Genomic DNA, 72,089 nt, shown 5'->3' on the forward strand with positions numbered 1-72,089 from the left:
CATTTCAAATATATTGAAGCTTAAACATTCAAATATATGGTTTTTAGTTTATCCTCTTCATGCTTTGATTTTGCAAATCACATTTATCAAGAGGACCTCGATAGGCTTTACATTTGTTTTTCTTTTGGAGAGATTGTGAGCTACTATATTTGTAATCCACCTATTAAGAGACTTTGAGAGTTTTTCTTTTATTTAGTTCTTCATTTGTGAGAGGGTCTCTGATTCAACCCATTAAGAAAGGCGAATCAAGAATTGTGAAGGGGGTCTTACGCTTCGGCCTGTGAGAAAGGAGAAGCTTCACATTGTAAGAGGCTTGCTTGATCCGGCCCGATAAGAAAGGAGGATCACATAGTGGAGTACCCAATGAGCTAAACTTGAAAGAGTGGAGTAGGTCTTGTTGATGGACCGAACCACTATAAATCTTGGTGTCCATTGTGGTGTGCTTCTCTTCTCCCCTTTGCTTTTAGTGATTAGTAATCTCTAACCTTTATTTGTACTTATGCTAAATTGAACAAGGGTTAGTAAATACACATACAAAGTAATATCTAAACCTTAATTCTATTATCTTGCTATTTGAACAAAGGTTAGATTAATAATTACTTAATTGTTAAATTAATTTAAATCTTCCATCTAATAAAGCCCTAAAATTTTAATTAACCAATTCACCCCCCTCTTGGGTTGCCACACTTGGATTTCATCTTTAAAGACGATTTTCCTTCCTCGGAGTATTCCCTTCGTTTATATACGACCGATGGAGGATGACGCCTTTATGGAGCCCACCTCGAGGGCCTCCTCTTCATTGAGTCCTCGGCGGGAGGAGTGGGAGGGAAGGGCTCACGGGCAGTCTTCCCATGCCGTCTGCAGCTGGAAGAGCCTTCGGGCACAATCACAGTGTTCTTCGCTTTCTTTGTGCATGGCATGATCTCTAAATGGGGTTTTCGCTTAGGTTGTTAGGGGTTGAAAAACTAAAAAGGGAACGACTTGCACTCCTTATTTGCAGAAACCAGGAGAAGAAACTTGCAGGAAAAAGAATAGAAACACACTATTATTCCACTCTCACAACTACGATGCACTATAACACACTTGGAACCATATTTAATTACTATTAGACACATACAACACTATATAGATACTTGGACTCACAAAAATTTACAGACTTCGAACAAAACCACTCTTTACAGACTTCGAACCACTGTTAGAGGATCCTCGGAACCACTAATACATCAGTTGGAATCACATATTAAGAAATTGGAATCAGTATTTACTACATAGAGGATCCATTCAAACCATTGAAACCATTCAAAACCATTAAAACCATTTAAAACCCTATGAAACCCTAAATGAAACTAGTTAAACCTAAGTGAAACCATTCAAAACCAGTTAAACTATTCAAAAACGACAATTAGAACCACATATTAGAAAGTTCGAACAAGTATTACTGGATAGAGGATACATGGAACCACAAATTAGATAGTTGGAATCAAAATTACTAGATAGAGGATCCATGGAATACTGGTTCCAACTTTCTAATATGTGGTTCCATGGATTCAACTTCCAAGGAATATTGTTTCCAACTTTTTAGACCCTAAATGGAACGCTTCAAACCATTGAATCCATTGAAACCCTAAATGAAACCATCAAAACCCTAAATGGAACCATTGAAACCATAAATGAAACCCTATACCATCCAAACCCTAAATGGAACCATTGAAACCCTCAATGAAACCATAAATGAAACCATTGAAACCCTAAATGAAACCCTTTGAAACCATTGAAACCCTATATGAAACCCTTTGAAACCATTTCAAACCATTGAAACCATTCACACCATTGAAACTCTATATGAAACCCTAAACAATTCAAATCCTAAATGAGAACCTAAGCCATTCAAAGCCATTCAAACCATAAATGAAAACATTTACACCCTTTCAAACCCTAAATGAAACCCTTTGAGGCCCAACAAACACAAACCATTGAAACCGTACAAACCCTAAATGAAAATTCTTCGAATGCTCAATTACATCCTTCAAATCCTAAAAGCATATGTTGTTTCTAACAAATAATGGTTTCACACCATTGAAACCCTAAAAAATCAAAAATAAATCATAAGAAACCCTTTCCTAAGCATTTGAAACCCTTCAAACATTACAAACCACATAAAGCATTTTCAAACACTAGCAAGGAGGACCTTATAAGAGGTTCCGAGACCGTCAAACATGGTTCAAAGTGTTTCAGATACAACCACTCCACGAGAACACGAAAAAAAATGAAACTCTAACTGTAAAAGCTTTCAAAAATACCTTCACAGAGTTGCACCGCAAATTCCAACAAGAAAGGGACATATTCCAATGGCAAGGGCCATATTCTGGCGAGAAAAACGTTCGTCTCGGCGAAAAACTTCACTTGCAGGCGAAGGGGAGAAAGAATGAGAGAGATAACGGTGAGAGAGAGAGAGAGAAAGGTGAGAGAGAGAGAGAGAACGGTGAGAGAGAGAGAGAGGGAGAGAGAGAGAGAGAGAGAGAGAGAGAGAGAGAGAGAGATGGGATAAAAAAGGGTTTTTAAAAGACAAGGTTATTCTTGTCATTTCCCCTCCCTGGCCGCACCTAACAGCCCCTCTTTCATTATTTTGAAATCTCTACCATTCATTCACAATTTCTACAAAACTTAGCATTTTTTTAATAATTTTCCCTTAAATTTTAATTATTTTTTATACTTATTTATCCTAGTGTTTTATGAGATGAAACCCTAATTTATATTAGTTTTAACATGAAATCTAGATTTTCTATTATTTTACCTATTTTCAAAGAAAATTGATGTAAAATTATTAAAATTTATTATTTTTGGTCCTAACCAAATAGGAAGTTTCTTTTTTTATTCTTTTTTCAGGAAAACACATCTTTCTTGAATTTTATAATGAATTCGGAAAAAATTTCTCTTCGAAAATAGATTTTTTTCTTGTATCTAATCTCAAAAATTAGTCTTTTATTAGTTTTTGATGAAATCTTCAATATTTTTTATGTTTCCAGAAAATTACTTCTCTGTTTTGTTGAGATTTAGTAGAAAAACCTAATCTTTATCGGAACTTATAGATCATAATCAAACTTTTAATGCACATTTTAGGTGAAAAACATTTTTTTTTTACAAATTTTGCCCATGAACTTGTAAAATCCTGAAACTATTGATCAAAACTCATCCTAATTAAGGTCCCTAACATTGTTTATATCAGGTTTGATTTTAAAGCATAAACAGTCAAAATATAGAATTTAAACAGAGATGAAAGAGTCTAAAGCATGCAATTTCTAATAAGAAGAAATTAAAATCTGAAAAATACCTTTTTTGGTAGATTTAGATAAAACAAAAGGTTAGATTAATCCAATCTTTGAGTTTCAAACCCTTCTTTGAGCTGTTTTCAAATCCCACTTGATTTGGACTTGTTTTGAGAAAAGGACTCTCATGGACCATTGATCTTTGATCTAATGGTTATGAGAGACTCCTTTATTATTTAGAATAAGATTAGATGTGTTTGGATTTGATTTGGATTAGGTTTATAAGTTTCCTCCTATTATTTGAATTACAACTCCTTTTGGTGTGCCCATCTTCTAGAAGATTTATCTTAAGTGTATACCCACCCAAATGGTATTGCCTGGGATTCAACCTTCTTGAAACCCAAAGGGCAACCCAAAAGGAGGGGGTGAATTGGGTAATTTAAATTTTTACCTAAAATACAAGGGTATGTGTGATTAATCCTAGATATTCTAACCCTTGTTCAATTAATATTGCAAAGCAAGCAAAGAGATTACCAATTACTAAAAGAAGGAGGATGAAGAATAATAAGACCACACAAGGATTTTTAGAGTGGTTCGGTCACAATCGGACCTACTCCACTACCCTAGTACTTGATCTCCCATTGGGATTTTCCTCCAATATATTGGACCTCCAATAATCCCAAGTCCTGAGCCTTACAATAAATGCCCCCTCCAAGAGAACAAACCCTTTTCGCAAAATCGCTTCCAAAGATGTCAACCCTATTCGTAAACTGCCTCAAATCGTATGACTCCTCTTTGCATGTACGAGAAGAAATGAAGAAATGAAAATCTCTCAAGCCTCTTAAAGGCAAATACAAACAATAAGTAGCTCACCAATCACTCCAAATGATTACAAGTAAAATCCCTATGGAGTACCTCTTGACAAGAAGTAAATGCACAAGTTTAAATGCTAAAAAAGAAGAAATCCTTCTGAATGCTCAAGCTCTAGGGTTCAATAAATGATGTATCAAAAGGTTCTTTTGAAGGTCAAGGATAGGGTATTTATAGTCCAAGTAATAATATTACCGTTTGGGGACAAAACCGTAATTAACCGGGCAAGAATCAATAAGTCTCTCGAGTCCCAACGGCTATTTTCTTAGACAGGCACGGTCGACCGAGGTGTCGTGGTCGTCCGCTCTGAGCTTTTCAGACTTTTTAATTTTTTTGTCCAGAAACCTATCCGCGGTCGGCCGAGCCTATGGCAGTCGACCGCATGACCTTTCTAGATGGCTCCGGAATTTCTAAGAGCCCATCCGCGGTCGATCGGGGTGCCTCGGTCGACCAGGCTACCTCGGTTGACTGGCCTTATTTTAAAAACTTGGTTTTACATATTAAAACCTTAAGGCTTTGAGCCATGGTCTTTGGGCTTTTGTCCTATGTTTTCAAATACCTTTTTGAGTTTTTTTCAAATGATTTTGAAAACATGACTTCATGCAAATTACTTAATGTCAAGAGGACTGTACATTCTAAAAAGTAGAGGAACCTTGAGTCTTCTTGATCTCTCATCTTCTAGGCATTTGCATGAGATGTTCTTTGACTTGGAAGAGTCTTCTATCTTGCTATTGTGGTTGTGGTTTCCTCCACTCTTCAATAAACTTCAAGGATTATAAGAAGACCACCAATGCTTGACTGTCTCCAAGTTGTGCCCTTCTTCTTCTGGCTTCAAGTGTTGGCTTTGATAACTCCTGTCTAAATCATAACACTAGAGAACCCATTAGCAAACTACCATCAATTTGGGTTTGTTAATCATCAAAACAATAATGGGTTGTACCCTTGGGCTTACATTCTCCCTTTTTTTTATGATGACAAACCTAAATTGATTATGGGATGGAGGCTCCCCCTAAATATGATAAACATGTAAAATTATGCCTTCCCCTCATTATATGCTTATCATAATCTTTGATTCAAGGTGAATTATACATGATTTTCATGAATATAAACTCTAGCACAAGATAAGCTAGGTTGTGCAATGTATAGTGACTTAGACAAATCAAATGCATGGTTTATGAAAAATACTCAATAAGAGATGCATAACCATGAAAACATAATCAATTCTATCATATTTCTCCCCCTTTTCTCACGTCAAAAAAGAGTGGAGAAAGAGGTGTACAAGTGAAGTGCAAACTCTCCCTTTTTTTGTTGTTTTGAGTAGTCAAGCTTAACTCCCCCTACTTAACTACATTTATGCCTACATATATATTCAAATATCATTCAAATAGGCATGTTCATAACTAGATGTAGGCTTTCGTCAAATTCTTAGATATCTTGATTAGAGGTGATAGTACCGTTCCCAAAAAGGGCATGAGTACCAATTGAGTGAATTTTAAGTTAAAGTTTGGACATCTAGTCATGCATTCAATATCAAACACACAATCAATTACATAATATAGGATAAATATCTAAATATTTATTCAAATTCTTTTACTTGATTAAGTGTCTACATATTCAAACCACTTCTAATATCACAAAATCTTTCTTCACTTAGTGGTTTAGTGAATATATCCGCAAGTTGATCATTTGTATTAATATAAGAGATGGAAATATCTTCCTTTTGGGAGTGATCTCTCAAGAAACTATGTCTTATATCATTATGTTTAGTCTAAGAATGTTGAATTGGGTTCTTGGTTAGATTGATTGCACTTGTGTTATCACAATGGATTGGAACACATTTGAACTTTTAATCATAATCTTTCAAGGTGTTCTTCATCCATAAAATTTGTGCACAACATGATCATTTAGCAATATAGTCTACCTCTGTAGTGGAGCAATAGAGTTCTGTTTCTTGCTAAACTAAGACACCAAGGATCTCCCTAGAAACTGACAAGTGCCATTAATATTTTTTCTATCAATCCTACATCCGGCAAAGTCAGCATTCGAGTATCCTACTAGGTAAAAAATGTTTGACTTTTCATACCATAGACCTAGACTAGGGGTCCCTCTCAGGTACTTGAAAATCATTTTAACAGAAAGTAGATGAGATTCCTTAGGATCTGACTGAAATCTAGCACAAAAGCATACACTAAACATGATATCTGGTCTGCTAGCAGTCAGATAGAGAAGTGAAATCCAAGTAGTGACTTGGTTTGGCAACCTAGAGGGGGGGTGAATAGGATGTTTATAAAACCTTTATCTTTTTAAATTCTTTTTCTAAGATTTCACCCAAGACTTATCCCTTGTTTAATTAAGTTTGAAATAGTTGAACTTAAACAATATTACAAATTAATATACGTTCAAAACCATTGTTGATTAACAAACTTAATTAGGTAATTTTAATAGCCTAGTTAGCAAGGTTAAGATATTTAGGTTGATTATCAATGCTAACTACTCACTCAATTCTAAGCACAAATAATCAAATAAGAGAGTGAGAGGGAGTGAGAGAAATACCAATCACACAAGTGACACAAATATTTATAGTGGTTCGGCAAACGGCCTACTCCACTCTTCTCAAGGTCGCACTTGAGGATTTCCACTATTGAGACCTCCACGACGCCCGGCTCCTAGGCTTTTACACTCCAAGGGAATTAAATAAGGATGCCCTTCCACCTTTACAATGACTCTCCTTCTCTGCCGAGTTCTAAGCGGTTCACCCAAGGGAATTAAAAACAACGGATGCTCTTGCCACCGATCGAGTAAAGAAGAAGATAAAAGCTTTGCCTCTATGTAGGCTACAATGCAAGTTGAAGCTCCAAGGATGCTCTCAAGAATAAACAAGTTTAAGCCTAAACCAATCTCAAAAGATTTTCTCAAATCAAGGCACAAAGAGTTTGGTTGGTGAGAGAATTTAACCCAAAAATAGTTCACAAATGGATTTCTAGGGTTTATTAGAGTTGGATAATATTCCTCATGTGTTTTGGACCCTTGAATGGGTATATATAAGGTCCCAACTCCATGTGACCGTTTGGGGGGTAAAACAGTCAAAATTGGGTCAAAAAATCAACTAGCCGTTGCACCCCAACGGCTATATTTTTTTGAAGAAAAACATTTCTCGGAGTTCCGAGAAAAATTCTCGAAGTTCCGAGCGAAATTCTCGGAGTTCCGAGCAAATTCTCGGAGTTCCGAGAATTCAAACAGAGCCTTTAAGTTTAGAATCTGGACCATTTCTCGGAGCTCCGAGAATCTTCTCGGAGTTCCGAGCTCGGAGCTCCGAGAATAATTCTCGGAGTTCCGAGACTGGATTTCCAGCAAACACTGTTTCATTTGAAAATTTCATATCTCCGTCATTTCATGTCGGATTTCGATGTTCTTATAATCTACGGATATGAGAAAAATGAGAGCTATCTGTTAAAAATATTTTCAAAAATATTTGAAAATATTTTAAATAAGTTTTGATAGGATTTAGTTGCTGGTCCAGGTTGTTGCTTCGGAACTCTGTTTTGTTTATTCTTGTGTTGAATGCCATATGGGTCCCAACATGATGGTACACCACCATGGCCATTCACTTATCCATTTAAGTCCTTAAAGGGTGTGTTAGTCTCTTTGAAAAAACATATTTTTAGGGGTTTAAACAATGTGCCTTGACAAGAGAATATGCAAGAGAGATAGGAATACATTTTACCCTTTCTATCACTCTCTTGAACTCTTCTTTTGAGCTGGGATCTTCTATGGTTGAGCTTCCATGCTTGACATCTTCAAGTTGTGGTACAAGCTCCTTGGTCCTTTGCATTAGGTTCTTGATCCTCCACCTTTGGTCTTCATGAACTTCTCTGTATGTTCAATGCTTGATATGGATGATGTTGAGCTTCTCCTTGGTGGATCCTCCAAGGTGTGATTTGTCCACGAATGCTCTAGCTCCTTTGTTTGGTTCATCTTCAAGCATAGGCCATCAATGGTGTGTGCTAGCATGGATTGACATGTAAATTCCTTGTATATAGCACAACACTCAAGGCAAACAATTAGTCCATAAATGACTAATCAATTTGCGTTTGTTAATCATCGAAACAAGGTGATTGAGTGAACCCATGGGGAACCCTTGGGCTTACAATCTCCCCCTTTTTGATGATGACAAACCAAATTGATTAGATAGGTGGGAGGAACCTCTTATGAGGATTAGATAGACAATTTAATTACTACTCCCCCTCAACATATGCATGAGTTATATTTAACAAATTATAATACAAGGATGCATATGATAATGGATCTAATCAATTATACAAATTCTCCCCCTTTTGGCATTAGCAAAAAGGAAGGATTAAGCTTTTAAGCACAATTACATAAAGCATAAAAGATATTCAATGAGAATATGATGCTCCCCCTAACAACTTATCATGAGTTACCAATTAAAATCAAAGTATAATCCAAAGTATATTGGCATGATAAGAGCATGTCAACATAGGAAACGAATCGACTAAGATAAATCAAGCCTATGTTAGAAAAACAAAGAGACATTCTAATTTTAGTACACATTCTTAGGGTATATCTTTGTAGATATATAAATCCAATATAATTTTACCCTATGACCCGTAATATAATAATAGATTAGCAAGTTAAAGCTTATATTTAAAATGATAGATCATTTAAGCTTCCCCCCTTAGTATTTGTCATTGGCCTTAGATAAACCTAATATTTAAGGCATGGCATGACACATAGGCCAAAGATATGACAATGGAATACTTGGCCACCAAAACTTATTCTTGGAATAGATGATATCATATTAGATCATCCAAGATAAGTCAAAAAGCCTAGAAGAATATGTCACTGAGACCTAGGCTATGGGCTTCTTGTCTTAAACTCTAAAACACACATAAAAGCACAAGACAAGCCCGAACAACCCATGTGGAGCAATCATGCTCCAAATGAGTGTACTTATCATATGTGAGGTGATAACCACATTAGGAATCATATGATAAGTAACTAAGGACAAATTTACCTTTAAGCTCCCCTTTTGAAAATGAATCATGCAATGCATGAATCCAAAGGGATGTCCTTGCATAGACTCCAAAGGTTTTTAGATATATTTTCCAAAAAATACCAAGTTAAACTCAACCCTTGGGCTTCAATGACACTTACTCTCCAAGTGTCAGTTTATCATGATAAAATGATAGCCATAGTCTAGCTCATCATGATAAACAAGCATAGCACAAAAGATTTTCAATCTTTGGCTCATGCTCCCCCTCAATGTGATATCATATTTTCAAATTCACGCTTTATTTCCCTAAGTATGTAACATACATAACTAGCTAGGGAGATCACATATAAATGTATACCTATTAATGTTTGAGATGTTGGCACAAGGCCAATTTGTTAGATATTTTAATTAAGGTGAATGTACCGTCTCCCTCTTAGAATCTAAGAAGGCTAAGGGCACCAATTGAGTGACTTTTAAGATTAAGGTTTAACATCTCATACGTGTAGATATTATCAAACAAGGGGTGATAACTATAGAATATATATATACCAATTTGAGTTCAATTCTATAGGACTAAGACATAGTGAGAATGGTCAATAAAAAATAATGTCTTAGAGAGACATCCATGATTCATGAAGGTGAGAGTCTACCTTATGAGAAGATATGATCATCAAGGTTTCCATGGATAATCTACCATGTTTGGACACAAAGGGCATGACACATAATGTGCATGATCCAAACATTACATCTACATCCATAACCACATGTAAAATGAGAAGGCATTAGGCACAAAGTGCATAAGCCCATTGAAAACCAAAAATGTGTGGGAGGCACATGTTCCCATCACAATCTAATGTATACAACCACCTTAGTGAATTTTAATTTTACTCAAGTGAGTAAATGCCCAAATATGATTCTAGATTTCTATGATATTTTCATTTCAAGTCATACATTGAATCTAGATTCATGATTTAACTTTCCTATATAATATATATCATTTTATGAACTTAAGGAAAGATCCAAGGATTTTATAATATATATGTATCAAATGACGAAAACTACCTTGGATACATGTATTCCATTTATGAACTTTCATGACTACTTGAACAAAATACATATAACATATCTATACATATTAAGGTTCATCTTAGTCATGAAATTATCCAATTAAAGCTCTTTAGAAATACACTAATTTTTAACCCATCTATGATTCTTTTTAGATTTGATGAAAATCATTAAGCATGTAATAGAATGGGTTTTGATATGACAACTAGGTGCAAAGTAATAAACATGTTTGTTCACCTATGGCACAAAAAGATGTCTAAGAAGGGATTTGAAGTGAATTCTTAGACATAGCATCTAATACCTTAGTTTTGCTAGAAATGATATATTAAAACAATTAAATACTCAATTGTCTAGCAAGTGCCATGTTTGTCCAAAATAAAGTTCAAAGAATAGTACTTTAGCATTTTCTCAATTTTTGCTCAAATACTATTTGATTGTCAAAAATAATTTCATTTAAGTTCAAGTTTTAAAACCAATGGGTTTCTTTTCTTTTGGTTTTTTCTAGAATGATGTGATCAATTAGCCTAACTCCTAGCAACTACCAAAACGGGTTCAAATTTTAAAGATGTACTTGAAGCTTTTAATTTGAACACATGGGCAAGAGATGTTGTTGTACACTCTATAAGGATCAATTTATGGTTTTCACATTAAATGCTCTATTGTGGTTGTCATGTGGATGAATGACATATTTTAAGTGCATGATGATTTTTAAGTATATGTGGGCACTTAAACTCGGAAACTCAACATGATATTCAATTAGGCTCATCATATCAAAGTCTCAAATTAATTACATTCAAGCATATAGACTTTGAGTTTTAAGGTGATATATATAGATATATGTTAAGCAAATATAAGCATATGATATCTATATACACATGTTTTGAAAGTATTTTCAATTTTAGGCACAACATGTATTGATACAAAAAAAATTAAACAAGAACAAGCACATTGTATCAACAAATATATTTTCAAATGATATTCAATTAAAGCACATCCCCTAATCTAAAATAAACACAATATAGATCATGTTAGGGGTTTTGGAACCCAAACCATCTTGGTTCCAAGCAAGTTTGTCCTAGGTGATAAGTCCTTTTTAACCCAAACAAACTTACTACTTTTTACAAGTTTAAAAGTACATTTAAACTTGTAATGTCCAAATCTACCACAATAGTCACAAGATGCATAAGAGTAGGTAGATGGACGGGATGAACATGATGAATTACAAGAGTGATCATGATGGTAATTGAATTTTACATTCTCTTGTAACTTATGATTTTCCAACCTTAGTGTTTCATCTTTATGTTTAAGTCATTGATTTCCGTTTTAAAATTTATTAATTCAAAAGATGAAAGCATTTTGATTTTCTCTTCTTCTTCTTTAAGGAGTTGATTTTCCTCTCTTAGTGAAGCAATGGTATCACTTAGTTCAATAAAATCTTTTTCAAAAATTTCATTTTCTTCACTAAGATGTGCATGATCTATTTCTAGTGACCTAAACTCCTTGTGAATACTAGCTAAATTGTTTTTCAAGTTTGAATTCTTAGCTAGTTGATCTTCAAGTTTCTTATGTAATTCTTGGACATTTTCAACAAGTTCTTCAAGTGTGAATTCGGCATTATCCACGGGGTCTACATTAGATAATCCCATTAAGCACATGTTTTGATTTTGAAGATTTTCAATAGAGTCCAAAACATTTTTAGCACTTTTACAAGAGGATACTTTCTCATAAACGTGTGGTGGTAATGCACAACATGTTGCAATTAGGGCTTTTGTATTTAGTAAAGATAATTTTTTATTATATTCATTTAATCCTTTAGATTTAGCATTTAACATAAATCCATTTTCAATTATCTTTACCATATCTTTATCTAGACCTTTTAAGTATATCTTCATATGGATCAACCACGATCCATAATCCGAACCATCCAAAATAGGAAGTCTAGATCCCATCTTTTAAGTTGCCAAAAAAACTAGATCGCTTAACTCTTAACCGGTTAGGGTCTTAATCAAGAGCCCAAGCTTTGATACCAATTGAAATCCAAGTAGTGACTTGGTTTGGCAACCTAGAGGGGGGGTGAATAGGATGTTTATAAAACCTTTATCTTTTTAAATTCTTTTTCTAAGATTTCACCCAAGACTTATCCCTTGTTTAATTAAGTTTGAAATAGTTGAACTTAAACAATATTACAAATTAATATACGTTCAAAACCATTGTTGATTAACAAACTTAATTAGGTAATTTTAATAGCCTAGTTAGCAAGGTTAAGATATTTAGGTTGATTATCAATGCTAACTACTCACTCAATTCTAAGCACAAATAATCAAATAAGAGAGTGAGAGGGAGTGAGAGAAATACCAATCACACAAGTGACACAAATATTTATAGTGGTTCGGCAAACGGCCTACTCCACTCTTCTCAAGGTCGCACTTGAGGATTTCCACTATTGAGACCTCCACGACGCCCGGCTCCTAGGCTTTTACACTCCAAGGGAATTAAATAAGGATGCCCTTCCACCTTTACAATGACTCTCCTTCTCCGCCGAGTTCTAAGCGGTTCACCCAAGGGAATTAAAAACAACGGATGCCCTTGCCACCGATCGAGTAAAGAAGAAGATAAAAGCTTTGCCTCTATGTAGGCTACAATGCAAGTTGAAGCTCCAAGGATGCTCTCAAGAATAAACAAGTTTAAGCCTAAACCAATCTCAAAAGATTTTCTCAAATCAAGGCACAAAGAGTTTGGTTGGTGAGAGAATTTAACCCAAAAATAGTTCACAAATGGATTTCTAGGGTTTATTAGAGTTGGACAATATTCCTCATGTGTTTTGGACCCTTGAATGGGTATATATAAGGTCCCAACTCCATGTGACCGTTTGGGGGGTAAAACAGTCAAAACTGGGTCAAAAAATCAACTAGCCGTTGCACCCCAACGGCTATATTTTTTTGAAGAAAAACATTTCTCGGAGTTCCGAGCGAAATTCTCGGAGTTCCGAGCAAATTCTCGGAGTTCCGAGAATTCAAACAGAGCCTTTAAGTTTAGAATCTGGACCATTTCTCGGAGCTCCGAGAATCTTCTCGGAGTTCCGATCTCGGAGCTCCGAGAATAATTCTCGGAGTTCCGAGACTGGATTTCCAGCAAACACTGTTTCATTTGAAAAATTCATATCTCCCTCATTTCATGTCGGATTTCGATGTTCTTATACTCTACGGATATGAGAAAAATGAGAGCTATCTGTTAAAAATATTTTAAAAAATATTTGAAAATGTTTTAAATAAGTTTTGATATGATTTAGTTGCTGGTCCAGGTTGTTGCTTCGGAACTCTGTTTTGTTTATTCTTGTGTTGAATGCCATCTGGGTCCCAACATGATGGTACACCATCATGGCCATTCACTTATCCATTTAAGTCCTTAAAGGGTGTGTTAGTCTCTTTGAAAAAACATATTTTTAGGGGTTTAAACAATGTGCCTTGACAAGAGAATATGCAAGAGAGATATGAATACATTCTACCCTTTCTATCACTCTCTTGAACTCTTCTTTTGAGCTGGGATCTTCTATGGTTGAGCTTACATGCTTGACATCTTCAAGTTGTGGTACAAGCTCCTTGGTCCTTTGCATTAGGTTCTTGATCCTCCACCTTTGGTCTTCATGAACTTCTCTGTATGTTCAATGCTTGATATGGATGATGTTGAGCTTCTCCTTGGTGGATCCTCCAAGGTGTGATTTGTCCACGAATGCTCTAGCTCCTTTGTTTGGTTCATCTTCAAGCATAGGCCATCAATGGTGTGTGCTAGCATGGATTGACATGTAAATTCCTTGTATATAGCACAACACTCAAGGCAAACAATTAGTCCATAAATGACTAATCAATTTGCGTTTGTTAATCATCGAAACAAGGTGATTGAGTGAACCCATGGGGAACCCTTGGGCTTACAAGAAGACTCATTATCATTCCCCGATATTTCTTTTGATCAACCTTTGGTCCAATGACATCTACTGCTAATTTTGAAGATGTGCTCCTAGGAGTGGACTTTAGTGGAGAGCTTTCCATTACAAATTTCTTTAGCAGTTCTTTTGTATATTTTTCTTGGTTTATAAAGGTTCCATTTTCTAGTAGGTGGATTTGTAGACCAAGAAAATACTTGAGTTCTCCCATCATGCTCATTTCAAATTCATTTTGGATGCATTTAAAAAATTCTTCACACATACTCACATTAGTTGACCCAAAGATGGTGTCATTTACATAAATTTTCATAATGAGTATGTCTTCACCCTTCCTTTTGATAAACAAAGTTTTATCAACTTTTTGCATTTTAAATACTTTGTCTAGTATGTGAACTAAGCCTTTCATACCAAGCTCTAAGAGCTTGCTTTAAACCATAGAGGGATTTATCCAACCTATAGACATGGTCCAGGTGCTTGAAGTCTTCAAATCCAGGAGGTTGCTCAACATACACCTCCTCCATGATATATCCATTTAGAAATGCATTCTTGACATCCATTTGATATAACTTGAATCCTCTATAACATGCATGTGCAAGAAGCATTCTAATGGACTCCAACCGGGCTACTGGGGCAAAAGTCACTTCGCAATCAATTCCCTCTTCCTGTTTGTTTCCTTGGGCTACTGAGCGGACCTTATTTCTTTGAATATCTCCTTGTTCATCCAATTTGTTTCTATAGACCCATTTAGTTCCAATCACAGGATGATCTTTTGGCCTGGGAACCAATAGCCATACTTTATTTCATTAAATTGATTTAACTCTTCTTGCATGGAAATCATCCAAAATTCATCATTTTCTGCTTCTAAAATGGACTTATGTTCAATTTGTGAGATAAATGCTAGATGACCACAAACAGTCCTAAAATAGGATCTAGTCCTAAATCCTTGTGAAGCTTCACCAATGATTTGAGTAGAGGAATGGCTTGTGAAATGTAGGTGGGACAATCTAAGAGGGGGTGAATTGGTTAATTAAAACTTTTAGACTTAATTAGATGGATTATTAAAATTAATTTACTAATTAAGCGCTAATTAATCTAACCCTTGTTCAAACAAGTAAGATAATGAAAGCTAGGGTTTAGATGTTACTTTATGCTCGTATGCTCTAACCCTTGTTTTAATAAAATATAAATGCAAGCAAAGGGTAGAGATTACCAAATCACCACAAGTGCAAGAGAGAGGAGGAAATGAAGCATCCACAAGGCACAAGATTTATAGTGGTTCGGTCTATCACAAGACCTACTCCACTCTTCTAAGTTTATCTCCTTGTGCACTCCACTAAAAAAATGAGATTCTTCAATAAGGCGAATCTTCAAGCCGTACACCCAACTCCTTCAACTCCAAAGCGAACAAACCCTTTCTTTACGAAGCCTTGGCGAGGGATCACACCCTCTTACAGTATCTCCACCTTTGTTAACGGGCCGAAGAGTAGACCCTCTCTATGTCTTCACCTTTCTTAACAGGTCGAAGAGAAGACCCTCTAGTACAATGAAGAAAATGAAAAAATACAATTCTCTTTGCCTCTAGATAGGCGGATTACAAACTTTTATAGCTCACAAACACTCCAAGGAAAGATAAAATGTAAAGCCTATGGAATTCCTCTTGATAGAATGTGCAAATGCAAGATCAAAGATGTTTTGCTTTTGATAAGAAGGTTTTGGCTCAAGAAAAATGGGATTTGATCTTTCTCAAATGTTCAAAAGCTGATTTAGATAGGTTTTAATGATGTATAATAGCTAATTTAAAAATATGACCGTTTGGGGGTAAAACTGTAAAAAATAGGGTTAAAAAAGTCAACCTACGAAAGCCCTAAAGGCTAGTTTGCCCGACCGCGCGATCGACTGAGCCACCGTGGTTGCCCGCCCCTATCGGGCGTCCTTTTTAAATTTCAAATTTCTTACCGTCACGGTCGACCGGCCCCATGGCGGTTGCCCAGCGAGGGCTACCTGTTCGCTCAAAAATTTGGCCGAAAAACCTATCTCGGTCGACCGACCCACGGCAGTCTCCCGCCCAAACCCATGACGGAATGGTTATGATTCCACAAAACCATTTTCGCAGTCGCCCGGCACTCCCCGGTCGACCGGCCCGCTATTCTCTCACAAGTGCTGGATTTCCAGCTACCTTGCTGCGGTCGCCAGGGACACCCCGGTCGACCGGCCCTGTGTAAAATTTCATTTTAATTTTAAAAGTTTAGGGGCTTTTGGGCCATGGTGTTTGGGCATTAGTCCTAGGTTTTCAAACATAGTTTGGGGTGTTTTGATGATTTCCAAAGATGTAAAAATTTAGGTATGAAAATCATTTGAAAACCTATTGAAAGTTCATTTAACATAAAATCAAGAGGACTCTAAATACAATCTAAAAATGTATTCCATGAGTCTTCTTGGATTGTATCAGCTCCTTTGCACTTTCTGTGGCTTCTTCGGCTTGTTGTCTTGGCTCTTGTGACTCCCTCCAATCTTCAAGGCATGTTGTGAGGTACATGAGGTGTCACCATGGCATGTTCAACTCCAAGCTCCTTCTTGACGCTTGCTAGGAACTTGTGGAATCTTCATATTCGAGCTTCTTCACTTGAACATCTTCAAATGATGATGTCTTCACTATAGGTCCAGGCTCTTGGTTCCTTTGCTTCTTGATCCACAAGTCATGTGTTCAAATGAGTTGTGTAATGGCGATTATGACATGAAAATCCTATATATAACACAACACCTCAAAGTAACACATTAGTCCATAAATGCTAATCAATTTGGTTTGCTAGCATCAAAACAAGAAGCTAAGGTGAATGATTAACCCATGGGAACCCTTGGGCTTACAGCTTGCAATGATTTTTTTTAATTTAAGGTCTTCTTCTTCATTCTCTCTATCTCCAATTGATCCACTTCAATGTTTAGGTTTTCCAATGGGTCAATCAAGGTGGTGGTGTTCTTTTCACATGCTATAGGGTGAGTTTCATCTTCCTCATCTAAGTTTACTGTTACCCTCTTATATTCATTTTGTTCATCAAATTTTACATGTATTACCTCTTTTACTGTCAAGGTTCTTTGATTGAAAACCCGATTGCTCTGTTTGGTTGCTTGTTTTGGGGGGATTGTAGGAGTTTCAAATGCATGAGATCTCCCAAAGATCTCCCCAAAGCATGTTTGGTTATCATTTACACCTTTCACCACTAGACAACTTCTAGACATTATTATTAGATTTTATCCTAGGTGGCGCCTACGTGGCAGAGATGTTCCCCCCCATAATCTTCTCCCCTTTTTTCACCAAAATGGAGAAATTTGTTGGGGGAATTAGGAAAAATTCTTGTCTTATTCGTTCTCTCTTTCTCTCTCTTCCACCTATATTATGATAATGACACCCTACATCTTCCGCTAATTCCCTCGCGCAACCAAACACTACTCGCAAATCTCCCTCCTAATATTCTCCCCATCTTCCATTCTCTTCCATTCTTGTCTAATTCTCTTTGACTTATTTTTCTCCTATTCTCCCAGCCATCTACAAGCAATCAAACAAAGCATATAGGATTTGCTTCTAATCGAATATCCTAAGAATATTCCTTTATCTGCTTTAGGATCAAACTTATGAAGATTGTCTTTGATGTTTAAAATATAACATTTACATCCAAAAATCCTAAAGTAGCTAATGTTGGGCTTTCTACCTTTCCAAAGCTCATATGGTGTCTTGCTAGTATGGGGTCTTATTAATACTCTATTAATTACATGACAAGCTGTATTCACAGCTTCTACCCAAAAATACCTAGATATATTGTTATCATAAAGTAGTGTTCTACCCATTTCTTATAAGGCCCTATTCTTTCTTTCTCCCACACCATTTTGTTGAGGGGTTCTAGGGGTTGAGAAGTTGTGATCTATACATAGTTCAATGCAATATTCTTCAAATTCATGATTTTGAAATTCTGTACCATGATCACTTCTAATTTGTTTAATGTGACGCCCTTTATCTTTTTGTAGCTTATTACAAAGTTTGTACAATTCTCTAAATGTCTCATCCTTGGAAGCAAGGAATAGGACCCAACTGAATCTAGAGCAGTAATCTACCACTACAAAGACATATCTTTTTCCACCAAAACTACATGTCTTCATGGGACCGAATAGGTCCATGTGAAGAAGTTGTAATGGTCTCGATGTGGAGATGATATTTTTAGGTTTAAAGAAGTCTTTTACTTATTTTCGAAGTTGACATGCTCTACATAGATAATTCTTAAGATTGTTAAGTTTAGGTAATCCATCTACATTTTTTTTCCTAGAGATACTAGCAATAATTTCCATGTTAGAATGACCTAGTCTTCTATGTCATGTCCATATATTATTTTCAAAAGATGCAAGCAAGTAACATTTTGACATGTAAGTTCTCTAACATGAATGTATAGACATTTCCATCTCTAGTAGCTACAAATTCTGTTTTGTTATCATTTGCAGTTCTAACAATGTATTTATCGTTCTTAAACAAAACTTCATTACCATTATCACATAATGGGCTTATACTAAGTAAATTATGTCTAAGCCCATCAACAAGTAGCACATTTCTAATGGTAATACACTTAAATTTAATAGTACCTTCTCCAATTATTTTACTTTGGCATTGTCCCCAAATGTTACATTCATTTGATCTTCCATGTTGAGAGAGGAGAATTTGGAGGGGTCAAAAGTCATATGCCTTGAGCATCTACTATCGAGGTACCGTTTGTCCAATGTGGAGTTGCTACTCAAGCATATCTACAAAACAAAGAATCAAGTCTTGGGCTTATATACCTAAATTTCTTTGGGTCCTTCATGTTTAGTGCCATAAATTTTATTCTTTACTACCCACACATAGTTCTTTGATCTTCTAATTTTACAAGAGTATTTAATATGACCATGCTTACCACAATGGTAATAAGTGGGAGTGAATGGGCCAGAGATAGCATGATGATATGAATAGGAGTGTGATGTGCTAGCTTTTACAAAATAAATAGATCGACTTGTGGGTATCTTTCTTATATGAAGGTTTATTTTGAGAGGGTTGGTAACCAAGACCACTCTTCTCATAAGAGAGCTTCATATCAAGTATTTCATCTAGATTACTCTTCCCACACTTTTAAGTGAGAGCTTTTCATTTTCCCACTTCAATTCTTTATTTTTGAAATACAATTTTTCAATACTTTGATAGATCTCCTGATTTTTTCTTAGAAATTCTTGATTTAATAATTCAAGATTTTTTAATTTATCTAGCAAGTTCTTCTTTTTAGTAACTATGCAAGTAAGAGAATTACATTCTTTTTTTAATCTATCAAGTTTTTGATTTAATCTTTCTATTTCCTTTATAAGTTTGATGTTTTTGGAAACTTCAAGAATATGTGCTTCTTGAAATTTCTCACAAGCATCATATAAGTCATCATAAGTAAATAAAATTTCTTCATCTTCATCATTAGTTTCTACATTAAGAGCAGATAAGGAATTTACCTCTTTAGGAGATTGATCTTCTTGAATTCACATGAGACATATGTGAGAAACTTCGCCATCATTGTCTTCACTTCCGGATGAGCAACTGAGGCCATCATAGGTTGCACTGAAGCTTTTCTTCTTGTCTTCCCCTCTTCTCTTTATAAATTTATCATCTAGCTTCTTAAGTGGGCAATCGGATCTTACATGTATAAGCTAGTGACATCGAAAGCATCTTAATTCATCCTTGTCCTCTTTCTCTTCTTCTTTTTTCTTCTAGAACTCTTATCCTTATGGAAGTCCCTTCTATTGTTTCTTGTAAACTTCTTGAACTTCATTGTGAGGAGAGAGATATCTTCTCTAATTGCGTTGAGATTCTCCTGCTCATTCTCACTTCCACTTCAATTATCTTGTTGTTGAGCTTTGAATGCTATACTCTTCTTCCTTGGGTCTTCTCTTGGAGCCTCTTGCTCTTCCGTCTCTCTTTTCTTCATCTTCAATTCAAATGTTATAGAGATCCCATTAGTTCTTCTAATCTCATAATATCCAAGTTCTTAGTATCTTCAATGACGGTTGTCTTCGGGTACCAAGTCTTTGGAAGTGACCGGAGGATTTTGTTGACCATTTCTTCATTTGAGAATACCTTACATAGACCTTCCAAGTCATTCATGATATTAGTGAATCTAGTGTACATTTCGGTGACAGGCTCATTTGATTTCATTTTAAAAGCTTCTAGATCACTAAGAAGTAGATTAATTTTGGTTTTCTTCACTTGAGTGGTCGCTTCATAGGTTACTTTTAGAGTATCCCAAATTTCTTTTGCGGTTTTAAGGGTGGAAACCCTATTAAACTCTTCCGAAGAAAGAGCACAAATGAGGGAATTCATAGCCTTATAATTCATAGTGAATTGGGCATTTTAGGAATCTTTCCAAGTCTCGCTACCGGTGGAAGGTTCGGTATACCCCTTCTCAATAATCTTACAAATGCCAAATTCTTGGGCCTTTAGATAAATCTTCATCCGGGCCTTCAAACAACCATAGTTGGATCCATGGAAGTATGGTGGCCTAGATGAGGAATGACCCTCAAGGTATTGTCAGGAAGAAGATGAGGTTGCCATGGATCTTTTCTCTTTTAGATTTCAATTTAAAAATCGCTAGTAAGAGCCTTAGTTCTGATACCAATTGAAATTCCAAAGGGCAACATAAGAGGAGGGTGAATTGGGTAATTTAAATTTTTACCTAAAATACAAGGGTGTGTGAGATTAATCCTAGATTATTCTAACCGTTGTTCAATTAATATTGCAAAGCAAGGAAAGAGATTACCGATCACCAAAAGGAGGATAAAGAATGATGAGACCACACAAGAATTTTTAGAGTGGTTCAGTCACAATCGGACCGACTCCACTACCCAAGTACTTGGTCTTTCCTTGGGATTTTCCTCCACGATATTGGACCTTCAATAATGCCGAGTCCCGAGCCTTACAATAAACGCAACCTCCAAGGGAACAAACCCTCTTCGCAAAACTTCCTCCAAGGATGTCAACCCTTTTCTCAAACTGCCTCAAAGGGTATGACTCCTCTTTGCAAGTACAAGAAGAAATGAAAAAATGAAAGTCTCTCAAGCCTCTTAAAGGCAAATACAAACAATAAGTAGCTCACCTATAACTCCAAATGATTACAAGTAAAATCCCTATGGAGTGCCTCTTGACAAGAAGTAAATGCACAAGCTTAAATCCTCAAAAGGAGGAAGAAGAAATCCTTTTGAATGCTCAAGCTCTAGGGTTCAATAAATGATGTATCAAAAGGTTATTTCTAAGGTCAAGGATAGGGTATTTATAGCCCAAGTAATTAACTTGACAAGAATCATCAAGTCGCTCGAGTCCCAACGACTATTTTTCCAGACTTCGGGCGCTCACTTTTTTATTTTGAATTTCTAAACCGTCGCGGTCGACCGAGGTGTCACGGTCGCTCGTCGTGAGCTTTCTCGACTTTTTATATTTTGACCACAAACCTATCTGCGGTCGACCGTTGTGACCTTTCTGTATGGCTCTGGAATTTCCAGGAGCCCATCCGCGGTCGATCGGCCCTCTATTGTTTGGTAGGAGTTGGATTTCCAGCATCCTTTCCGCAGTCGACCGGGGTACCTTGGTCGACCGGCCCTATTTTAAAAACTTGGTTTTACATATTAAAACCTTAGGGCTTTGGGTCATGGTCTTTGGGCTTTTGTCCTATGTTTTCAAATACCTTTTTGAGTTTGTTCAAATACTTTTGAAAAGGTTTTGAAAACAAGACTTCATGCAAATTACTTAATGCCAAGAGGACTCTAATACATTCTAAAAAGTGAAGGAACCTTAAGTCTTCTTGATCTCTCATCTTCTAGGCATTTGCATGGGATGTTCTTTGACTTGGGAGAGTCTTCTATCTTGATCTTGTGCTTGTGGTTTCCTCCATTCTTCAATGAACTTCAAGGATTGTAGGAAGACCACTAATGCTTGATTGTCTCCAAGTTGTGCCCTTCTTCTTCTTGCTTCAAGTGTTGGCTTTGATAACTCCTGTCTAAATCACAACACTTGAGAAGCCATTAACAAACTACCATCAATTTGGGTTTGTTAATCATCAAAACATCAATGGGTTGTACGCTTGGGCTTACACTTGTTTTTGACCTAATAGATAGAAGAATCAGGAAAAAGTGGGGAGCTAGAAATTTGTATCCCTTTCAAATCTCTTTCCAACGGATATTTACACTCGTGATTTGGTGAAGTGGTTGAAAAGTTGTGGCTGTTTTCGTGGAAGGTGATGAAAAGGAAAAGAAAATAAAGAAAAAGAAATAGAAAGGGGGAAATAGAGGAATATTCCATGGAAATTTTCAAGAAGTTTCAATGGAAAATGGGAAAGGATGAAAAGTGAAAAATGAGTAGGGAACAACTAATGGACCTCCTACGAAGCCCTTGGGAATGAGAAAAACCCTCGGAAATGAGAGATATTCTCAGAAATTAGGAAATTTTCCTAAAAGGTAGGAAAATACCTAAACAAATAGGAAATTGTAAATGGAGATAATAGACATTACCCTGGAATAACTCTGGAGCTCAAAAATATTAGGAATTATCCCGGAAAAGTGTAAAAGAGACTCAAACGGCCCTGGAAATAAAAGAAAACAAGAAACCGGTTGAAGCTAGAGAGGAATTGAGAACCTAACCCTACAATATAGACAAGACTTGAGAAAAAATTTTGTTGGATAAAGTGGAGCAAAATAGGGGTGTCTACACAACGATAAGTTGGAGACTAACACTGATAGGTGTGTCTTTGACAGATATCCCAAGGATAGTAGGGGTTATAGTTTTTTGTGAGCAGTAATGCAGTATTCTTGGAAGAAGAGCACATCCTGAACGCCGGCAAGAGGGATAATGTTTCCTTGGATGAGCAACCTGAGGATCTGATTGAGAGGACACCTGACGATGTAGAGCAGTCACCCCTAGAACCTATTCCAACCCTATGATGTAGTACTAGAGAGATCAAAGCACCTGATAGATTTGTCTATCTTTTAGAGGCCTATAACATGGTCTCTTATGAAAAGACGGATCCCCTTAACTACAAAGAGGCAATGTTAGACATTGATGAGGACAAATGGATTGATGCAATGAAGTTAGAGATGGACTCGATGTACTCGAATGGGTGTGGACTCTAGAAGATCTACTGGGGGCGTTTAAGCCCATCAGATGCAAATGGATCTATAAGAGGAAGAATGGCCCATATGGGAAGGTGGAAACCTTCAAGGCAAGGCTTGTGGCAAAAGGTTATATTCAGAATGCTGGAATAGACCATGAGGAAACCTTTTCACCTTAACCATGCTTAAGTCCATCAGGATTTTATTGGCAATAGCCACGTACTGCGATTACAAGATTCGGCATATGGACGTCAAAACTGTCGTCTTGAATGGAAACATTCAAGAAGATATTTATATGGTCCAACCTGAGGGTTTTGTCGTTGCTAGAGAAGGCAGTCAGAAAGTGTACAAGTTGTTCAGGTCCATTTATCGAATAAAGTAAGCATCACGCATTTGGGACCTCCGTTTTGATGAGACAGTCAAAGAGTTTGGCTTCTCTCAAAACATTGATGAGTCTTATGTTTACAAGAAGGTTAGTGGGACTGCCGTGACGTTTCTAGTACTCTATGTGAACGACATTCTACTCATTGGGAATGACATGGGTATGTTATTAGGAACAAAAATATGGTTGTCTAGTTACTTCTCTATGAAGGAATTGGGAGAAGCAACCTAAAGTGTTTAGGGACCGGAAGTATAGGAAGATGGGTCTTTCACAGGAGAGCTATATTGATAAGATATTGGTTCATTTTAGCATAGTTGATTCCAAGAAAGGGTTCTTTCCCTTTCAGCATTTAGTCAAGCTTTCCAAGAAGATCTCTCTAATGACATCTAAGGATAAGCAGAAGATGCGAGTGGTGTCCCTATGCCTCGGTAGTGGGTTGCCTCATGTATGCCATGCTGTGTATTAGGCCAGACATCTGCTACACGGTTGGCATGGTGAGTGGATATCAGACGGACCCATGTCCTGAGCACTAGATGACAGTGAAACATATTTTCAAGTACTTGAGGAGAACAAGGCATTATTATCTTGTGTACAGTGGAGAAGACTTTGTCATTTTTGGCTATAGGGATTCAGAGATAGAAAACAGAATTTATTTTTAAAAGAAATGGAGTGGATAATTCCTAGAAAGAAGTATTTTTTCACGAGGTACAACTCTAACGCCCACACCGGATATGGACCGAACTGTCTCACGATGATCTGAACCCAGCTTACTTTCAGCCTGATGTAGATGACATCAAGTCCTACTCGGGCTTTGTGTTTACTTTGGGATATGGGGCAGTGTGCTGGAGGAGCTACAACAAAAAGACCACAGCGGATTCCACGACTGGGGCCATATCGTAAGCAAATGAACCTCGATCTCACCAGAAGTCAAAGCATTTCCTTCAGACGTGAGATCAACAATAGAGGAGATGTAGCTGTTGAGAAAATTGCTTCGCAGATAACGTGGCGAATCTGATTATCAAGGCTCTTCCACAGAAGGTGTTTGAAAAACACCTGGAGAGCATGGATCTTAGATAGATGCATGACTGGCTTTGAATGCAAGTGGTAGATTGTTAGAGTATATACCCTAAAAGCTAGTGCAACTTGTATTGAATCTTGTAATTAATGAATAAATTGATTGTTTCATGGCATATATTGGGTAATATTTAGAGTATATGATATGCTTCTTAAGATCGTTTCTTCTTAGTTAGAATCGTAAGATATGCCACGCACATAGAGATTATGTGCCAAGGAGATATGGCCTTCAAGTTCTCTGTAGACCAAGAATGTCTAGGTCGGGGTTGAGGTTGGACACCTAGTTCCTCTACACAACCGACATCAATCCTGCCTCCTTGCACGCATTAGGGTGGCCTATCTCGGTCATTGGGGTAGTGGACCTTAAGCAGGTGGAATGGGTGTGATGATTGCATCACGCAATGAGCAGATAACTTAACGGAATAACCTATGGATAAGGATTTGATAAGGTTATTCCATCAGACAGGACCCTTCTCATATATGTCTTTAGACCAAAGGGGTATTTTTGGTCCGTAAGCAATGGTTATGGCTTTGTTCTAGCTTATCGTAGTCCAAATAGGATTACCAAAGGGTAGTACTAGATCATTGGACAAACACATGGGATCAATAGTGATGCCCAAAAAGGAATTGTCCATCCCTCTATAAGAAAGATTGAATTTACAATTTCGATCTCATCTAATTTCTTTGGTAAAAGGCTGGACAGACGATTTGATAAAAGCGTTTATCAAATGTTCTGAAAAACTTTGTTTGTTTTAAAAAGACTTTGCAAATACATTTGCAGACTACAAAGTGATAGATCGAAAGGTTTACCATTGAGTGGGCCCTAGGGGTAAAATGTGCCCACCCTCCTATAGGACCCAACTCGGTAAATGGCGGATTGGATGAAGGACATGCACTCAAAGTGCTTAGGGCATTTAGATTCGATGGTCTTCATTGGGGTAATGTCCTGGTGGGGTCCACTTGCTTAATGCGATCGTAGTTATACTACATTGCGTGAGATAAGTTATGTCCCCCTTGTAGGACCCAACTCGGTAAATGGCAGATTGGAGGAAGGACACGCACTTGGAAGTGATTAGGGAATTTAAATTTGATGGTCTTCATCAGGGTAATGTCCTGGTAGGGTCCACTTGCCTAATGCAATCATAGTTATACTACATTGCATGAGATAAGATATGTCCACCCCTCATAGGACCCAACTCGGTAAATGGCGGATTGGAGGAAGGACATGAACTTGGAAGTGCTTAGGGTATTTATATTCGATGGCCTTCTTTAGGTTAATCTCTTAGTGGGGTCCACATGTCTAATGCGGTCGTAGTTATATACATTGCATGAGATCACAGTGGGGCCCATGGTGGGCTATGCAAGAACGACCATTGAATCCCTGTGACGATCCCACTCACAACTCACTAGGCCCTTAAAGGAATGTTGGACAATCTCAGTTCCAGACTTTATTGGGCGCGAGGAATGGATTGGATTCATTGTATTTGATACAAGGAGAAGATGTGACATACATAGGTTGCATATGTTAGAGTTCGTGCCTTTGAATGGAATTTTCGTCCAACCCAAATAGGGGTGTCCATATTGATTCAAAAGTGTTTGAATTATAAAATTAAATGTAATAGTTATATTTGTATTGAAAAAGGAAAACTAGTTGTATTGGGAAGCTAGTTTCCTAAGAAATAAAGAGGAGATTTTGGGGGAGATTTGTAGGAGATTTTGTAGATCTTTTTTGCAAACAAATTTGTGTTTGAACAAATCTCACGCCCAACTTGGGCATACAAAATGTCCAGTATTGGTTGGACTTTGTTTTTTTTAAGTTAGGAAAAGTTGCACACAACTTTGGATAAAACTTATTTGAGATCTTGATTTCAAAAGGCAAAACAAATTACAAATACTAAATATATAAAAAGGGCTGGACGTTTGTTTTTTAGAGAAGTATTGTTTTTGGAAAAACCTCCCATAAGTGAAAAACGTCTTCTCTGTCTCTCTCTCTCCGTACTTCTATTTCTTCACCATTAAAGCTCCATCTACAATTGAGATAATCCCATCCATTAGATCTAATTTAGATCAGATCCGTAAATAGACCAAGAGTTATTCTATCCCTTTGTATAAATATCAAAAGATCCCATTGGATCAACTTGCAGCGTCCGCGGTGAAAAGTTCGTTTGTGTCGATTTGGGGAGTAGATCAAGCAGACGATCTTCTTCGTGGTAATTTCTATAAAGGTACATTTTTTATCTATTTATTTTATCACCAAACTATAATCTAGTTCCAAGAAATCCTGAGCTAAGGGCAATATTGAAAGATAATTATTATATTATGTAATTTGATTCCCTTGCGCATAGTGATTTTGCCCGGGGGTTATATGACCCGACTAACAGCATAAGCTCTCTTTTGAAGAAGAGATACACCATAATATGGTGGTGTTATGTTTAATCAACATGTGCTCTATAAATACTTAAATTATATTGGTTGGGACTTAAGTAATTTGTTGTGCATGTGATTAATTAAAAGGGTCGACCAACCCATGGTGGTCGCCCGGCCCAACTATGACGGATTGTTCCTGACTTTCCAGGAACACCTCCGCGGTCGCCCGGATTAACCCTGTCGACCGGCCCGCTAAATTTACACAAGTGCTGGAATTCCAGCAAGCTTGCCGCGGTCGCCCGACTAACCCCGGTCAACCTACCCTGTATAAAATTCTATTTTAACTTATAAAAATCAGGGGCTTTAGGCCATGGTCTTTGGGCTTAAGTCCTAGGTTTTCAAACACTTTTTTGGGTGTTTTGATGATTTCCAAAGATGAAAAAATTTAGGTACAAAAATCATTTGAAAATCTATTGAAAGTGCATTTTACAAAATATCAAGAGGACTCTAAATACAATCTAAAAGTGTACACCATGAGTCTTCTTGGATTGTATCAGCTCCTTTGCACTTCCTTGGACTATTTCGGCTTGAGTGAACATCTTGAACTTTGTCTTGGCTCTTGTGACTTCCTCTAATCTTCAAATCATGTTGAGAGGTGCATGAGGAGTCACCATGGCATGTTCAACTCCATGCTCCTTGACACTTGCTAGGAACTTGTGGGATCTTCATGTTGAGCTTCTTGACTTGAACATCTTCAAATGATGATGTCTTCACTGTGAGTGCAATCTCTTGGTTCCTTTGCTTCTTGATCCACAAGTCATGTGTTGAGAAGAGTTGTGTAATGGCGATTATGACATGAAAATCTTGTATATAACACAACACCTCAAGGCAACACATTAGTCCACAAATGCTAATCAATTTGAGTTTGCTAGGATCAAAACAAGAAGATAAGGTGAATGATTAACCCATGGGAACCCTTGGGCTTACACCAAGTGAATTGAAATTACGAAGAGAAAAAGGATTGTGTTATAACTGTGACGAGAAGTATATTCCTAGCCACAATTGTAAGGCACAGTTCTTCTTGATGGTAGACGACATTGAAGGCGTAGCAGAAGGGGTAGATGACAATAGTCTTCCCAAATCTGAAGACGGGATTGACCCTATAGATTTTGGTATTTCAGAAATCAGGATGCGTGCTCTAGTGGGCCAATCTAGTCCATGAACATTGCGATTGTTAGGTACCAGTGGAGACCGACAATTACAAGTGCTAATTGACAACGGCAGCACTCACAATTTTGTACAAACGAAAGTGGTATAGAGTATGGGCTGGTCAGTGATTCCTGCAAATCTATTCAAGGTCTGTGTATACAATGGGGATTATCTGATTTGTGACAAACAATGTATAGGAGTCTCATTGAACTTGCAGCATCATGCATTTGAAGTGGATTTGTTTGTATTACCCATCCAAGGTGCTGAAGTTGTATTAGGTATTCAGTGGTTGGAGGTGTTAGGCCCTATATTGACTGATTACAAAAATCTCACAATGGATTTTTACCAGGATGGTAAACCAATTCGTTTGGTGGGTGAAACCAATGTGAAAGAAGACCCTATCTCAATTACCAAATTACAGAAACTGTTTCATAGTAATAGTGTTGCTTCGTGTTTTCAATTGAAGGCAGTGGACATGGGTACTAATACAATTCATGAGATGTCAAACGTTCCACAATGTATTCAAGATCTTCTTAAAAAATTTGAAGCTACCTTCAAAGAGCCTACAGGCCCACCACCTACAAGATCGGATGATCATCGCATCCATCTAATACCCGGTGTGGGACCCGATCCCGCGAGAGGGGTGGCGCGACCCGCCACACTCTCTTTTGGTCTCTCGTACCCACGCGGTTGGCGCGTGCCTTTTATTATTCATTTAAATCGTCCTTTCCGTGAACTTGGGATCACTAAAGCAATCCGAACTTCACGCAAAAGAAAATGACAGAGTCGCCACCTAGATGAGAGATCTAGGACCCGTAAATGACCAGAAATCTAGATTCGTTACCTGATTACGAGAATGGAAGGTATGGGAAGTTACCACCACAAGCACCATTCTTGCCCGATAATCCGGTCTTCAATTCCAAAAGGTAACTCTCTTGAATTTATTTTAAATGGCTTATTTAACTCTTTATTAATGTGTGAACTATGTGACATGCATCCTAAAATCTAATTTCAATATATTTCCTAATGTGTATCTTGATTTTTTTTTATTTGTTTGGATTCAATCTAAGTGAATGTTCTCCTAAAATTCTAATTTGAGGGAAATCCTATATATTTAGTTAATTTAGTTAAGAATTTAGAAAAAACTAATATACAAAACCCCACCATTTGTGGTGGGCCGACTCGTGTTCAGCATGCCATTCAAAGCATCCAAAGCTGCCTACGTATCCAAGCCTCACTGGAATCATAGTCGATCGTAGTTCGGTGCCTAAACTAAGCTATATGCCTAGACACATATCTAGACTGGAAGGACTGTTTCAACAATTTAAGAGAGAATATTTAGTTCAAGTTGAGTAGATTTTATTATCCTAAGACTCCATCTAAGATGCTATATGGTCATATCTAAGTGCAAGACATCCCTTAGACGAATGCAGGTGAACCTACATCCTAGGTAACTAGGCTTGTCCTATGAGAAAAGGGGTAACTAGTGTAACTAGATCTATGACTCAATTGCTAATAATAGCAATCGGTCGTGATGAGGATGAACTCCCTAACTCTAGCACACCCTAAAACCTAGTACACAACGTGACGTTAGTGTTCCTAAGGAGCTCTAAAGGTTCTTACAATGGGAAATCGTAATCCAACGGTCCCATGGACAAGGATTAAATCAATTCAGTTTGCCGAAGTTAATGATTTTCAATTCTTTAAAAATTTTCAATTCCTAAGATCTAAGGAATACCAAAGGCCCTAAGGCTTGATTAGTTTCAGCCTTGAATTGCATCCATGGAAGGGAATAGTGCTCTCAACCCTTGTATAATTTAACACATAAGTTATAGTATATTATTGCCTAGCATGTTTCTCAGGATTTCTATGGATAGTGGGACTTGGAGCCAACAACATACTATAATTTACATGTTCAAATTATGCACGATCGATCACAATTAGTATACGATTATGGATGCGATCTCGGCAATTGAACTATCGCGATATAGCGAATTTACATGGGAGATCTATGAACCCTAAGGTTTCTATTTCAAATAAGTTAGGGATTGAATTCATGATAAAAATTTAAGATGTTTTGGAGATTTTTACTGACTTTTGCGTTGATTTGCTATTAAGTTGTGATTTATTAACATTAAGACCAGATTGATAGGATTAGACAGAAACTCTAAGCAATCAAATTCCAAATCCGTTGAAACGTTTCCAGTAATATGATATGGATGATTGTAATTTACTGAAAGTGTTTCAGGAATTTTAACTAAGTTTTACTATCACTTGCTGAATTTTCCAAATTAAAGTCAAATTATGGATTAACAAAGCAACTTATAGCATATGGATTTCAAATTACCTTAAACTTTTACAGTATAAATTTCATCATGATATTCGACTACTGTAAAATTTCAAAGATTTTTATTACAATTTGATTCCAATTAAAATTCACACACAAATCTGATGAAATCAAATAATTAATTAAAAGGCAAACCTAATGATATCCTAAAATGAAAGAAAAATTCCACTAGATATATAATAGATTATAAAATTTTCTATCAAAATTTTAAAACCTAAAAATTAAGACTCCTCCGTAAAATCAATTTGTAAATAGAAAAGGTGAATTTATTTCCTACGAATTGAAACTCGTTTATTAAAATAAATTACAAAACCATATTAAAACTTTGCAAGCTAGTAAAAAATAATTCTCTAACATTCGAGTAACCTAAGTCACTGGTTTGTAAAGAAAAAATTTGAAAATTCACTAATTTAATACGAAAAAGAATTACGGCAAGTAAAACGGAGAATCGATTAGAAAACAGTAAATAAAACATAATTTTTGAAACCAATTTCATGAAAAATTCACTTAATATTTAAAAATTAATTCTGAAAAGTTTCATCAATTTTAAAAACCTTTTGGTATTTATTAAAAATAGGCCCAATTTAAAATAATTTAAATTCGGATTAAAAAATATTAAAAAAAATTTTTAAGGTGAACTGAAAATCCAAAAATTAGTCTGAAAACAACTTTTCATGAAATTTGGGCTTGATTTGACCTTTTTCTATTTTATTCTTCAAGAAATAACCCTTTGCCGAGTTATCTTTCGAAAAATAAAACGGAAATTGAGGCGGTCAAACCATGGTTCAAGATCGTACTTTCCAGTAGTTTTCAAATTTTTATTAATCTAGAACAATTTTGGTTTTCGAAAAAGACCATGTTTTCAACTACTTGCCTTGGAAACCCACTTTAAATCCATATCGAAGGAAAAAGAAAGAAAATTGATATTTATATTGAGGAAAATTAATTTTTTTGTGAAAGTTTACATTTTAAAAACTTAAAATCTATACTATATCATACTGAAATTTTAAAAGAAAACTCATTGATCTGATCTATCAAAAGTAAAACCCTAGCATGCTTTTTCTAATTCTCAAAGAAGAGAAATCCTTACCGTTGATCGCGATCCTTGTCTCTAGGGTTGGTGATCCGAGATATACACTTTGTCCAACCCTTTTATACGCTCAAGAAGACCCAAAGAGTCCTCCAATAATTCTTGATTATATGATGCCTTGGAGAAGAAGAAGAAGCTCAAGAACTCCTTTTGTGAAGAACACTTGAGAGAGAGATGAACCCTTGAAGAAAGAGGAGGGTTTTTCTTTTCTTTGAGAGAGAGGAGAGAGGGGTGGACGATTTTTTTTTGGATCCTTCCTAGGGTTATTTGCTTTGATTTTGATACAAAAAAACTAGGGTTAAGAGAGAAATAGTAGTTTCCAATGTAAGAGTTCCGATCTTTGGCTTGTTTCCAATTTTCCCAACGTGCTTTCTTTCTTTTTTGTTTCCAAATTGGATTTCATTCTAATCTTAATTTCTTGTCAAACAAGACATGCTATTCCCATTCCACATTGCTTTTTTGGAAAATCCCTTTTAAGCAACCATTCCTCTTTTCCTTCTTTCCTTCTTTTCTTTTTATTCTTTTTATTATTAATTTTTTATATTTCAAATATGATGTCTCCACCTTATCCAAAGGGATGGGCGCCCAACCCATGTGGGGCCAGCCATGTGGGGCGCCCACCATGGTGGTCGACCCATATGGGTGGGCCCACATGGCCCCCCCCACTTCATGGGCTTTAGGAAAAAAAATCGGACCAAAATGACCTTTTTGACCAATTCGCACCCAAAAAGTGACCAAAATACCCTCAAATTGGATCGCCTTTAAGGGGGAATTGTTAAAAATGGAAAGTCTTCGCGGTCAAACTTCGAAAATAGAAACTTTTTTTAAGTTGGCTCCATTGGATAAGGGAAATTAAACAGGGTCAAATGGTGAAATAATCAAGAGGGGGGGGTGAATTGAATTTAAGTCAATATTAGGCCTTTTGAAAATTACCTATGAACCCTAATTGGAATTTTCTTCACTTAATTAAATATTTGGTTAGTGCAAATATAATTGAAAAACAAAATGAAATGCCAAACCAAACAATAATGGAAATGCAAGAGTGAGAAATGACACACCGATATATAGTGGTTCGGCCAACGGCCTACTCCACTCTACTCAAGGTCGCACTTGAGAGATTCCACTATTGGAGACCTCCACGATGCCCGGCTCCGAGGCGGTTACAATTCCAAGGGATATTAAACAAGGATGCCCTTACACCTTTACAAAGACTCTCCTTCTCCGCCGAGTTCTAAGCGGTTGCTCTCTAGGGAATTAAAAACGGAATGCCCTAGCCACCTATACAAGATATGAAAGATTGATAGCTTGGCTTCTTCTTGAAAGCTTGATGCCCTTTGTAGTTCCTTGATTGCTCTTCAACAAAGATTTGCAAGTGATAGCTCTAAAATATCCAAACTCAATAGATTCACAAGTGAAAGGCAAGTTTGGGAAAAACCAAAAATCTTAAGCTTGAAAGGGTTGCGAATTTGCTTGAATGCTTAAAAAAGGTTTTTCAAATGTGCAAGAGAGAGGAAATAATCCTCTACATGTTCTATATATAGCCTTTTTTAAGAATATGACCGTTTAGGGGTGGAAATATCAAAAACCAAGAATTAATTCAAATCCCAACGGCTATATTCTGAGCTGTCGCGGGGTTCTCGGAGTTCCGAGAATCATTCTCGGAGTTCCGAGAAATATTCTCGGAGTTCCGAGAGAACGGCCAGAAGAAATGAAATTTCTACTGGACCATTTCTCGGAGTTCCGAGAAAATGTCCAGACGCTACTGGACCTTTTCTCGGAGTTCCGAGGGAACTCTCGGAGTTCCGAGAAGCCTAAAAATCTGCAGTTTTCGATTTTTATTGCTTGTTTGATTTTTAGCTTTTGGAACTCAACTCCTATGATTATTTTGGAATGTTTATGAGGGTCCCAACATGTTGGTCGACCACATAACCATTCACTAATCCATTTTAAGTTCTTAAGTGTTCTTTGAAAAACAATTTGAAAACGTTTTGCCTTGACTTGAAAATCTAAAGAGAAGGGATGTACAATTATACCTATGAACCTTCAATTCCTCTTTAGCTTTGGTCTTCAATTGATCTTCCATCTTTGGATGCTTGCTTGAGTGATGATGTGAGCTCCACTTAGCTCCTTTGACTCTTGTTTGGTACATCTTCAAGCATGACCAAGTTGAGTGTTGGTTTCTTCAATGATCAATCCTATCTTAAACACAACACTTCAAAGCAAATTGATCAGTATTCAAAAACACAATCAATTATGTTTAGAATCATCAAAACAAGATTGGAGAATAGACCCTTGGGCTTACAATCTCCCCCTTTTTGATGATGACAAACAAAATTGATTATGAGGTGTGTGGAGTGACATAATAGGCAAGTGAATGCTGGAACTCCCCCTCAATATATGCACATAGATAAATGATACAAATTATTTGCATGTGGTGCATATGATGAATTGAATAGATAATCAATTTAAAACCTTCTCCCCCTTTTGTCATCGACAGAAAAGGGTGTAAAAAAAATTTTAGGAGTAGATAACTCCCCCTAAATTAATGCTTATGGTATAGAAATATATAGCCAAGTAATGTACATAAACCTGTTCATGATCAAGATGTTGACAAATGTCAAATTGTTAGGTATTTTTAATTAAAGTGAAGATACCTCTCCAACTTAGAAAACTAAGAAGGCTAAGAGTATCAATTGAGTGATTTTTAAGATTAATATTTGACATCTCATTCATGCAGATACTACCAAACAGAGATGATATGTATAAATACTATATAGATAAGCTGGTGAAAGGCACAAAGTATTTATTTGGCAATTTCTTTGACTTGATCCGCACTCCAAATGTTTAAGGCACTTCGGATATAACAAATTCTATCATCACTAAGGGGTTTTGTAAAGATATCCGCTAATTGATCTTCAGTGTTGATATATTTTAAGCAAATATCCCCTTTTTGTGAGTGATCTCTGATGAAGTGGTGCCTAATCTCAATGTGTTTTGTTCTTGAGTGTTGTATGGGGTTCTTTGTTAAGCTTATAGCACTAGTATTGTCACATTGGATGAGAATATTTTCCATTTTGATTGCATAGTCCATCAATGTGCTTTTCATCCATAAGACTTGAGCACAGCAGGCTCCAGCTGCCACATATTCTGCTTCTGTTGTGGACAGAGCTACTGAATTTTGCTTCTTGCTAAACCAAGAAACAAGTGATTTACCCAAGAATTGGCAAGTCCCACTAGTGCTTTTCCTATCTACTCTACATCCAGCAAAGTCTGCATCTGAATATCCGATGAGAGTGAAGGAAGATGATCTTTCATACCACAGTCCTAGACTTTGGGTTCCTCTTAAGTACTTGAAGATCTTCTTAACTGCTGGTAGGTGAGATTCTTTAGGATCCGATTGAAATCGAGCACAGAGACAGACAGTAAACATAATGTCTGGTCTGCTGGCTGTCAAATAGAGCAAACTACCTATCATACCCCTATACAATTTCTGATCCACAGATTTGCCAAATTCATCTTTTTCTAGCTTAGCAGTAGTACTCATGGGAATTCTTGATGTCTTACTGCTATCCATGCCATACTTCTTTAATAACTCCTTTGTATATTTTTCTTGATTTAAAAATATTCCATTTTTGTATTGTTTAATTTGGAGTCCTAAGAAGTAGGTTAACTCTCCCATCATGCTCATTTCAAATTCATTTTTCATTAAGGTTGCAAATTCATCACACAATTTTTGATTAGTTGAGCCACAGATGGTATCATCCACATAGATTTGGACAAGGAGGATATCATGATTTTCTCTTTTGATAAACAAGGTTTTATCCACCTTTCCCATCTCGAATCCTTTTTCAACTAAGAAAGTGCAAAGCCTCTCATACCAAGCTCTAGGAGCTTGCTTTAATCCATATAAGGCTTTATCAAGTCTGAAGACATGATTTGGATGTTTGAAGTCTTCAAAACCTGGAGGTTGCTCAACATACACTTCCTCTTGGATATAGCCATTTAGGAAGGCACTTTTGACATCCATTTGATATAGTTTAAATCATTTATGAGATGCATATGTCAAAAGTATCCTAATAGCCTCCATAAGGGCAACAGGAGCAAATGTCTCATCATAATCTATCCCTTCCTCCTGATTGTACCCTTGGGCTACAAGCCTAGCTTTATTCCTAGTGATAATTCCATTTTCATCCAATTTATTTCTATACACCCATCTCGTGCCAATGACTGGATGATCACTAGGTCTAGGCACTAGCCTCCACACTTTGTTCCTTTCGAATTGACTTAGCTCTTCTTGCATGGCCATCAACCAATATTCATCCTTTTCAGCTTCCTTGATGGATTTTGGTTCTAATTCGGATAGGAACGCCAAATTGTTACTCACACTACGATAGTATGATCTAGTTCTTACTGGCAATGTGGCATCACCTAAAATTTGGGATTCAGGATGATCTACCAATGTTCTCCTATTCCTAGGCAATGAGTCATCATTTTCATTTTCTACTTCCTCACTAGGTAATGTATGACTTGTTGATGCATGAGGAGGAGCACTCAATTTTGGAAAAAGATGTTCAATGGGTTCATCCTCATCATGTGGCATTTCTTGAGGTGTTGGCTCTCTTTCATCAAATGTCACATGCATGGATTCTTCTACAACTAGGGTTCTTCGATTAAATACTCTATATGCCTTGCTATGTGACGAATACCCTAAGAATACTCCATCATCCGACTTCTTATCAAATTTGTGTAAATTTTCTTTAATGTTTAAAATGAAGCATTTACATCCAAACACTCTAAAATAGCTTATATTTGGTTTCAAGTTTTTTCAAAGCTCATAAGGTGTTTTCTTAGAAATTTGCCTTAAATATACCCTGTTTATAATATAGCAAGCGGTGCTAACCGCTTCCGCCCAAAAATATCTAGGGAGATCATTGTCATGCAACATAGTTCTAGCCATTTCTTGGAGAGTTCGATTCTTTCTTTCTACTACTCCATTTTGTTGAGGTGTTCTAGGTGCAGAAAAATTATGTTTTATACCATGTTCATTACAATAAGTGTCAAAATGTACATTTTCAAATTCCGTTCCATGATCACTTCCAATGTGGGAGATGGCAATACCTTTTTCATTTTGAATTTGATTGCACAATGTAAGAAAGTTTTCATAAGTTTCATCTTTATGTCCTAGAAATATGACCCATGTGAATCGTGAGTAGTCATCCACAACTACAAACACGTACCTCTTTCCACCTAGGCTACTAGTCTTCATTGGTCCAAAAAGATCCATATGAAGTAGCTCCAAGGGGTAGGAAGTTGAAATCATATTTTTAGGTGCAAATGAGCTTTTCAATTGTTTTCCTAATTGACAAGTTCTACAAATGTGATCTTTGATGAATTTTAACTTAGGCAAACCTCTAACACTTTCTTTTGAGGAGAGGGTCGAAATGAGATCCATTCCGGCATGACCCAACCTCCTATGCCATAGCCAAGAATCCTCACTAATGGCATTAAGACAAGTCACATTTTGAAGTCTAAGATCATCTAGTCCAATTGTGTAAATGTTATTATCTCTAGAACCTGTGAATTTTACTTCTCCATTTATCTTATTTTTAACAATGCATTTATCAGGATTGAAGACAACTTCAAAACCATTATCACATAATTGACTAATGCTAATAAGATTATGGGACAAGCCATCAACAAAGAGTACATCATGTATGGGAGATGTAGAGTTACCTATGGTGTCTTCACCTTTGACTTTTCCTTTCTTGTCATCTCCAAATGTAACTTCTCCACCATCCTTGAGTGATAGTGATGCGAATTGAGTGAGGTCTCCAGTCATGTGTCTAGAGCATCCACTATCAAGGTACCATGTGTTCCTCTTGTTATGGCTTTTAAGGCATACCTACATATGAATAGGCAAGTGAGATCCCTTAGGTACCCAAATCCTCCTAATCTTGCTATGTTCAGTTGTTTTTACTTTAGAGTTCAATTTGATTTTATCTTGTTTAGCATGTAGGCAAGTAACCTTATAATGACCTTCTAGACCACAATAAAAACAAATCTTGGTACCACTAGAAGAAGCCTTTTCAAGTTTGTTTTTATAGTTAGATATGGTAGTATTCCATTTGTGTCCAAGTCCACTTTTATCACTTGACATTCTTTAAATATTAACAAGCCTATCCAATTTTAATGAACTATTTTCAAATTTTTCAAAGAGTTTCTTGAGTTCATCATATTCAAAAGATAGTTTACCGTTTTCATGCTTTAGTTTGTTATTTTCAACAGAAAGATTTTGTCGATTTTCATTCAAAGTCTTAATGGTAGCATTTAGCTCATGAATTTTTACTTTGCATTTTTCATTTTCATCATCTAAAAATTCATGATCCTTTTTTTAACCAACCAAATTCTTTTGTCATGTTAGCAAGAGAATTTTCAAGTGATGCAATTTTATCAAATTGAATTTCAAGTTCATCATTTGCATTTTGTAAGGAATCTAGAACTTCTTTTAAGACAATAACATCATTTAAAGTGTTTACCTCATTGTTGTCGTTTGTTGAGGCCATGAAGCATACGTTCCTTGCTATCAAGCAATCTTCGCCATCATTTTGTTCGCCTTCGCTATCAATTTCCTCATCCCATGTGGCGGTCATTCCTTTCTTGCCATCTCTTCTCTTGAAGCGGTTGTTTGAAGTTGGTTCATTGTTGAGTGGACAATCCGGGCGAATGTGTCCAAGCTTCTTGCAACCGTAACATCGTGGTTGAGAAGATCCATCACCGAGTTCTTCTTTCTTCTTGAATGGAGGGTTTGTCCTTCTATTTTTCATCCCTCCCATGTTCCTTTGCAAGAATTTGATCCTTCTTGTTAGGAGGGCAACTTCATCTTCCATGTCTTCTTTTGCATCTTCATTTTCACCTACATTACAAGCAAAAGCAATTCCTTTTCCTTTTTCGATTTTAGTTTCGATTTCGGGTGCTTTTGTTTTGAAAATCATTTCATGGGTGATCAAGGATCCTATTAGTTCATCTAGGTTCAATGTGTTCATGTCCTTGGCTTCGGTGATTGCGGAGGTTTTGGATTCCCAAGACAAAGGTAGGGACCTAAGGATTTTAGTCACTAAATCTCTATTGGAAAATTATTTTCCAAGACCCCTTAATCCATTTACAAGATTGGTGAATCTAGTGTACATGTCGGCAATTGTTTCATCGGGTGTCATTTGAAAGAGTTCGTATTGCCGAAAAAGATGGTTCATTTTAGATTCTTTTACTTGATTGGTTCCCTCATGGGTGACTTCTAAAGTGTCCCAAATTTCCTTAGCCGAATTCAAATTTGATACTCTATTGAATTCTCCGGGAGATAGAGCACAAATAAGAGAATTCATGGCTTTGGCATTATAATTCGAAGCTTGTTGTTCGGCTTCGGTCCAATCATTTAAATTTCTTGTGGGTAAGATGTATTCATTATTAATTGCTCTCCACATTTGATAGTCTTGGGTTAAAAAGATTTTCATTTTGGTTTTCCAAAAACCATAGTTTGTTCCATCAAAATAGGGTGGCCTAGTGTTTGAATAACCTTCATGGTGTTGAGGGTAGTTTGCCATTTTAGAATCTTTACTCTAGACCGGTTAGGGTTTTCTAAAAATTAGAGACGAGGCTCTGATACCAATTGAAATAATCAAGAGGGGGGGTGAATTGAATTTAACTCAATATTAGGCCTTTTGAAAATTACCTATGAACCCTAATTGGAATTTTCTTCACTTAATTAAATATTTGGTTAGTGCAAATATAATTGAAAAACAAAATGAAATGCCAAACCAAACAATAATGGAAATGCAAGAGTGAGAAATGACACACCGATATATAGTGGTTCGGCCAACGGCCTACTCCACTCTACTCAAGGTCGCACTTGAGGGATTCCACTATTGGAGACCTCCACGATCCCCGGCTCCGAGGCGGTTACAATTCCAAGGGATATTAAACAAGGATGCCCTTACACCTTTACAAAGACTCTCCTTCTCCGCCGAGTTCTAAGCGGTTGCTCTCTAGGGAATTAAAAACGGAATGCCCTAGCCACCTATACAAGATATGAAAGATTGATAGCTTGGCTTCTTCTTGAAAGCTTGATGCCCTTTGTAGTTCCTTGATTGCTCTTCAACAAAGATTTGCAAGTGATAGCTCTAAAATATCCAAACTCAATAGATTCACAAGTGAAAGGCAAGTTTGGGAAAAACCAAAAATCTTAAGCTTGAAAGGGTTGCAAATTTGCTTGAATGCTTAAAAAAGGTTTTTCAAATGTGCAAGAGAGAGGAAATAATCCTCTACATGTTCTATATATAGCCTTTTTTAAGAATATGACCGTTTAGGGGTGTAAATATCAAAAACCAAGAATTAATTCAAATCTCAACGGCTATATTCTGAGCTGTCGCGGGGTTCTCGGAGTTCCGAGAAAATCTCGGAGTTCCGAGAGAACGGCCAGAAGAAATGAAATTTCTACTGGACCATTTCTCGGAGTTCCGAGAAATTTCTCGGAGTTCCGAGAAAATGTCCAGACGCTACTGGACCTTTTCTCGGAGTTCCGAGGGAACTCTCGGAGTTCCGAGAAGCCTAAAAATCTGCAGTTTTTTATTTTTATTGCTTGTTTGATTTTTAGCTTTTGGAACTCAACTCCTATGATTATTTTGGAATGTTTATGAGGGTCCCAACATGTTGGTCCACCACATAACCATTCACTAATCCATTTTAAGTTCTTAAGTGTTCTTTGAAACACAATTTGAAAACACTTTGAAAACGTTTTGCCTTGACTTGAAAATCTAAAGAGAAGGGATGTACAATTATACCTATGAACCTTCAATTCCTCTTTAGCTTTGGTCTTCAATTGATCTTCCATCTTTGGATGCTTGCTTGAGTGATGATGTGAGCTCCACTTAGCTCCTTTGACTCTTGTTTGGTACATCTTCAAGCATGACCAAGTTGAGTGTTGGTTTCTTCAATGATCAATCCTATCTTAAACACAACACTTCAAAGCAAATTGATTAGTATTCAAAAACACAATCAATTATGTTTAGAATCATCAAAACAAGATTGGAGAATAGACCCTTGGGCTTACAAATGGGATCCCCTGGATATGCCCGAAACGCCCTCGTTTCGCAAAAATTTTCAATTTAAGTCAAACCCCTGAGAAATTCTATTTTTAGCAGCTTTTCCAAAATTTATGAAATCACTCAAGATTTCTCAGAAACAACTCGGAGGTCAAACGGGACACATCGGAAATAACCAAAATACCCATGTAGTGCAAAAATGGGTCAAAATGAAGGAAACCCTAAAAATCCCAAAATTAACAGTTTTTTCCACTTGATTAGAAACTTAATTTTACATCTTCCGGAGGCCAAAGGAACCCCTTAAAGACCTTTAGGATCGCGAATCAACTTCAGAATTCCTTCAACGAGGCGAAATCTACCCTAAAATGCACAGATGCCTAATCCTAGGTGGAATACGGACTCGAGACTTGACAAACTACCGAATCTTTTTACTTTTTTAAAGTATAGCAAAATGGGGTGTCTACACCGGGTGCCAAACCAGTGAATGTCAGACCTTACAAGTACCCTCACTTTCAAAAAAATGAAATGGAAACACTAGTCACAGAGATGTTAGACTCTAGTATTATTCGCCCAAGCCACAGTCCATTTTCCTCACCGGTGCTACTAGTCAAAAAGAAGGATGGCAGTTGGCGATTTTGTGTGGATTATAGGGCTCTCAATGCACTAACCATTAAGGATAAATTTCCTATTCCCTCCATTGATGAACTTATGGATGAGCTACATGGATCTACATTTTTTCTAAGCTCAATTTGAGGGCTGGATATCATCAAATCAGAGTTTCAGAGGAGGACATTGCTAAGACTGCATTTCGAACTCACCAAGGCCATTATGAGTTCTTGGTCATGCCATTTGGCCTCACTAATGCCCCCTCAACGTTTCAATCTGTTATGAACTAGGTATTTCAACCTTTTCTTCGAAAGTTTGTCACGATTTTCTTTGATGATATCTTAGTCTGCAGCAATTCACTACAAGATCACATTAAGCACCTAGAACTAGTACTGCAATGTTTGGTTTCTAATCACCTATATGCCAAGCTCAGCAAATGTATGTTTTGCCAACCTTCGGTATAATACTTGGGGCACATTGTTTCTGCTGATGGTGTGAGGCCAGACCTTAAGAAAATTGAGGCTCTGACAACTACCAAGGTCTCTAAAACAACTATGGGGATTCCTTGGTCTGACTAGTTATTATAGAAGATTTGTCAAAGTTATGCATCCCTTGCTGCCCCTTTAACAAATTTACTAAGAAAGGACTCCTTTCAATGGGATATCGACGCCCAATTGGCGTTTGACAACCTAAAACAAAAAATACAGCAATAACCTGTTTTAGCATTACCGGATTTCACCAAGGTTTTTGAATTAGAAACTGATGCATCCAGAAGTGGAATTGGAGTTGTACTAGTTCAAGAAGGTCATCCTCTTGCCTTCTTCAGTAAGAAACTGAGTCCTCAAATGTTGGCTGCATCTACCTATGCTAGAGAACTTCATGCTATAAACCAGGCTGTTAAAAAATGGAGGCAATACTTATTGGGAAAACACTTCATCATCAGAACTGACCATGGAAGTCTTAAGGAATTGATGAGAAGTAATTCAGACCCCTGAACAACAACGGTACCTCAGTAAGCTGTTGCAATTTACGTATACCATTGTCTACAAACTAGGGAAAGAGAATAACACAGCAAACGCCCTTTCTAGAGTTTCAAATACAGATATTAGCAACCTAACTGACTCCCCAGCTTCAACTGAACATCTGCTAATGGCATGCTCCACTTTAGTTTTTTCTATTTTGTATACTTTCCGAATTACAAGCACCACAGATCCTGAGTTGCTCCAATTACATAAAACCTTACAAGAAGGGACTATGGTAGATAATGCTTATACCATCAAAGAAGGAATTTTGTATTATAGAGGAAAAATCAGAGTGGGTGCCGATCCTTCCATAAAAGAGCAACTGATGAAAGAATTTCATTCCTCACCAATAGGCGGACATGCTGGTATTCTGCGGACATTTATTCAATTGTCAGCTAATTTTTTCTGGCCTAAAATGAGGGCTGATGTTAAAAAAATTGTTGGCAAGTGCCTGGTTTGTCAACAGATAAGTACCCTACTACAACACCAGCCAGACTCCTTCAGCCCTTACCAATTCCCCACAATGTTTGGGAAGATATCTCTATGGACTTCATCACTGGATTGCCCATATCACAGGGATATTCTGTCATCTTAGTGGTGGTCGATAGGTTGACCAAATTTGCCCACTTTGGGGCTTTGCCCACTCACTACAATGCCGAAAGGTAGCCCAACTCTTTACTGATATTGTCATTAAGCTACATGGTATTCCCAGAACCATTGTTTCTGATCGCGATCCCATCTTCATCAGCCAATTTTGGACTCATCTTTTCAAGTTAAGTGGCACCACACTCGCGATGACTTATGCCTATCACCCACAGACAGACGGGCAATCTGAGGTCTTGAACAGATATTTGGAACAACACCTTTGCTCCTTCACTTCTGATCAACCAACCGCATGGCACAAGGACTTTGCTTGAGCTAAACTCTGGTATAATACCAGTTTTCAATCAGCCATATGTACGAGTCCTTTTCAAGCATTATATGGCAGAAAACCTCCAAACATTCCACAATATATTAGTGGCTCTTCAAAAAATGAAGTTGTCGACCAAGATTTGGCGACACGAACTGTTCTCATTGAGCAATTACACTCTAACTTGCAGAAGGCTCGGCAGAGAATTAAATTTCTAGCTGACCAGCATCGGACTGATAAGACACTTGCAGTTGGTACTTGGGTAATGGTGAGATTAAGGCCTTATCGTCAGACATCCTTAGCTACCAGATTGAGTTCTAAGCTAAGCCAACGTTATTTTGGACCTTTTCAAATATTACAACGAGTTGGGGAAGTTCCATATAAGTTGTAATTACCTCCGACCAGCAAGATACATCCAGTGTTCTATATCTCTGCTCTTAAGCCTTTTAAAGGGCCTCTTCCTAAGACTATAGCAAATTTACCTATTCCAGACACTGTTGATCACCTTTTGATAACTCCACTCGCAATTCTCAGGAGTCACACATTTTATTGAATGGTAGATTGGAGCCTCAAGTCTTAGTTCAATGGTAGGGGTTGGCTATAGAAGACACCTCTTGGGAATTTCTCTCTGATATTCAGGCCTTATTTCCCCATTTCAACCTTGAGGACAAGGTGTGTTTTGGAGGGCAGGCAAATGATACAGATCTGAACCAAGAGAAAGCTACAAGCAAGGATTATAATCCACCTCAGCAGATACGTGCAAGTGAAAGGGCAAGGAAGAGGCCAATATGGACTGAGGACTACCAGCTGTAATTTGTACTTTGTAAGGGTAGGAATAGTAGTTAGATGGTTAATTCAGTTAGATAGTCAGATAACAGAAATAACAGAATGAGGAAGCCTATAAAGGGGACCTTGTACTATCAGATGTGTAATGAATAGTAATCAGCATTCTTGTTCTTCTTTTCTTGAATTCTCTCCTCTATTCTCATTCCTCTGTTCCTTCTATTCCCTGTAACTTTTTCTCTAGAAAATCTGCATTCTCTGCCAGTACTCTTGAACTAGAGAATTCAATCTTTGAAATTCGGTCAACGATGCTAACAACTGCCCTTTCTTTTTCCTTTTTCATTTTATTTTCTATTCGAATTGTTAAAAACCTATGTTTTTTCACCAGGTGTGGTAACATAACAGAAAATTCTGAGACAAATCCAAAAATTTTGAGATCGAAGCCATGGCAGCCTGAAAAGGGAGAAATCAGGTTCCTAAAAAATACCAGAGATTGGAAACCCTACAATTTAATGTTTTAGAGCCAGAAAATCAAGATTTCTTGAACCTTTTAGTTCTTCAAGCTTCTCAGAACTATTGAAATCTTTAGAACCTGTTAGACCGAAAATCGGTAACAGGTACGACAGTGACGTAAGAGCTGAGCTGGATGACCAGAGGAGCTGAGTCCTGAGGGAGTGGAGTGAAGGGGAGCGAAGTGGCTGAGTCCTGCTATGAGGGCTGAGTCCTGCACAAAGGCAAGCGAGGTCAGAAGACCGACCCGGGTTTTACTCCGGACAGGCCCTTCGACACTCAAGTCAGTATGAGCAGGAGTGCAGAGCTAGTCTTAAGAGTTTTTTGGGTGGAGAGGGTTTTTCCTATTACCTATTGGTTTGAGCTTTGAACCCCCTTTTATAGAGGGAAACTCGATGACGTGTCCAGGACAGGTGGTGGCCTGCTACAGGCTGGAGTTCACCTACTCTGGGACAGGTGGCAGCCTATGAGAGGCTGGAGGTCACCTACTCTGGGACAGGTGGCGGCCTGTGAGAGGCTGGAGTTCACCTACCCCCAGGACAGGTGGCGGCCTGTGAGAGGCCGGAGTTTTTACACCCCATCAGTTGCCCCCCAGTTTTCCAAGTCATTGAGTGACTTGGGAAAGTGTGGTTGATCGATTATCTGGATGGGCAGGCGCCGTGTGGAAGTGAATCGGAGGGTTCAGTCTGGAGGTCCAGTCCGGAGTCCGGCTGGATTTGAATCCGGAGGTCCAGTCCGGAGGTCCAGTCCGGAGTCCGGCTGGAAACAAGTCTGGAAATCCAGTCCGGAGTTCGGCTGGATTTGAATCCGGAGGTCCAGTCCGGAGTCCGGCTGGATTTGAATCCGGAGGTCCAGTCCGGAGTCCGGCTGGAAACAAGTCTGGAAATCCAGTCCGGAGTCCGGATGGGGATGAGTCCGGAGTTCGTTAGTCCGGTCTAGGCCAGACTGGCTTTTGTCGTTTAGCGAACGCGTCATATCCAGTCCGGCTTGGGCCGGACTGGTTTTTGTCGTCTTGTGTCCAGTCCGGCTTGGGCCGGATTAGTTTTTGTCGTTTTGTAGAAACGCGTTATATCCAGTCCGGCTTGGGCCGGACTGGTTTTTGTCGTCTTGTGTCCAGTCCGGCTTGGGCCGAACTGGTTTTTGTCATTTTGTAGAAACGCGTTATATCAAGTCCGGAGTGCGGTAATCCAGTCCAGAGTGCGGACATCCAGTCCGGTTGTCCTTTGGAGATAGGCGTACATACGCGCGTGCTCAATCACATCTTTGTCTGGGAGAATGTGTCCGCCATTAATAAGGGACACGTGGCATCTTTTGAAGGCCCTCAAAACGGGTGCATCGTATTTAATGCCCCACCACCTTCAAAAAGTTATAAAAGGAGGTTTTTACTTCTCATTCTTCACTTTTCACTTTTTATCTTCTCTCCTTCTCCTCCTCTTCTCTTGCTCTGCGAGTTCGGCTTCGCAGTTCGACTTCGCAGTTCGTGGTTGGAGTTGCGTGTGGATCTAGGAGCTCTCTACTCACCGGTATTCTTCTCAGCCCCTCTTTTTTCTACATGTCTGATAGTAGTTCAAGTTCCGAGTTCGGTTCTGAGTCTTCCACCAGTAGTAGCTCAGAACTTAGGCCGCTTCAGAAGCCTGTAATGGCTAGTCCGGCCGCTAGAGTAGATATTATAGACAGCGACGACGGAGGGGGCAAGGACGAAGTGATATTAGATCTGAACGCCACCCCACTCCCGACTGATAGTCTCCACCGAGTAGGGGGGAGTGGGGGTAGTGACATTGTTGAGGCGTCGACAACGTTCCTTCCTGGCCGGGCCGTGGAGGTCATTGCTAGAGCACGGCTGGAGGCCAACCCTAAGTACAACATGCGGGCTGTAATTGAGGAAAATCACCTCACCGAGTCCATGCTGAGGGACATTAGAGATAAATATTGTGTGCCCCCATCGTTCGAGCTGAGAGCGGCAATAGAGGGAGATAGGGCGTGTAACGAAAGCTCGGATCTCTGCATTTATGAAGAGTCGTTGAGAGCAGGGCTTCGCTTTCCTTTGCACCCATTCTTTGTCGCGGTGCTCCGATATTATGGACTGGCTCCTGCCCAGGTGGCTCCGAACTCATGGAGGTTACTGACTGGGTTTTTGTACCTTGTTCATGGCCGGCTAGAGAGGGGCATGTCCGTGCCTTTATTCCATGCTTGTGCACACCTGAAGAGGCACAAGGAAGGGGGCTGGATTTATATTAGCCAGCGCCCTGATTTGAAAATCATTACTGGTATCCCTTCGTCGATACACTCGTGGAAGAATAGGTTCTTCTACGTCAAGGACACGGAGTCCAGCGAAGCCTGGCCAGTTCCTCTAGTGTGGGATATTCCGAATACCACCGGGCTGAGCCGCAAGCCGCTTCTTGAGGGCGACAATCGGAGGACGTTCGCCCTGATGCGGGAGGAGGTGGAGCGAACAGGTCTCATTCACTATTCGGACTTTTCAGGAGAAGATATTCTGGTCGGAGTTGGTATACGTACCGCGACTCCGGCACGTATGTAGCTAGACTCTTAAAACTGTTGTTTCTCCTTTTATTTGCTTCTGACTGCTTGCTTACTTGCAGAAATGAAGAAACAATCAACAGTCGAGAAGATAAGGCAAGGAGCCCAACCAAGGGCGCAAGAAGGGGCTCAACAGGCAATCCAAGAGCGCCAAAAGAGAAAGGTGGCTGAGCTGGCGAGTCCGGCCCCGTCACGAGACACAGCGCCACCCCCGGCTCAGAAGGCAAAAACCACAGTGAGGCTAGTGGGCCCCTTTGCTCAGGGAGGTGGTTCTTCTAAATCTGGTGGTACATCCACTGGAACTGGAGCTGGAGCCCGTCCTCTCGTGAGGTTGAGTGACAATGTTTTTCGGCCCAATTGGGCCGTTCAGAAGGACGATACTACCCTGGACGAGAGCCGAGTAGCGGCTGAGATCATGAGCAAGTGTCTCCTTCGGAAGGACAAGCAACAGGTCACCCACGAGCCGCCGGCTACTGGCGAAGAGGCGGTGTTCTCTTCGCTTTATCAAGTAATGAATTTGCTTACTTTCTGTCCGTCTTTTGCTTTCTTCCTATACTGATGCTTGTTTCTGTATGTAGATTGGAATATACTACAACGATCTCAAGGAGAAGAGCAAGAAGTTCTCCGAAGCCATCACCAAATCTGAAGAGGTGAACGGGAAGCTGGCCACTGAGGTCAAGGAGCTCCAAACGAGCATCGGACGGGTGGAGGCTGAAAAGAAGCTGCTGGCGGAGGATTTGGCCCTCGAAAGGCAGAAGCTGGATGAGGCTGCCGAAGTCATGAACGCCCAGAGGGAGAGAGCCAAAGAGAGGCAAAGGATCACGGTGAAGGAGGCCGCAGAGGAGAAAGAGGCCGAACTCTTCAGTCTGTCCAGTGAGGGCTATAGTCTTGGGTACTATGATTGCCTTGAGCAACTCAAAGCATGCAACCCAAACTTGGTGATGACAGATATGACTCCTCCTGCTAGGCCGACAATTGTCGAGGAGGATCTGGGGGTCCCTGCTGATACCATTGCTGATGCCGCTGTCGACACTGCCTCTGTCCCGGATGTCTCTTAGTATTTTCTGTTTCTTTTTGTAATGGTCCTTGAGACCCCCAGAATCTCCCTCTTTTTTTTGACAGCCTTTTAAGGCTAATTCTGTAATGGCCCTCGAGGCCCCCACATTTTGATCAATGAAATTATACTTGTCCATATCTGTGCTCCTCTGTCTCTGATAAGCTCTAGCTGAGTGACTTGCCCGGCTTGCCCCCTAGTTTTAATAACCTGGGATTGTAGACGATTGATAGCACCCAAGTTTTTATGAACTGGGTTTTCAGAGAGTACCCAAGTTTTATGAACTGGGTTTCCAGAGAGTACCCAAGTTTTATGAACTGGGTTTCTAGAGACTACCCGAGTTTTATGAACTGGGTTTCCAAAGAGTACCCCAGTTTTATGAACTGGGTTTCCGAAGAGTACCCAAGTTTTATGAACTGGGTTTCCAGAGAGTACCCAAGTTTTATGAACTGAGTTTCCAGAGAGTACCCAGTTTTATGAACTGGGTTTCCAAAGAGTACCCAAGTTTTATGAACTGAGTTTCCAGAGAGTACCCAGTTTTATGAACTGGGTTTCCGAAGAATACCCAAGTTTTATGAACTGGGTTTCCGAAGAGTACCCAAGTTTTATGAACTGGGTTTCCAGAGAGTACCCAGTTTTATGAACTGGGTTTCCAAAGAGTACCTAAGTTTTATGAACTGGGTTTCCGAAGAGTACCCAGGTTTTATGAACTGGGTTTCCGAAGAGTACCCAAGTTTTATGAACTGGGTTTCCAGAGAGTACCCAAGTTTTATGAACTGGGTTTCCAATTATAAGAGGAAAATTTGAATCTGCAAAAAGAATTATTTATTCATACTATCATAAACGTAATTTACAAAGTCACCTCTCACACCGGACGATGTGCCTACTGATAATATTTCCTGAGGTTTTTGGAGTTCCATGCGTGGGGTAATAGACGCTCCTCCAGTGTCTCTAGCTTGTAGCTACCTGGGCGGATAACTTCTTTCACTCGATATGGCCCCTCCCAAGTCGGGGAGAGTTTTCCGACTTTCATTGGTTGGGAGACGGCTGCTCTCCTCAGGACTAAATCTCCTGTCCGGAATTCTCCGGGACGTATCTTGGAGTCATGATAGTTGGATACTCTCTGCTTGTAGGCGGCGACTCGAATTCGAGATTCTTCCCGGATCTCTTCTAGTAAGTCGAGATTGGCGCGGAGCCCGTCACTGTTAAGTTGCTCATTGAAGCTTGTGACCCTGGGAGACGGAGTGCCTATATCGACCGGTATCACAGCCTCTGTTCCAAAGGAGAGGTTGAATGGCGATTCACCAGTTGGCGTGCGAGGAGTAGTGCGGTATGCCCATAGAACGTGATAAAGCTCGTCTGCCCAGCGGCCAGCTTTTTCATCCAGTCTTTTCTTTATTCCCTGAAGCAGGATCCTATTAGTCACTTATGTTTGCCCGTTGGTCTGGGGGTGAGCTACTGAAGTGAACCTCTATTCAATCTTTAGATCAGAGCAGAACTTCCGAAAGTTCCGGCAATCGAACTGTTTGCCGTTGTCCATTATCAAGGCACGAGGAATCCCAAATCTGCAAACTACTGATTTCCATAAGAAGTTCTGCACATTTTGCTCTGTGATCTGCGCTAGAGGTTCCGCCTCCACCCACTTAGTAAAATAGTCGATCGCTACTACCACGAACATGCGCTTTCCGGAGGCCGGTGGGAAGGGGCCTAGGATGTCCATCCCCCATACTGCGAAGGGGAGTGGACTAATAATTGGAACCATCGCCACAGCGGGCTGGTGGATGGTGGGAGAGAATTTCTGACACCTCTCACACCTTTTAACCAGACTCAGCGCATCCTGCCTTATGGTGGGCCAATACAGACCTCTGAGCAGCACTTTTATTGCCAGGGCTTTGCCCCCAGATGTTCTCCACAAATTCCTTCGTGCGTCTCCTGGAGTGTATATGCGGCGTCGCCCGGCCTAAGGCACTTCAGGTATGGGAGAGTATAGGATCTCTTATACAAGATGTCACTGCTGAGGGAGAATCGGGCAACTCTCTGTATCACCTTGTGGGCTTCCTTTTTAACCTCAGGGAGTTTACCATCGCGCAGATAACTGATGATCTCGTCCATCCAGCACGGCTCATTCTCTACCTGCATTGTTTCCGCGGCTTTACTTTCGATGCTGGATCTTTGCAGGAACTCCATGCGTATGCTCCCAAGGGTGGTATATCCGGAGGCAGCCAGTTTTGACAGCACATCTGCCTTGGCATTTTCTGTTCTGGGGACTCTGATGACCTCAAAACTTTCGAACTTGCTGGCGAGTTGGTGGACCTTGGCGAGGTACTTGATCATACGCTCGTCTCGAGCTTCGTAGACCCCCTGAATCTGGTTTGCAACCAGCTAAGAGTCACAGTATGCTTTTAAGTTCCGGGCGCCGGTTTGGATTGTGAGGCTCATTCCGGCGAGGAGAGCTTCATATTCTGCCTCGTTGTTGGATGCGCGGAATCCAAACCTCAGGGCATAATCTGCAGTGAAGTTATCAGGCCCGGTGAGGACGAGGCCGGCTCCACAGCCACTCTTATTCGAAGACCCGTCGACATGTACTTCCCAAATTAGTGAGCTGGTTGTGGAGTCCTGCTTGGCTGGCAGATGAACGATTTCTGTTTCAGCTCCCTCCGCTATACATTCTTTAGGAGCTGCTTTCTCCGCAACTGGGAACTGCACAGCTTCAAAATCGACGAACTGCTGAGGGATGGTGCACTCAGCCACGAAGTCGGCCAGTACTTGAGCCTTGATGGCTGGCCTAGGTGCGTACTAGATATCGAACTCGCTTAGCTCCACGGCCCATTTCACAAGTCGCCCGGAGATATCTAGTCGATGGAGTACTTGCCGGAGTGGCTGATCAGTCAAGACTTTTATGGTGTGGGCTTGAAACTACGGCCTTAACTTCCTGGCCGCCATTACCAGCGCGTAAGCCAATTTCTCGACCCACTGGTACCTTATTTCTGCGTCGTGAAGAACCTTGCTGACATAATAGATAGGTTTTTGCTGGCGGTGCTCTTCGCAGACGAGGACAGCTGCCAGAGCCATGGAGCTAGTGGAGAGATACAGAAATAGCTCCTCGCCCGGCTCCGGCTTTATTAATAGTGGTGGGGAGGACAGGTATTTCTTCAACTCCTCGAATGCGGTCTGGCATTCCTCCGTCCAGGGCGCAGTCTTGAGTCCTTTGACCGCGCTAAAGAAGGGCAGGCACCTCTCTGCTGACTTCGAGATGAAGCGCCCCAGTGCGGCTATCATTCCCGTGAGCCGCTGAACTTCTCTGATAGTTTTTGGAGCGGTGAGCTCCATCACGGCTTTAATCTTCTCCGGATTTGCTTCTATCCCGCGTTGGCTTACCATGAACCTTAAAAATTTCCCTGAACTGACACCAAAGGTGCACTTGGTGGGGTTAAGCTTCATGCTGTGCTTTTTCAGGACCTGGAATGTTTCTCTGAGATCGGACACATGATCCTGCGCACTCCGGCTCTTGACCAGCATATCGTCCACGTATACTTCCATGTTGCGGCCGATCTGGTTCTGGAAAAGTCGGTTCACTAGCCTTTGGTAAGTAGCTCCGACGTTTTTGAGGCCGAAGGGCATAACACGGTAGCAATAATTCCCTTGATCTGTGACGAAGGAGGTCTTTGGTATATCTGATTCGTACATCCTGATCTGGTTATATCCGGAGAAGGCGTCCATGAAGCTCAACAATTCGTGACCCGCAGTGGCGTCGATAAGTTGATCGATCTTTGGGAGCGGATAGCTGTCCTTAGGGCAGGCCTTATTCAGGTCGGTGAAATCGACGCAGGTCCTCCATTTTCCATTTGTCTTTTTGACTAGGACTACGTTTGCCAACCAGTCCGGGTATCGAATCTCGCGAATGAAGTCAGCTTTCAGAAGCCTCTCCACTTCTTCTTTTATTGCCTGTCGCCTTTCAAAAGCGAAATGCCTCCTCTTCTGCTTAACCGGTCTACAGGTTGAATCAACACCAAGCCTGTGCGTACTGATCTCTGGATCAATGCCGGGCATATCAGCAGGAACCCATGCAAAGACATCTGCATTGTCTTGGAGAAACTCAGTGAGCTGGTGCTGAATGCTGCTGCTGAGAGAGGAACCGATCAGAGCGACTTTCTCACTATCTTCTGGGCATAGTGGGATGGAGATGAGGTCTTCAGCGGGTTGAGTCCCCCTGAGCTCGTCCTTTACATCGAGCAGTTCGATTGGCAGTGATTCCGCTGCATTTTTGCCTTCGAGTGCCATCGCATAGCACTCCCTGGATTGAGGTTGATCTCCTCGAACTTGCCCCACGCCATTGGGCGTTATGAACTTCATCTTTTGGTGGTAGGCCGAAGCCACTGCACGAATCAGGTTCTGGCCAGGCCGTCCCAGGATAGCATTATAGACCGAAGTGGCCCTTACTACCAGGAAGTTGATCATGGCGAACGCTTGGCAAGGTGGCTCTCCGACAAGGACTGGGAGCTCAATCTGCCCCTCTACTTTCACAACCTCTCCGGAGAAGCCAAACAGGTCTGAGCTTGCCGGCTTCAGGCGGTCGTCACCTATCATCATCTTATGAAAGGCGTGATAGTATAAGATATCCGCCGAACTCCCATTGTCCACGAGGATTTTCTTTACTTCCCAGTTGGCGACGAGCATGGTTACCACCAGTGCATCGTCATGAGGCAGTATGAGGTTGTCCAAATCTGCATCTGAGAAGGAGATCTCATTCTCTGTTCTTGTCTTCTTGCTGGTCGTGTGCACGGCGTTGATCCGTCGTGCATACGCTTTGCGAGCAGCGGAGGACGTGCCCCCAGCGGCAGGTCCACCCATGATTGTACCAATGACCCCCCTTGGCTGAGATCGTGGTGCCTCTGGCTGCGTACTGGCCGGCTGAGAGGTTTTGTTCCGAGCAGGGGGCAGCTGTGATCTTCGAGGGCTGCGGCCTTGGGGGCTCTTTTCCCTGCGCTCTTGCTTGCGGCCGTCAGTTCGGATATACTTTTTCAAATAACCCCGGCCGATCAGCTGTTCAATTTCCTCTTTGAGCTGCCAACACTCATCTGTGTCGTGACCGTGGTCCTTATGGAACCGACAGTATTTTCATGGATCTCTCCTGTTTCCTTTGGAGATCATTCTAGGAGGCCACTTCACGAATTCCTCTTCGCTGATCGCAGCCAATATATGTTTTCTGGAGGTGTTGAGAGGTGTGAAGTTCTCTTCTCTTCTTTGCGGAAGCGGGGACTTCTCTCTTCTTGGAAGTTTATCCTCCCTGCGCTGCTTGGGAGGATTTTTCTCTTCCGAGGTTATCCTCCGATTTGAATTAAGAGCTGCCAGTGTTTCTTCCACCGTTATATACTCCTCTGCCCCGGCCATGAGGTCTGCTAGTGAGTACGGATTTTGTCGAGCTACAGCCCGACGGAAATCATTAGACCTGGCACCCGCAAGGAGCGCATTCATAGTTGCTGAGGGATCTAGATTTGGCACCTGAAGTGCCTCCCTGTTGAAGCGGCAGACGAATACTTTCAGGGGCTCATTGTCGTCCTGCCGCAAGGCCATCAGGGATGCTGTTGTTTTCCTCGGCCTGTGGCTACTCATGAAGTGACGGACCAGATCCTCTCCGAAATCATCGAAGTTACTGATAGAGTTCGGTTTGATTCTGGAGTACCAGTCTCTTGCCGCACCAGTTAGCGTCATTGGAAACGCTCTGCAAATGAAGCCGTCGGAGGCGCCGTGGAGGAGCATCATTGTTCTGAATGTCTCCAAATGGTCCACGGGGTCAGTAGTCCCGTCGTACTGCGGGACGGCGGGCATTTTAAACCCTCTGGGTGTTGGGGCACCCAGGACATCATCAGTGAACGGCGTTCTGCTTGAGAATGCCCTGGAGGCGGGCCGGCTCTGATCCTTCGCCAGTTCCTCTATTCGGTGGTGCATTTCCTCCATTCTCTGTAGGAGCGGATCCGTTCTATGTTCCAAGGACCTGATTCTTCCCACAGATTGGCTCGCCGCCGAGCCGGAATGACTCTCCGGACTCCTACGACGAGGCCGGGACTTCACTGGTGATGCACGATCTTCATGAGCTCGACACCTTTGTGCGGAGCGGGACCGCGACCTTTGACGGCGGTGAGGCTCTGTTTGGGCATGCCTCGCTGTGGGGTGATGGACTTGTCTGGTGGAGTGGTGAGTTCGATCCTCACCATGGCGCGATGACTCTCCCCTGTGGATGTCTGGCCTTTCTTGGACAGATCGCGGAGCTTCTGGAGGAGGTTGCGGAGGTGTCTGAAGTAGTTGCTGGTACTGCCCAACGAGAGCTGTCATTTGTTGAAAAAGAGCTTGAACTTGCTCCGGAGTGGGCAGGGGATTCAGGTGTTCTGAGCGAGCAGGGCTCTGCTCGGCTATAGCAGAAGCTGCTACTGCCAGCGAGGCGATTCGCTCGCTCCGGGTCCTACGGGGCAGCACGGTTTGGGTAGTCCGTGCAGTAGGTATCCGCGCACTCTTGCGCCCTGCCATTTTTATGAGATGTCTGAGAACGTCTTTTAGTTCTGGGTCCCACGGATGGTGCCAATCTGTTAGACCGAAAATCGGTAACAGGTACGATAGTGACGTAAGAGCTGAGCTGGATGACCAGAGGAGCTGAGTCCTGGGGGACCGGAGTGAAGGGGAGCGAAGTGGCTGAATCCTGCTATGAGGGCTGAGTCCTGCACAAAGGCAAGCGAGGTCAGAAGACCGACCCGGGTTTTACTCCGGAAAGGCCCTTCGACACTCAAGTCAGTATGAGCAGGAGTGCAGAGCTAGTCTTAAGAGTTTTTTGGGTGGAGAGGGTTTTTCGTATTACCTATTGGTTTGAGCTTTGAACCCCCTTTTATAGAGGGAAACTCGATGACGTGTCCAGGACAGGTGGCGGCCTGCTACAGGCTGGAGTTCACCTACTCTGGGACAGGTGGCGGCCTGTGAGAGGCTGGAGTTCACCTACTCTGGGACAGGTGGCGGCCTGTGAGAGGCTGGAGTTCACCTACGCCCAGGACAGGTGGCGGCCTATGAGAGGCAGGAGTTTTTACACCCCATCAGAACCAGTCATTGAAAAAATAGGTTTCTAAGACTCAATTCGAAGACATGAACACGAATTCCAAAAAAATCTGAGAGGATTTAGAATTTAAATAAGAAAAACCATGTACATCGTTTTATTTGCTAGGCATCCCGAGAAGAGATTGATTGAAGATTCAAACCGTGTTCAACCCCTGAAGATTGCGGTAACCGGAGAGAAGGATCGAAATCTCAAGATCTGATTTTGGGTTGAGAGAGAGAGAGAGAGAAGAGGTGTAAATAGGGTATGTTTACGACTAACGACTTTTCTAACTCATCTTTGTGTAATATTTTATAAGGGGCAATGATAAATTCGCACCCTCTGTGGGATAATTCTGATCCCTTGAAAGGAGGTATGCGGCAGACTTTAAATCTTTTTAACGTTCATGTGGGGCGAATTATCCTCCAGGGGTGCCAATTTATCATGGCCCTTTATAAAACATAAAAAATAGATAAAACGTCGAGTTCTCGGGTTCTCGGGTTTTTAGACTTTAAACCCGACCCTACCCGAGAAACCCTCAAGTTTTTTATTTATAAACCCGACCCATCCCAAAACCCTCCTTCTTTGAACCCGGGCCATGGGATTTTCAGATCCGGGTGATGCGGGCCAGTTAAAACCCGACCCAAATTGCAACCCTACTTGAAACCCATAATTATCTATGTGCAATGGATAACCAGAAAAGGAAAGGGTCCGTGCTTAGTTACGAGTGGGAAAGGTGTTAGGCACCCCACTCGCCCGAGAAAACTCGGTCTCTTATGCTATTTTTATTATTTTTAAAGAATTTTGGGCGAAAACATATGATGGAACCTATATCCCCGAGAAGTACTAACTATCTAAAGCATGCATAGCCCGGGGATGAGCAATCACATCCACAAAAGAAAGGGAAAAACATCCATAACCTAAGGAGGGTTGATATCAGTATCACATGATATTGGAATGAACACTAGAATCTGCTGTCTCCCCCTCTCAATATATATACAGGCAATATAAATACATAATATGAATCAACAACCTCACATCACTTGTGGGAAGGCGGAGAAGACTAGTGCCGATCCAATACCAGATGACCCTGATACCTGTCTCCACTAATCTTAACTCATGACATCTAGGAAAGCGGTAAACAATCACATGCATGCTACAGCTAAGCAGATAATGACAAATATATGAGCAGATATTAATAGATGATGATAAAAGTATAATAAGCAGATAATCAAGAAATAAAACAAGTAAATGATGCTACAGCTAAGCATGTGAATAAGCAAGTAATCAAAGTAATAAAGCAAACAGGTAATGCTACAGCTAAGCATGTGATTAAAGCAATAAAGGCATACCGATAATGCTACAACTAAGCATGTGATCAAAATATATAATCAAAGCATGAGCAAACAAATAAACTACAGCTAAGCATGAGTGAGCTTATAATCAAAGTAAGACTATACTAATCATGTCAATAAGTAAGTTAAAGAAATCAAAGAACCACAGAATAGAATAAGGGGTTTGCGGGAGAAAATGGGCTTATAGGCTCAAGAGGGCAATCGTCCTTACCTACAGCCTGTGTCCAATGAAATCAACTCTCATAAGAGTGTCGACTTCAAAGTGCCATCGACAACATCCTATTCTTCCTTGTTATTGGTTGAAAACTGTTTTTTCCTTAGGTTTTGTAAAACCGTCTTATTAGCTTTAAAAAACAAGCTGCAAATGTTTTGATTGAAGCAATTTGATTGAAAGATTTGAAATATTTGAAGATTTTTGTTTAAAAAGGTTTGAAAATATTTATTGAAAAGGTTTGACTGGACTTGGGAGGACCCAAGCTGCCTACGTACCCTATGGAAAGGGATCAAACCAACGTAGTTCGGAAACCTCTTTTCCAAAATACATTTTTAGTGTTTTTCAGCTTTTTTGTGTCTTTTAAGTTTTGATGTTTTTATATTTTTGAGTATTTTCACCCTTTCAGCTAGAGGGAACTTATAAAACCACACCCATGATCCACAACCTGACGAAGTGTCAACATTAAGGACAGAATCCCTAGAGCCTAAGGGGAATCCCTAAACTAGTGAACTAGAGTCCCAAAACAAATGATATGATGATCCTAAGAAGAAATAGGCTGAGCTAGTTTCTAAGAAAGGGGAGACAATGGAAAACTCAAGCTAAATAACATACTCCTAAACCATAACTAAAGGACAAGTTCCTATGCTAGAGGACTGACCCCTAGTCTAAGACCCTAAGGGGAGTGCTAACTAAACTAAACAAGTCTCCTAGAAGAAGAGGGGACAACTAGGGTGCCGATGAGACTGGGGAAGTCTCCTAGACGCAGAGATGGGCTCCAAGTAACCTTATCATTGCCCTTGCAATGATAAATAGAATAACTAGAAAATGAGAAGTTAGTCTTTAACTTATTAGGGGGTGTGCTCTAATATGAGACTAGGCAAATCTCTTAGAGTGAACTGCTAATGAGACTAAGATAGTCTCCTAAAGGGGTGACTTGCTAACGAGACTAAGATAGTCTCCTAAAGGGGTGGGCTCCATTTGTCCATATCATCGCCCATGCTATTATAAGAGGAACTAATGTCTAAGGAAATATTTCTAAAAGACTAAGTAAGTCTTAAAAAGGAAGGAAGAAGGAGGGGAATGCTATTAGGACTAAGAAAGCCCCTATGGTTGGAGCTATCTATAATGACTTTAAAAGTGTGATTAACATGAGTAGCAACAAGCTAGAAAATAAGAAATCCATCACATCAAGTAAAAGCTAAAGAAATCTTATAAACCTCAAACCAATTATGTGTTAAAAGAAACTAATATTATCAAAATCAATTTTACTATGGAATCTATCTAAGCTATAATGACTAACCTGTTCTGTTAAATTATCATAAAAAACCTATGAGTTTCCTTCCTTATCAGATAACACAACATAGGATATCTAGATTATAAATTCTAATATCTTGAGGAAAGGATCAAAACCAGGATCATATGGATAACAAAGCGTAATGAAATTATTTCCAGGTCACCATGAAACCTGAATATTTGATTATTTTTGCTTTAGGCTTAACTTCATTGGTATTAAAGGGATATACAAATAATGGCTTCAACATAGAAATCAAGCTTTATAGAGTTTTACTAACCCTCCCCTAAATAGAGCAACACATGACATTCAAGTGTTTTGAAGTAAGCTCCAATTAAAAGTAAGGTCCAGGGGTAGTATATTCATTCCGTATTCCTACAGAATTATCTCAATTTACGATGAACAGCATACTCAACACAATTTTCATGAGTTTCCAATAACTACCGCAACAATGCGATCAAAGTGAAAATGAATAAGCATGGTTACTAGATGTTGATGATTTGAGCATGGGCAACTATCAATTTAAAGAGATCTGCAGCACTTGTAACCACAAAAGCATTATTTCCTATCTTTTGATCATAAAATTTTGGGCAATACAAGAACCTAAGAAAACTCTTACTTCATAACTCTCAGATTTGGGAAAATCTGAAACCATGCCATGAGAATTCAAATATCTTCCACTTATTATATTAAGACATTGCAAGGAAAAGAAAATCCAAAGAGACTATTCAACTATTAACTAAAATTTTTTTATAGAAATAATTCAAAACAACTAGAATATGTATGGATTCTCATAAGTGAAATAAAACATGTAACAACATTCATAGAAAACAACTTAATAAAGCAACAATAGTCATAATGAATTCCTACAATCTTCAAACATGCAGACATGAACAAATGAAATTCTCAAAGCTCAAACTAACATGATTTATAAACAATGAATATATTGTGTAAAGTATATGTATGTCCTCAGCTACAGTACTACTTTATTAAATATGCAAATGTTCTCATCTCATGCTTTGTTATCTTTATAACCTTTATCAATATTTAATAGAGTAAATGAAGAAACCAATAGGCATAATCCAAATAACATTTCTTAACACTAAATAAAGTACTCAGAAGTTATGATCATAAAAAAAATTTAAAAAAAACGCTAGCATTGTACATATGTGGTCACATAATGTGGATGCATAACTATGATGACATCGTTTCCTAAAGAATGTAGAACAAAAAAACTTCTTTCAATTGCTTGTGAACAAAGCTCATGAACCGAAGGAATGAAATACAGCCTGGGTATCACAATCACCAAGAAGAATATAGAATCAATCTATTATAGCCTAAAAATTAATCAAAGCTAAACTTAACCATGTATTCAAGGAAAGTATGCTAACATTATTCTCTCAAATGGATTACATCAGAAAAGCATTTGCTTCATAACTGAATTAAACTTATAAGCCATGTCTAAAACAATAATTACAAAACCAAATTTTCAATTCACATTGCATCTTAAGCCATTGATACCAAATGATTTATGAGTTCCGACTTACCTCATTGATTTTTATCATCTTTCTGAGTGATGGAAAATGTTCTTTTCTTCCCCTTTTAAAAAAAAAAAATGACTTCCTGTATTAATTTTCTATCACATTCTATATTTAATGAAATTGAATTAAACTTATAAGATCCAACCAACATCCTTCATAATTGATAAAAAAAAGTAAAGCACGAGATCACACTAGGCATTGGCAAGGAATTATACATCAAGGAAATTGAAACTGGAATATAAGATTTATTTAGATATCAGTAAATAACGAGATAAATCTCACGCTGACAAATGAGAATTGAAGCATGCAGTCAACTAAATATCGATAAACGGAGAGATAAACCAGTCATAAAAAACTATAGCATAGGATAAAATCAAACGTTGGCAAAACAACATATATCAACAAAATTAGTATCAAAACACGCAGTTAGACCACATACCAAAAGAAATCATAAGGTCATACCATAAATTGAAGAAAATTTCAGGAAAATCACAAAATTGTATATGAAATTCATGAGATCCATCATCACAATAAGAATCTAAATATCATACTAGCAAAACAAAACTCTGATCTATTGAAAATCCATAACAAAATCTAACAACGGGAAAATAACAAGTATATATATATATATATATATATATATATATATATATATATATATATATATATATATATATATATATCAAAGATGATTACCTGAACTTGCCGATAATACTTTTGATAGAAAGAAAGCCAAGAGTAGCAAAAATAATCCAATCCTTCTCAAAAGTAACTGTAATCCAGCTCTAAAAATCGGAGGATTATTTATGAATAGAATACTTCAAGATGTTTATATCTCAGCTCAAAATAAAGAAATTCAAGATAAAATAGCTCAGATCTACACAATGATGATCAGAGCTAACTAAAGTTGATCGGTTCTAAGAAAAAAATGTACCAGATCTAGGGTTTCTAGTAGGAAAAATTACAAATCTAAGATTTATGAAGTTAAATCTGAGTTTAGAAAAAAGGAATGCATTGAATCTAAAAGGATGAAACACTAACTCTAAGATTGATGAAAACAGATATGAGATTAATGAAATTAGGGTTTCTAAAGAAGCAGAGAACAATAACTAGGAAAGTAATGCTGACCGAAGGGATGGCCGGAGATTGGCCGGAGATTGGCCGGAGTGCTTACCGGAGCAAAAGGGGAAAATGCTAGTCTCTCTCTCTCTCTCTGGGCTTGAGAACAAAACCATAAAATCTAGAAAATTCTCCTCAAATGAAAGACCTTCACTCCTTTTATAGATATTTTGTTTTAATTTTTAACCCCTTTTAAGTTCCTGGACACCCCCTTTTGGTTGTATTTCTCTTTGTTTTACTAAATGAGGGGTAGTCTTGTAAAAAATAGGGGATAAAAATCAAAAAATGATTTATTCGCCACTTTCTCTCTTCTCTAGACAACTCCTTTCAGAATAAATCACCCCTCTTCTGCTTTTAGAACAACAAATTATCCTAACTGGACAACCCCAAGCTCGATAATCCACTTCCCCTTTTTTTACACTACATTAAAACTAAGCTCGTCCTATTACGTAATTTTGGCCTTATTTCGATGAAATTTTGCAGGACCTACTTAGGATCCTACACTACCCTAGGGTATATTTTGAGACTCTAATTCACTTATTTAAAGGGTTTTATTTAAACCTATTGATTTAGGGTTCGGTCAAAATGGGGTGTCTACAATCCCTACCTCTTTTTACTCCATCAACTTGGCACGAGTCTCCTCTTCTCACTGGAGCATCCAAAGGCCTACGTTGGATATGTCTTAAGCGGTGCTCTCCCATCTTCTCCTCAATTGGTGCCACCTCCACCTTTTTACGAATGTCTTCATTTTTAATTCTATCTAACCTTGTGTGGCTGCACATCCATCTAAGCATTCGCATCTCTGCTACACTTATCTCTTGTGCGTGCTGCTTCTTGGTGTCCCAACATTCTGAGCCATACAGCATGGCTGGCCTCACAGAGTAAATTGGGGTTTGCTTAGGGTAACTCTTTTATCATCACAAGGTGAGGCAAGTACATTATTAATAGTGGTCAACTCACTATAGCCGGAAACTCCTTGGGAGGGTGGGAAACTTGTTTCTCCTATTTCACGTGTTGAAAACATTTCCGAAATGTGATAAAATTTGGGGAAATGTTTTCAAAATGTTTCTGAAATGCATGAGAAACATGTGTGATACGCGTGATAAACATATGTGATACGCGTGATAAACATATGGAAAACTCGTAGAAAACGTATGTGAAATGTGTGGGAAACATAAGGAACTTACGAAAATCATTTTGCAAAAAAGAAAAAATAATATATAAAAAAATGTGGAATAGATATTAAAAAGGAAAACAATAGCATACTAGGGCGGAGCCAGGAATTTACACTTGGGGGGGCCGTACTAATTTACACTTTGACTGCATTGGTCGTTTGGGGTGCCCCTTTACTATGGTTGCAGGTTAATTCCTAGTTTAACTAACAAAAAAAGGGATTTTCCAAGTCATTTGGGGGGGGGGGGGGGGGGGTCGTAGCCACCCCTACGCTATATGTTGCTCTACCCCCTGATAGCATATATTGTAATAAAAATAAAAGTAAGAAATATTCAAATAAAAAAATTAAAATTAATAGATTTTAAATATACAAAACCATATATTTTGTGTTTTCCTTGTGTTTCATGTGCGTTTTCATTGACATTTCTCTATTGTTTCTGAAACATTTCTAATGTGTTTTCCATAGACGTTTCTCTGTGGTTTTCACGTATGGTTTTCTAACGTTTTCCCATTTCTTGATCCCCTCTATTTTTTCTTGTGTTTCTTGTTCCCATTTCATGTTTCTCTTCCTGAATTCGTTTCCCACCTGATAACTATTGTCAACTTACATCAAACGAGTCCACGATGTGGAGAGAGAGAGAGAGGTACATATTTTTTCAAAATTTACCTTCATCATTTGAGTTACTTTTGGTATCTAGTTGGTAAAAAATCCTTCAATCTTATGGTCTCTTTGACAGGGACTGATATACAGATACCCTTATGTTGAGATGGAAGCTCCTTTTTATTTATTTGGGAAAATTACACTTACACCCCTAAACTTTCTGGCACATTCAACGATGACCCTATAATTTCAAAGTCATCAACTCCATCCCGTTACTTTTCTATGGGCTTTTTTTTTAACATGACGGAGTGGACGGAAATGAGGAAATCTCTATAATGCCCACCCATCTTAATAAAAATGTCTTCTTCTTCCTAGAATGCTCAAAAATTAGGGCTTTTACAGTTGAAGGGAAACCTTGCTGAAATCCTTCTCCCTCCAGACATCTTGACTCTTCTTCATAGAATGCCCAAAAATTAAGGCTTTTACATCTGTTATGGACTATAAGGGCATGCTTGGATCTAGGTGTTCTTATTTATTGGAAACAAGTTTCTTCGGAAAATGCAAAATCCATGGTTTGGTAAACCATTTTAATGAGAATTTTGAAATTCTCAGATGAAACTTTTCCACAAAAAATATGGAGAGAAGAAAACTTGGGTGGACCTGTTATTTCTTTTTCCAAGAAAGTTGATTTGTAATTTTTGGGTGAGCCCTTTCGTCACGTGATTTGTGAAAGCCCTAGTCTCTGCAATAAAAACCAAAAAACATGTGAAAAAAAAACTCTCTTTTCTATAATCTACTCCTAGAAGCAGAAATCGGATCAGCAATAAAGCCTTTTGCTTCCAGTTCCACTTGGGAAATATCTATCATCTTCAATCTCAAGCTCCCATTTGCGACGAACAAACCCTAGAAAGCCCAATGCTCCAGCTATTGATTTGTTCACCACCACTTCTGCAATCAATTTCACTTGTGTTCCATTTCTTCGTCAATCTCAATCTGAAACATGTTTTTCCTTTTCTTTCTTGTTTTTTTTCGTTTGAAGCTGGCTTGATTCTGTGGTGTTTTGGATTTTTTTCTTTTTGAGTGATCAAATAAAACAACTCCAAGATGTTGTTTTTGACTTTCTTGTTGGGTATATAATATAACCCATATATGTTCTAATATAAGCCCAATAAGATAATGGACCAGTGTAGTGGGCCTACATGGGTTAGAGTCCATTAACCAGTCATTAACCCTAGTATATCTCTATATATAGGGGCTGGAGGCAACAAACTTGGCATTCCAAACTAGATACCTTGGGTGTGATGCTTTAAGCATCCTTGCTTAAACCCTAGTTCTCCTAACAATCTTGAAGCATTATTCTAATTTAGGGTTTCTCTCTTGGAACGTCCTAAACTCCCACAGAAGTTTTTTTTGGCGTGGATTTATTCATTGCAACAGAAACCCCATCTTGCAGAACTCTCTTTTCGGACGAAACCCATCTTGCCGCCCAAGCACTAAGTTTTTTCAACTCGTTGAAATCAAAGCAACAAGGGACGATTTTGGAAACAAGAAGGGACGATCTCTTGCCGAATTGGTGGGTGATTGGGTAATTTTGTCAATTGGGGCGACATCTGGAATATATACACCAAACAGAAGTCTGCCTCTCTCCAAAACGAGGTTGTTTATCTCTCTCGTGTGATTATCCCACACATAGTGTGAGAGTGTGTCGGTTGGGTTATTTTCTCTTTTCCTTTGTCGGTAAAACACGAGTACAATAACCATTGATGAATTCACTTTTTTGGGTAAAAAACCCATATTCGACTTTCTTTGGAGGACAAATCGATTTGGCTGTGGATCTGTTGCTGACCATAATGGTTGGGTTTCAAGAGTTCAAAAATTGATTCTCTCTCTCTCTATATCTCACGAATTTTTAGAGAAGAGACGTTGCTTCGATTCTGCCATTGCTTCCGGGTCCAACCTTGTCGAATCATCTTGGAGAACAAACCCTTGTTGCCGAATTATTCGTGGGTTTATCTCCCTCAAATCTGTTTTATTTGACATCAACTTTTTAATGTTTTTTTGGTTCTTGGAGCTCGATTTGGCTTTGGTTCTTGGATTCGGGTTCTTGAATTTGGTTCTACATTTCGCCAATCAGGTGCACTCCTTTCAATTTTTAATATCCTCTAAATTATACAATGGAAAAGAACATTATTCCATTTGAGATGATCAAACTTCAATCCTTTGGTGGATCTGAGTTTAATTCTTAGAAGCGAAAGACTCAATTCGGTCTAAAATATCTGAATTATTTTTACACCGTTTTGAGTACCTTTGCTGATACGGTTGAAGAAGTTGATGAATCTCAATGGCTTAGAGATGAGGATTTATGCAAAAACTATTTGTTGAATTGTCTTTCCAGCCGTCTTGCAGAAACCTATAGTAAATATACAACTGCTAAAGAAATTTGGGATAATTTAGATGCTCAATTTAAAAAAGAGGAGGAATTGTCCAAGACTCACTGGTGGACAAATTCATGAATTTCAAGTTTCAAGAAGACAAGCAAATTACTCCTCAAGTGACTGATCTAGAAAGTTTGAGATCTAAATTAAACAACGAGAAAATTGTTGTATGTGATTCGTTTCTTGTGGGTGCAATCATATACAAGTTACCATCTGCATGGCAATCTTTCAAAACTAAGATGTATCGAAAAAAGGTGCAAGTGGGACTGGATGATCTCAAACGATTCATTCGAATTAAATATGAGAATCGAGCCAGGAATAACTTGGAGATAGTTAGACAGCAACATTCTGCTGCTAACAAAGTAACAAATCCTAAGAAATTTCCTCAAAAATCCTAGTCACCTAAAAGTGAACTCAAGTTTGAGGCCAAAAAGGCTATCTTTCAGAAAAAGAAAGGCAAGTGCCACAACTTTGGAAAATGGAGTCACTTTGTAGCAGATTGTAAACAACCTAAGAAGGCTAAATCTGACACACCACAGAAGGAAGCTCATATGATGGTGGGCAAGGCTGAGCCTAAGAGTTTTGTTTCCATGTTGGGCAATGGTAAGGCCAGTACTTCTTCTGATTGGTGGTTAGATACAGGAGCCACATGTCATGTTTGCAATTCCAAGAAACTCCTCACTAATGTTGTTGAAGCCAAAGACACCGTTACGGTGTGAAATCCCAAAAGGCAACCAAAGAGGGGGGTGAATTGGGTTATTTAAAAATTTCTTCTAAATAACTACAAGGAGTGTGAGATTTAAACCTAGATTATGCTAACCCTTGTTTAAGATAAAATTTTAAGTTAAGGAAAGAAATTACCAAACACCAAGGAGAGGAGGAGAAAGAGAAAAGAGACCACACGACGATTTTATAGTGGTTCGGTCATAAACGGACCTACTCCACTACCCAAGTACTTGGTCTTTTCCTTGAGATTTTTCTTCACTACAATGAGATTCCACTCGCCGAATCTCCAGACTTTTACAAATAACTCCACCTCTAAGGGAACAAACCCTCTTTGCAAGAACATCCTCCAAAGAATCTATCCTCTTTGCACACAGCCTCAAAGGGTACAACTCTTCTTTGCAAATACAAGAAAAGGAAAAGAATATGAAGCTCACAAGCCTCTAGATAGGCAAATACAAAACACTCAATGCTCTCAATCACTCCTAATGATTGCAAATCAATGCCCTATGGAGTGCCACTTGACAAGAAGTAAATGCAAGAATGAATGCTTCAAGAGAAAGAATAAGAATCTTTTTTATTTTAAGAGAGAAAGCTCTAGAGTTTGCACAATGATTGTTCAAAAGGTCCTTTGAAAGTTCTTGAATGAGGTATAAATAGCCCAAGTGTTTTTATGACCGTTTGGGGGCAATAGGGTATATATTTGGCCAAGAAAAAGTAAGTCGCGCAAGCCCCAACGGCTAGTTTTTCAGACTGTGGCAGTCAACCGAGGTATGGCGGTCACCCGCCCTTATCGAGCCGCTCTTTTTTTTCAAATTTAAAACTGTCGTGGTCGACCGGGGTTGTCACGGTCGACCGGGGTTGTCGCGGTCGCAAGCCGAGGGCTTCCTGTTTGTTTTAAATTTTCATTCAAAACCTATCCACGGTCGACCGAGCCAGTTGCGGTCGACCACCAAGACCTTCCTAGATTGCTCCCAAAAATCCAGGAGCATATCCGCGGTCGACCGGGGTTGCCTCGGTCAACCCGCCCGCTTTTGAAAAGTGATTGCTGGGATTCCAGCAATCCTTCCATGGTCGCCCAAGGGACCCCGGTCAACAAGCATTGTCTTAAAAACTTAGTTTTGCAAATTAAAAGCTTAGGATCTTGGGCCAAGGTCTTTGGGCTTTTGTCCTATATTTTCAAACATGTTTATAAGATTGTCAAGAAGTATTTTGAAGAGTTTTGAAAACATAAATCCATGCAAATGACTCCATGTCAAGAGGACTCTATTACACACTACATGAACCTTGAGTCTTCTTGTGTCTTCTAAGCACTTGCATGAGATGTTCACTTAGAAGAGTATTCTATCTTGCTTTTGTGCATGTGATTTTCTTAAGTCTTCAACGCTTGTAGGATGACCACCAAAGCTTGACTTGCTCCAAGTTAAGCCCTTCTTCTCTTTGCTTCTAGTGATGACTTCAATGATTCATGTCTTGATCATAACACTAGAGCAACCATTAGTAATCTATCATCAATTTGGGTTTGTTGATCATCAAAATATGGATGGGTTGCACCCTTGGGCTTACATTCTCCCCCTTTTTTATGATGACAAACTCAAATTGATTATGGGATGGAGGCTCCCCCTAAATATGATACATATGTAAATTATGCCTCCCTCTCATTATATGCTTATCATAAATGATGATTAATCATGATTTGTACTATACTTGCATGTATATCTATTAATGCACAAGATAAGCATAGGTAGTCAATTCAAGCATAGAAGAATTGCAAATATGGTTCATGATCCAAATAATCAAATTAATGCATAGTCATGAACATACTAACCATAATCAAGATGTCCTATTTCTCCCCCTTTTGTTACATAAAAAAGATTGGGGAGAGGGATTTGCCTAAGATAGCAAAAGATTCCTCTAGTTTTTTTTTTAGGAGTTTACTTTTAACTCCCCCTATTTAACTATGGATGTGCCTATATATATCACAATAGTATTCAAATAAGCATGTTCATGAGGTAGATGTAGGCATTTGTCAAAATTTTAAGTCTCTTAATTAGAGATGATAGTACCGTCTCCCTCTTAGAAACCAAGAAGGCTAAGGGCACCAATTGAATGAGTTTTAATGTTAAGGTTTGACATCTAGTTATCCATCCAATAGCAAACACACAATCAAGAATATATGGTAGATATAGATAACCAAATAAGCAACATTTCATTCAAATTCCTTCACTTGATCAAGTGTCCACATATTTAAACCACTTCTAAGATCACAAAATATTTCTTCACTTAGTGGTTTAGTAAAAATATCCGCAAGTTGATCATTTGTATTGATATAAGATATAATGAAATCTTCCTTTTGGGAATGATCTCTCAAAAAGTAATGTCTTATATCAATATGCTTAGTTCAGGAATGTTGGATTGGGTTCTTGGTTAGATTGATTGCACTAGTGTTGTCACAGTGGATTGGAACACATTTGAATTTCAAATCATAATCTTCTAGGTGTTCTTCATCCATAAAACTCGTGCACAACAAGCTCCTGCAGCAATGTACTCTGCTTCTGTGGTAGACAGGGCAACAGAGTTCTGTTTCTTCCTAAACCAAGATACCAAGGATCTCCCTAAGAACTGACAAGTGCCGCTAGTACTTTTCCTATCAATTCTAGACCCGGCAAAGTCAGCGTCGGAATATCCTACTAGGTCAAAAGAATATGACTTTCTATACCATAGACCTAGACCGGGAGTGCCTCTTAAATATTTGAATATCCTTTTTACAGAGAGCATATGAGATTCCCTTGGGTCTGACTGAAATATAGCACATAAGCAAACACTAAACATGATATCCGGTCAGCTAGCAGTCAGATAGAGAAGACTCCTTATCATTCCCCTATACATTTTATGATCAACCTTTGGTCTAATGGCATCTACTGCTAATTTTGAAGATGTGCTCATAGGAGTGGACTTTGGAGGAGAGCTTTCCATTCCAAATTTCTTTAACAGCTCTTTTGTGTATTTTCTTGGTTAATGAAGATTTCATTGGGCAATTGGTGGATTTGTAGACCAAGAAAATATTTAAGTTCTCCCATCATGCTCATTTCAAACTCATAATAAATTTGGACTATGAGTATGTCTTCACCCTTTCTTTTGATAAATAAAGTCCTATCGACTTTCCCATTTTAAATCCTTTGCCTAATAGAAATGAACTAAGCCTCTCATACCAAGCTCTAGGAGCTTGCTTCAATCCATATAGGGCTTTGTCCAATCTAAACATATGATTCGGATGCTTGAAGTCTTCAAATCCAAGAGGTTACTCAACATATACCTCCTCCATAATATATCCATTTAGAAATGCACTCTTAACATCTATTTGATATAATTTGAAACCTCTATAACATGCATAAGCAAGAAGCATTCTAATGGACTCCAACCGGGCTACAGGGCAAAAGTCTCATCATAATCAATTCCTTCTTCCTGGTTGTAACCTTGGGCAACTAAACGGACTTTATTTTTTTGGATATCACCATTTTCATCCAATTTGTTTCTATAAACCCGTCTAGTTCCAATCACATGATGATCTTTTGGTCTAGGAACTAATTGCCATACTCTATTTCTTTCAAATTGATTTAACTTTTCTTGCATGGCAATCATCAAAAATTCAGCCTTTTCTGCTTCAACAATAGACTTAGGTTCAATTTGTGAGATGAATGCTAGATGACCACAAACAGTCCTAGAATGAGACCTAGTCTTAACTCCTTGTGAAGCTTCACCAATAATTTGAGTAAAGGGGTGGCTTGCAATAATTCTTTTCCCTTTTGGATCCTCTTCGTCATTCCCTCTCTCTTCAATTGACTCACCTTCAATGTTAAGATTTTCCAATGAATTAGTCAAGGTGGAGGTGTTCTTTTCACATTCCACTGGGTGAATCTCATCTTCCTCATCTAAGTTAATTGTTACCCTGTTTTCCACACTTTGTTCATCAAATTTGATATGTATAGCCTCTTCTACTGTCAATGTCCTTTGATTGAACACTATATAGGATTTACTTCTAGTTGAATATCCCAAAAATATCCCTTCATCTGCTTTAGGATCAAATTTGTGAAGATTTACCTTGATGTTTAGAAAATAACACTTACATCCAAAGATCCTAAAGTAACTACTGTTGGGCTTTCTTCCCTTCCACAACTCATGGTGTTTTGCTAGTATGAGGTTTAATTAATATTCTATTTATCACATGACAAGCTGTATTCACAACTTCTGCCCAGAAATGTCTAGAGATATTGTTATCATAGAGTAGTGCTCTAGCCATTTCTTGCAAGATCCTATTCTTTCTTTCTACAACACCATTTTGTTGAGGGGTTCTAGGGGTTGCGAAGTTATGATCTATTCCTAACTCAACACAATAATTCTCAAATTGATTATTCTCAAATTCTGTTCCAAGATCACTTCTAATTTGCTTGATATGACATCATCTATCTCTTTGTAACTTGTTACACAACTTATAAAATTCTTTGAAGTTTCATCCTAAGAAGCAAGGAATAGAACCCAAGTGAACCTAGAGAAGTCATCAACCACTACAAAGCCATATCTTTTTCCACCAAAGCTACATGTCTTCACGGGACCAAATAGATCCATGTGAAGTAGTTTCAATGGTCTAGAAGTAGTGATAATGTTCTTAGGTTTAAATGAGTCTTTTACTTGTTTTCCAAGTTGACATGCTCTACATAAATGATCTTTAAGATAATTTAGTTTAGACAAACCATCTACAATATTTTTCCTAGAAATTCTAGCAATAATTTCCATATTAGAATGCCCTAGTCTTCTGTGCCATGTCTATGTATTGTTTTCAAAAGATGCAAGACAAGTAACATTTTGAAATATAAGTTCTTCAAGCATAAGAGTATATACATTTCTATCTCTAGTAGCAATAAATTCAGTTTTATTTTTATTTGAAGTCCTAACAATGCATTTATCATTTTTGAAAAGCACTTCATTACCATTATCACATAGTTGACTTATGCTAAGCAGGTTATGTCTAAGTCCATCAACAAGCAATATATTTTTAATGGAAATACTTTTAAATTTGATTGTATCTTCACCAATGATTTTTTCTTTAGCGTTGTCTCCAAATGCTACCGTTCCTTGATCTTCCATGTTGAGAGTAGAGAATTTGGAGGGATCAAATGTCATATGCCTTGAGTATCCACTGTCGAGGTACCATTTATCCAAAGTGGAGTTGCTACTCAAGCATACCTCCTTAGGTGAGTCATCCTCTTAAATTCCCATGAGACAAATGTGAGAAACTTCATCATCGCTTTCTTCTCTTTCGGATGAGCAACTAAGCCCGTCATATGTTGCACTGAAGCTCTTCTTCTTGTCGAGCTTCTTAAGGGGAGAATCGGATCTTACATGTCTAAGCTTGTAGTACCAGAAACATCTTAATTCATCCTTGTCATCTTTCTCTTCTTCTTTTTCTTTTCTTGAACTCTCCTCTTTTTGGAAGTCTCTCTTGTTTGTTCTTGTAAACTTCTTGAACTTTCTTGTGATGAGGGAGATATCCTCTCTCATAGCCTTCAGACTCTCCTTCTTATTCTGACTTCCACTCCCTTCTTCTTGAATCTTGAAGGCAATACTCTTCTTCTTTGTATCTTCTTTTGGGGCCTCTTGCTCTTCCGTCTCCTTTTTCTTCATCTTCAACTCAAATGTAATGAGGGAGCCGATAAGTTCATCCAACTTCATGGTTTTCACTTTATTGGGTTCTTCAATGGTGGTTCTCTTGGGATCCCATGTCTTAGGGAGTGATCGACGAATCTTGTTGATCATTTCTTCGTTTGAGAAGACTTTACCTAGACTTTCAAACTCATTCATAATGTTAGTGAATCTAGTATACATTTCGGTGACAGACTCACTGGGTTTCATTTTAAAGGCCTCTAGATCACTTAAGAGTAGATTAATTTTGGTCTTTTTCACTTGCGCAGTTCCCTCATGGGTTACCTCAAGCATATCCCAAATCTCTTTTGTGGTCTTAAGGGTGGAAACCCTATTAAACTCATTCGTAGATAGAGCACAAATGAGGGAATTCATGGCCTTGTAATTCAAAGTGAATTCGGCTTTTTCAGTGTCTTTCCAAGTCTCACTATCGGTGATAGGTTCGGTATACCCCTTTTCAATAATCCCCTAAATGCCAAATTCTTGGCCGTTGAGATACATCTTCATCCGGGCCTTCCAACAACTATAGTTGGCACCTTTGAAGTATGGTGGCCTAGATGAGGA

This window comes from Tasmannia lanceolata, unplaced genomic scaffold (genome assembly GCF_043159265.1).
Source record: "Tasmannia lanceolata isolate RefF3 unplaced genomic scaffold, GAP_Taslan_0.1 ptg000037l, whole genome shotgun sequence".
Taxonomy (NCBI): Eukaryota; Viridiplantae; Streptophyta; class Magnoliopsida; order Canellales; family Winteraceae; genus Tasmannia; species Tasmannia lanceolata.